We start from the raw sequence: 72,089 nt of genomic DNA, 5'->3' as shown, positions 1-72,089 counted from the left end.
TGGAAGGGACCTTGGAGGTCACTTAGTCCAACCCCCTGTTCACGCAAGAGACCTATACTAGGGATTCCAACTGCCAAACTGGCAACTTGGGTATTTTTAGTTACCCTGTATTTGGGGTATCATTAAGCAATTCAAGGTGGCTTACATAGAAGATTCCAAATATATAAATGGAAAGTCAAAATAGTAATAAGACACCATTCCTGGATTGTTGTTGAACTCCAATTCTAAGCTCCTTTCATTACACATAAGTAACATAAAGTAATAATGGTATAGGTCTAGAATAGGAGTGTCAAACTCAAGGCCCAGGGGCCGGATCTGGTCCATGGAGTACTTAGATTTGGCCTGCGGAGCTGCCCTGGAAACAGAGAAGGACTGGCCCGTGGTGCTTCTGCCAATGTCAGGTATGCCTCCTTTCAATACTCAAGAAAGAAAACCCCCAACTCCATTGTTTGTAGAGAAAGGTACTTTTACTGAGTATGAACTGAATGCAACAAAGTGAAAGCAAGCTCTGAGGCAATAGGCATGGATTACACCTAGAAGAATTAAGCATCAAGCCCTCCCACTGGTAGTCCAGTCAGTCTTGTCCAATCCACATTCCTCTTAGGTGGCACGTGGGGTGCATTAGTTTCATTTCTGATACAAGTTTCATTTCTCCTTCAGCATCCAGTCTTCCCCCACCCCCCATCACTATGACAGCCATAGCAAGCTAACCTCAATCAGGGATATATTACCCACCATAATAGAACAGCAATAAAGCAATTAACTCAGCACTAAAGCAATAAACTGGAGTGAGTGGAGGCTGACATTCGGCCCTCCTGCAGAAAGGACGTTAGTCCTAGAAAAGAAAATCACAGGAAAATGTGTTTTCCTTCAATGAGGATTGGCATGGGCGGGGTGTGTGTGTGTGTCTGGGCGAAGGGAGGAAATATGTTTGGGTTTTAGTAAGCTCACATGAAATACAGGGTAGATCCTCTACAAACGGATGGCAAAATGCATGCAGCCCTCCTGAGCTCCGTTTTCGTGGGCAGAAGGTTGCAGGATGTTGTGGCAGCTGAAAACAGATCTCGGGAGCCCATTTTCACTGGCAGAGCACTCAAGCCACCACAGCCCCCCCCGACACAAGTGACGTCAAACTGGCCATGCCCACCCTGGCCCCCCGAGGTCAAACATAATCCTGATGTGGCCCTCAATGAAATCAAGTTTGACACCTCTGGTCTAGAATTATCAAGATGTAAGGGAAACTTCCAGCTATGTAAACTCATTACATGATTTTAGATTAATATCTCTTTCTTAGGTAACCTGTTCCTTAGCATTATGGGAAAAATTGAAAGCAAGTATATTGTGCATCCTGCCTTGATCTCCTGGAAGACTGGAGGATATAAACCTAATAAATACAGAGTATTTTATTTATTTGTCTGTTTATTTATTTAGATTTGTGTGCCACCCATCTTAGCTATGCCAATTGGGCTGCTGGGAATTTTAGTTCAATAATATTTCCCCAAACCTGCTCTACAACCTTGCCTCTTTTACTGCTTGACCATCCATTCAGTAATTTCTTAGACTGGGTGTTTATACTGTATGTACACAAGTCAAAAAAATATTTTAAAGTCCAATATAAAGAATAAGTAATTTTGTTAACTAAAGACTTCAAGAATGAAAAAACGTGTATATTTGGTTTTGGGAGCAGCAAACCATGAATTTGTAGAATGATTAAACATATCTAATAATATCAAAGCACAAAATCCATCTCTTAGATCAGGGGTCTCCAACCTTGGCAACTTTAAGCCTGGTGGACTTCAACTCCCAGAATCCCCCCAGCCAGCAAAGCTGACTGGGGAATTCTGGGATTTGAAGTCCACCAGGCTTAAAGTTGCCAAGGTTGGAGACCCCTGCCTCATGGGTGTCAAACTCGCATCATTACGGTGACATCACGTGATGTATCAGGACTTTTTCCCCCTTCGCTGAACTGGGTGTGGGCGTGGCCAACACGTGACACATCTGGCCCATGAGTTTGACAGCCCTGCCTTAGATACTTGTGTGTGATATCACAGTGCATAAAGAAGCAAAGTGGTAAAGAAGCAAAGTTTGTGTTACAACAACACAGGTTGTATAGCTATAGGAAAATAAAGCTCTTGGCAATAGGAAACTAGATTTTCATAAAAGCTTCTATAATTAGAGTTATGGCAAGGAAACACGAATGAAGGCAAATATATGTGTCCCAGGATAATGTTGCAGGATCCAATTTGGGTCGTTGACCAGGAGTAGAAGTTTAATCTTTTGAGCTTTTGGATTTGTGCTAGAGCCCCCATCCTCAGAATGTGTGGAAAGGAAACAGGTTACAGCAATTGTCACAATTGGATATTTTCACTTTTGAACTCATAGATGTCTAGAGAACAGGAAGATAAACAATACTATAAGATATGGGATTTACTTTATCAATGGTTAGAAGGGAAGATACAATAAAAAAGATTTGAGAAAGGTTATTATAAGGGAAAATCTTGAATTAAATTGATTTAAGATGATGGGATGAATGATGTAATGAAATAAGATTGACATAATATAAGATTAAATAAATCTATGACATGTATATGTTGAAAATTCACAAAAGATTTGTAATCTGCCCACCAACACACTGTATTTGGATTGAAGATGTTTTTGTATTTGTTGTAAAAAATAAAAAAAATCTCCCTCCCCCCAAAAAAAAGAATTCATAGATGTCTAAGAGGGAAATATAATTTAGAAAGTGGGCTTCCTCATTCATCTCAGGTAATGTTTCCCAAACATTTTCCTTCATTACTCAGAAACACTTAAAAGAAATTCCTTTTTAACCAACATAGGTAAAACACTTTAAGTTAATTTAAATGTCCTTGTTGTGATTAGGTAATGGGTTCATGTGTCATTATCGAAACAAACAAACAAAAAATGAAGTTTTTACCTAATTTTGGGTAACATACCCAGGAAGTCTTGTAGCATATCTTGGGCACCTTCCTTTTACTTAAACTACTATTGAAAACCTTGATCACAGGGAAATATGATAAACTACAATGCCAGCAGCTGAATAGTGTGTGTAGAGTTTTCTGAAATGTTAACAGCATTATAGTTTCAATAGGATCCTTCGGAAAGTGTTCCACTCCATAATTGGTATTGAGCTCAACTCTTGAAATTGTAATCAGACTCTCCAATGATCAAGTCTTTTCTTTGGAGTATATCTTCTCACATTTATTTCTTGCTCATTCCCATCTGAATCTAAGATCTTCATTTGATCCAGGAGGAATAGACTTTTTGAAGTAACTGAACACTACAGCATAAGGAAAGCAATACAATACGTGGCCGTCAAACTTCTCTATCAGCATGATGCACAAATATAACAAGCCGATGATTTAAAAGAATGAAGGTTTACAGATTACAGATTAACAGAGTTGCAAGGAACTTTGTAGGACATCTAGTCCAACCCCTGCTCAAGCAGGAGACCCTACACCATCTCTGACAAATGGCAGTCCAATCTCTTCTTGAAAGTCTCAAGTGATGAAGCTCCCACAACTTCCAAAGGCAGCTGTTCCAGTGGTTGATTGTTCTCACTGTCAGAAAGTTCCTCCTTATTTCTAGGTTGAATCTCTCCTTGGTCAATTTCCATTATTCCTTGTCTGGCCTTCAGGTGCTTTGGAAAATAGCTTGACCCCCTCCTCTCTGTGGCAGCCCCTCAAATATCAGAACACTGCTATCATGTCTCCCCTGGTCCTTCTCTTCCCTAGACCAGCCATGCCCAGTTCCTGCAACCGTTCGTCATATGTAAATCATATGCAAATACATAGCAAATAATACATAGCAAAAAATACATAGCAAAAAAGGCTCTAAGAGTTGTAAACCTAATCTTGCGTAGCTTCTTTTCCAAAAACACTACACTACTAACCAGAGCATATAAAACATTTGCTAGACCAATTCTAGAATACAGCTCACCTGTTTGGAACCCTCACCATATCTCTGACATCAGTACAATTGAACGTGTCCAGAAATATTTTACAAGAAGAGTTCTCCATTCCTCTGTAAACAACAAAATACCTTATCCCACTAGACTTGAAATCCTGGGCTTGAAAACTTGAACTCCGCGCCTTGACAAGATCTAAGTTTAACTCATAGAATCATCTATTGTAATGTCCTTCCTGTCAAAGACTACTTCAGCTTTAATTGCAATAATACAAGAGCAACCAATTTAAACTTAATATCAACCGCTTTAATCTAGATTGCAGAAAATATGACTTCTGTAACAGAATCATCAGTGCTTGGAATACTTTACCTGACTCTGTGGTCTCTTCTCATAATCCTAAAAGCTTTAACCAAAAACTTTCTACTATTGACCTCACCCCATTCCTAAGAGGACCATAAGGGGCGTGCATAAGCGCACAAACGTGCCTACCGTTCCTGTCCTATTGTTTTCTTTTCTTCTTCATTTATATATATATATATATATGTATATATATATAAATATATATATATATATATATATATATGCTTATACCTTTATATACTATATAACCTTTCTGTATGATAGTTACATATATTGTTGTGACAAATAAATACATAAATAAAAATAAATAAAATAAAAATAAAAATAAAAATAAAATCCTCTAATCATCCTGGTTGCTCTCCTCTGCACTTTTTCTAGAGTCTCAACATCTTTTTTATAGTGTGGTGACCAAAACTGGATGCAATACTCTAGGTGTCATCTTACTAAGGCTTTATAGAGTGGTACCTCACTTGATCTTGATTGTATCCCTCTGTTAATGCAACCTAGTGTGCCATCCTTTCCTACCAAAAGTAGATTTCTGTGAAAAAGCCCATAAATATGGAGCCAGTTCTCAAGTTTGCTTGCCTGTCATTAGACAGTACTGGCTGAGTTACATCCGAAGTATGATTTCATAAAAATAATTGTCCTATGTTCCTAATAAAATAATTTTACAGAGGCCTCACAAAGAGATTTGAAAGTGACTTCCCAGCAGAGCTGCAATGGCTTCAGATATTTCAAGATGAGTCATCTGATTTGATCTGAGACAGGAAATAGTGTTTGCAGACCTTATAACAAGAGCGTGACTAATGCTACTTATTTCTCATGTCTTGTCCAGAACATAAGACATTGAGATGCCTTCAACAAACCCCACAAGAAGTTTTGTAAGCCTTCATTTTCAGACATGATACAGAAGTAAAAGGCAACGTATTCTTCCTTCATTTCTATCTGTGGATGCTTAGATGGCCTTTATTTTCTCCTATAAATTTTAATCAGTTGAAAGAAGAAAGACTGGAGCAAAAATGAACAGACTTTGGGTGGCAAGGGATACGTTTAACATTTTAAGTAAAGCAGGAAATATGAATAATGCAATTGAATCTGCGACTAGCAATATAGTCAACCACGGGATACATCCTGTGGATGTAATTTTAAAATTGATGTCCGTATGTTTCACTCCTCACCCATTTTTATTTAATTTCACTTCTCAGTCTGCTTTCATATATTTAGCCAATAAGATGTTTTTAATCACATTAAATTGGTCTTGCAAGATCTCACAAAGTTTGTTGAACTTACCTGTATTTACTCTATTATCCATAAATTTATTTATTTATTTATTTACCTTATTTTTCAGACTATAAGACACTCTGAAATATAAGATTCACCTAGCTTTTGGGGAGAGAGAAAAAAATCTGCCTCTGCCTCCCAGCAATTTGCCTCCTTGCAGCAAACTGCAAACAGCCTGGTCAGCTTCAGCACAGCCTGATTTAGCACGAGCAGCTGATTGGTGGTTGGATCTGCCTCCTGGAATACCTCCTATAAACTGTTCCAGGCTGCAAGGATTGCCCCCACCCATCTGCGCCATGGCTGCCCATTGCTGCTGCATATTCCTGCTGCCTGGAAGGGACCAAAAATGGGACACACAGAGGCCGAAAATGGGGTGCGCGGAGGTGGTGATAGGTGGCAGCGATGATAGGCTGTGATAACGCTGATGGGCGGCGGTGATCCTCACACCCAGGAACAGCTGATTGGAAGTATTCCAAGAGGCAGTTCCAACTGCCAATCAGATGCTCATGCTAAATCAGGCTGTGCTGAAACTAACCAGGCTGTTTGCTGTTTGCTGCATGGAGGCAAATTGCTGGGAGGCAGAGGCCGAAGGATGGAGGCCAGCGGATAGGCGGGGCTTTGGCAACATTTGCTGTATAATACACATAGACATTTCCACCCACTTTTTTTTGGGGGGGGGGAGTGCATCTTATACTCCAAAAAATACCGTAATTTCTATGCCATCCATCCCCCTTACAAGATGTCTCATGTATCTTTGGTTTCAAATATTGCTTTTGGTCTGTTTAAAATGTAATTTGATTCATTTTTGGTATGTTTCATGGTAGGTTTGAGTTAACTTCAAGGTTATTTATGAATTTCCATGCTCAGTATGGCATATTTTCTGTCTTCGTTGATCATTGTTTTAATGGTTTGTTTGTTTTTTTAAATCTATGTTTATAAATATTAATGGGAAAGCAACAAGAGATCCAGTCTAGTGCAATAATTAAGATGTTGGGCTAGGCCTGAGGAGAACCAGGATCAAATATATCTTCCCTAGGTAACTCTGAACCGATCACTGTCTCTGAGTACTCCATTGTTGTTGTTGTTGTAAGGAAAGGCATCCTCTATGGTGCCTAGAGTTCCTGACTTAATGGCTAGATATAAACTGAATAAATATATAACTTTTCATGATAATCATTGTTTCTCTTCATCGATTTGTGCTGTTTCTCCCACTTCAATTCCTTTTTTGAAAGATTTCATTTACAACTGCACATACTTTTTTCCTGGTACTTGTGAAACAACTTTTCTATTAGTGACACTCTACTGCTTTCGGATTGATTCCATCTTAGCACTTCTAAGATCTGAAGTACATCTCACGATATATTTCAATGTCCTGTTTTCGCTTTCAACCTTACATTTCAGTTTTAGCTTTATTCATTTGGTTTGGGGTTTAATTGATTTCTTCATTAAATGGAAAAGAGGGCACCAATTTTAACTGATTTTGGTGATGTACCTAAATGCCAACAATTGGGAAGCCTGGTGGTGACAGGTTTGGTGGTGAACCATAGCAGTGGGAACTATGCTAATATCCACTGGAACTACATGTTCTAGAACAGGGGTGTCAAACCCAATTTCATTGAGGACCCACATCAGGGTTGTGTTTGACCTCAAGGAGCCGGTGGGGGGAGCATGGCTGGCAATAGCATGGCCATGGTAGATGTGGCCATGGTGGGGGCACTTCTGGTGTCCAAGTGCTAAAGCAGGACTTCCCTCAGACCCTCCCTCACTCTCGTTATAATCTTCCTTCCTTCCTTCCTTCCTTCCTTCCTTCCTTCCTTCCTTCCTTCCTTCCTTCCTTCATCTTCTTTTTTCCTTCCCTCTTCATTCTCCTTTCTTCTTCCTTCCCCTCTTTCCTTCTTTTTGCTTCCTTGCTCTCTTCCCATCTTCCCTTCTTTTTTCTTTGTCTTTTCTCTTTCCCTTTCTCCTTTCCTGTCCGTTCTTGCATACTCAAATGCAAAAGGGGAAACACTTCTCCTTTTATTTTGTTTTTAGTTTGTTTGCTAGCCCACTGCCAGCAAATCTGGAGCCAGCGGGGGAAGGGGGAGAAATGCATGCCCCCACACACAGCATTTTTTGCTGCATTTCCCCCCCCCCCCAGCTCCATTTTCACTGGCAGAGTGCTGCAGTTTATGCTGTTTATGGATTACATGCCATCATTCCATTGTCAACTCTTAGCGACATATAAATTTTCTCCGTGATGATTTGTTCCTATCTTGGTCCTGCATCCATCACATCTGAATCCATCCACTTTGCTATGGATCCTCCTTTTTTTTCTCTTTCCTTCTGCCTTCCCTAACATTAGAATTTTTTTCAGAGAGCTGGCTCTATGCTCAAAGTAAGATAATTTGAATCTGGCCATTTGTTCCTCAAGCAAAAACTCCTGGTTGATTTGTTTGATGATCCATCCGTGTGTTTTTTTTGACTCTTCACAGTATTTTCTAGAGTCTGTCTCAGGGAATAGCATGATTTGCACAATTCTGACTTCTGTAGGTCTGTACACTTCATGCCATTTAAAATAAGAACAGTTGCTATGATTAAAGCACTGAAAAGGCCCAGTACTCTTCAACATCTTCATCAATGACTTGGACAAGGGGATAGATGGGGAACTTATCAAATTTGCAGATGACACCAAGCTGGCAGGAATAGCCAACACTCCAGAACATAGGCTCAAGATACAGAAGGATCTTGACAGACTTGAACATTGGGCACTATCTAACAAAATGAAATTCAATAGTGAAAAAAGTAAGGTTCTACATTTAGGCAAAAAAAAAAATGCACAGGTACCGTATATGTGGTACCTTGCTCAATAATAGTAACTGTGAGAGGGATCTTGAAGTCCTAGTGGACAACCATTTAGATATGAGCCAGCAGTGTGCAGCAGCTGGCAAAAAAGCCAACACAGTTCTGGGCTGCATAAACAGAGGGATAGAATCAAGATCACGTGAAGTGTTAATACCACTTTATAATGTCTTGGTAAGGCCACACTTGGAATACTGCATTCAGTTTTGGTCGCCACAATGTAATAAAGATATTGAGACTCTAGAAAGAGTGCAGAGAAGAGCAACAAAGATGATTAGGGGACTGAAGAACGGTTGCAGGAACTCGATATGTCTAGTTTAATGAAAAGAAGAACTAGGGGAGACATGATAGCAGTGTTCCAATATCTCAGGGGCTGCCACAAAGAAGAGGGAGTCAAGCTATTGTCCAAAGCACCTGAAGTTAGGACAAGAAGCAATAAGTGGAAACTAATCAAGGAGAGAAGCAACTTAGAACTAAGGAGAAATTTCCTGACAGTTAGAACAATCAATAAGTGGAACAACTTGCCTGCAGAAGTTGTGAATGTTCCAACAGTGGAAATTTTTAAGAAAATGTTGGATAACCATTTGTCTGAAATGGTGTAGGGTTTCCTGCCTGGGCAGGGGGTTGGACTAGAAGACCTCCAAGGTCCCTTCCAACTCTGTTATTATGTTATGAAAATAACATTTCTAATTTTTAAAAAAGGGAATAAAGTCTGATTATGAGAGATACATGCATGTTAGAATTCCTCCAGCTTTGTGTCCAATAGATCAGCAAATTAGGAAGAAATATGGATGGATTCACACATATGCTTCTTTACCACTTGATGGTTGAGTATCTGATGGGACCTTGGATGGATGAATGAATCAAAGGCCCAAGAAACGTGGGCACAATGCCATTATACATTCATCTGTGAACAATAAAGCTGTGCACACTATGATTCAGAATCAGGGGGAAAAGATGTTTTGGAACATGCAAAGAAGTGCATTTAGAATCTGTCTGGAATTTCTTAAGGCAGCTGTGCTTATTCCCAACTTGTGAGGCACCAGCTATATTATCCTGGGAAAAGATATTGATCAAATAGCTCATGCTCCTTGGAACTAAACTGACCTTCCCTAGGGAATCTTATCATTCAAATAACAGGCTTGATTCTTTCTTTTCATTGATGGTACAGGCTCAATACTTTGGCAGCCCTGCAAAAACAGAAAGCACTCAGCTCCCCTGTCTGTGGCTTTTCTCCTTCTCTGCCTGCAACTATAAGGATGGATAAATTTCACCCAACTCTTGTCTGCAGAGATGCCAACTTCAATTAACCCTTTGTGAATTTTGTTTTGCTTGATTTCTATAAGTTAAAAGCAAAAGTGGCAAGAAATTACAGCTTCCAAGGTGTTTTTGCCAGGGCTGTACCTGTTTGACTGGGATTTGTGTGTGTTTAGCAAGAGATTGGTAGTCTGGGTTACTGATAGAGTCACAGTATTGGCAATGATTCCAAAAAATATATCTGCCAAGGTGACCACCGGCTGCAATCCCCTGCCCCCCCAAAATAAAAATTGATTGATTGATTCATTCATTGATTCATTCATTTTTTATAGCCACGCAACTCAGCCAAGTGACTCAGGGCACCTTACAATTCTAAAATTATAAAACAATTTAAAAAAATATTTAAACAATTAAAACCTGCACAAAATAAATAAACACAAACAGCAGCCATGATGATTAATCAATTAGCAATAGCACATAGACTTATATACCGCTTCACAGTGCTTTACAGCCCTCTCTAAGCGGTTTACAGAGTCAGCATAATTGCCCCCAACAATCTGGGTCCTCATTTTACCAATGACCTCGGAAGGATGAAAGGCTGAGTAAACCTGGAGCCTGGTGAAATAATAATAAAGTCAAGTAACGGGGCCCTAACACATTCTGAGCCCCAGGTCTGGGTACGTAGCTAAGTTTTTAAAGTTTTGTGAAAAGCTAACAGGATGGGAGCCATTCTACTCACCGAAGAAAGAATATTCATAAGGCAGGGGCTACAGCAAAGAAACTCCATCTTCTAGCTCCTGCCAGTCGACAGATGGTGGTACAGCACTATAAAAAATAATTTCAGTTGTGGCATCATGGCTACCATCTTGACTTTTTGGACACCACTCTGTGAACAGCTTTGTTTAAGGATTCTTTGCTTGGTTGGCATCCCAAATAGCTCCGTTGTTGATTTTTTCCCTTTGTGCATGCTGTTGGTGCATTCCCTAACTTCTGTATCCCCATAGTATCGCCTGTTGTGACCTCTGTAAACCATGCTAATCGTTAATCATCCCTGTTCTATTGTTCTGTTTAAAGTGGGCGGGGGAAAAACATTTTGTGTCAATTAGAATATTTAAACATGACATGCTTTTTGAATCTCAAATGCCCAGCATCTCCCTGCTGAGATAAGAGAATGAGTGCTGACAGTTAGCACGTGTAAGTCTGGGAGAGGGCCCAATATAATTAGCCCTCTATCACTGACACAAGAATACTGTCTGTATCTGCGTGCCAACACTTTGTGCCCAGCTCCTCCTGGGAACTGCCACAAATTATGACTTATTGCAGGAGAGAATATCAGCCAACTGAAATAGCTTATTCACATATGCAGGAAAAGTAACAGGATTTAGCTTGGGCTAGAACAATAGAATTCATGCTCCAATTTATCGTTCCTAAATTATATTTGCATTCAGTGGAACAGAAGTCACTGGAGTGTCATTTCCCTTTTAAACTATGTGAGATGAGGAGTAAAGCACTTTACCTAGTACAGGTTTCCTGGGTGACCGGGGGTTGGACTAGATGACCTCCCAAATCCCTTCCACCTCTGTTACTGTTATATGGATTATAGGAATTCTTTTCAGGGGTGTGGAAAGGTAGCCTGATATTTAGTTAGGTCAACAGTCAACCCCAGTGCTTTCTTTTTCTGGATTTATTTTAGTTTGGCCCAAAGACCAATACTTGACTTATTTGAGATCATGCAGACGGGCTTTTGCTAATAAAATAGGGGTACCCCCCAATCCTCCAGAACAGACAGATTTAAGAGGAATGTGTGGTGCAGAGAGAATCTTATGCTTTATGATGTTGGTTCTGAAAAATGAGGTGGGGGGAACCATCATTAGGTATAATCCCAAAAGTGCTTTTTCAAGAGGCAACTGGGCTTTCTTGTTTTGTTTTTGTTTTGTTTTTTGAAGAAGTTTTGCTTCTCCTCCAAGGAGCTTCTTCAGCTCTGACAGGATAGTGGGAAATGGAAATATTGATATTCCTTGCAGACAGCTGGTCATTTGCATCCTTTTAGAAGGTCGTTGAAGCACTTGGAGGTTTATCTGTGTCCTCAGGGTCACCTGAGTAGTGCTCCTGGTTCTTGCAGTCTACGATTTTTCCCCCCTCTGGAAATCCATTCTTATTCCCACACCATTCAAAGGGTGTCCATCTCGAATTGTATGGCTAAAGGTCTGTAGGGATTCTCAGTCATCCAGGTCATGGTTGTCTCAAAGGTGCTTTTTCAGAAGGCAACTGGACCTCCGTCAGCTCTGACAGGATAGCTTCTTGGATGAGAAGTGAAACATCTTCAAAAGTAAAGAAAAAAACAAGAAAGTCCAGTTGCCTCCTTTGGGACAACCATGTTGTGGATGACTGAGAATCTCTACAGACCATTAGGGATACTCTCTTGTCATTCTGATCTGATGACTTTGACTTGCCCATTCAAATACAGTATGAATGAAGGCCTTTGCATGGATACAGATGTGAGTAGCTAAATAATCGAGAAGGAAGCATTGGACATATCCATCTTTGGCATGAAAAAACTCTCCGATTCTTGTATCAGGTAGTTAAATATTCCCAGACAGGTGCTGTTAAAGGATTAGTACCAACCTGGACATGGTGGCTCAGTGGCTAAGACTCTGAGCTTGTCGATTGAAAGGTCGGCAGTTAAGCGGTTCGAATCCCTAGTGCCGTGTAATGGGGTGAGCTCCTGTTACTTGTCCCAGCTTCTGCCAACCTAGCAGTTTGAAAGCACGTAAAAAATGCAAGTAGAAAAATAGGGAGTACCTTTGGTGGGAAGGTAAAAGCATTCCGTGCATCTTTGGTGTTTAGTCATGCCAGCCACATGACCACAGAGACGTCTTCAGACAGCACTGACTCTTCAGCTTTGAAACGGAGATGAGCACCGTCCCCTAGAGTCAGGAATGACTAGCACATATGTGCGAGGGGAACCTTTATCTTTACTTTTACCAACCTGAAACAACTACATTTTTTTAAGTATGCTAACTTTCTGTGTTTCCATGACACTGTAAGAGTATCAACCATCACTATGAAATTTTCTTTTGTTCAAGTATATATAAACTGCCAAGTTAATTTAACCTTAGCCTATCTGTACATCCCAGATTGGAGAATGAAAATCAATATTGCAAGAAAAAGCCACTGCTTTTCAGCCAATAGCTTCTTACCTAAGTAGCGTTTCTTGATGTTGAAGATCTAACTGGGCCAATATTAGCACAATTTTCTTATGAAAGGAAGTATATATATTTTTGCTGAAATATACATAGCAAATGTCTAGCAGGTCTTATATTCCTCTCTAACAAGCTGCATAAGCTGCTTTATAAGAGGATGAACATTATATAAACTCCTCTTCTACCATCCAGCCTCTTTCTGCATCTTTTCATTGGTTCAGAATCTTCACATTATTCTGAGCAAAGTCCTTGTCCTTACACAAAAGCTTTTTAATCCCTCTGTTTAAAAGGACACAAATATTCTGTACAGACACACAGTAGAGATTTAAACTCAAGGCTGAATCTCATCACTTGAAGCCTCTTTTCTTCCCATTTAGAAAGGTGTCTATTCTCTTCAACGATTGGTGCTAGAAAATTTAATGGCATTGGAGCATTACTGAGCTCTTTACAGTGGTTTAGGTGCTAGGAAAAAAAAATTGACCTGTGTCTGAGAGAAGAAATGGGATACAGGTATTTTTCTCCTAGTGGAGGGTTTTTCCCACATTCTAGGGATGAAGAAAAAAGTTGGAAAGTATTCTTCGAAGAGTCTTTGGCCAGGTGTCAAAATTTGTTGCCTTCACTCAAGGCTACTTCTATGGTGAACAAGAAACATGGAAATGTGTTCTTTCCCTCTTCTACAGATTGCCCATCTCCTCCTCCAATGGGTGGGCTGCTGGGGGTTTGCAGGGGTTCGGGAGAACTTCTAGCTAAGATTCTGTGCCGTACGGAGAGCCCCCAAATCCCACTCCTGCCTGGCCCTGCCTTGTCCTGCCCATCCCGCCTTGCCCCTCCAAGGAGACCCCACGTGGCCCATTTTATTTTTATTTATTTATTTTTGTCACAACAGTGTATATATAAGCATAAACATGAAAATAACTATATAATATATAAGCATATATATGAGCATAAATATGTAATAACTATATTAATTGGATTTAATGAAAGAAAACAATAGGACAGGAATGGTAGGCTCTTATGCACACCCCTTACAGACCTCTTAGGAATGGGGTGAGGTCAATAGTAGACAGTTTTTGGTTGAAGCTTTGGGGATTTTGAGAAGAGACCACAGAGTCAGGTAGTGTGTTCCAAGTATTAACAACTCTGTTACTGAAGTCATATTTCCTGCAATCAAGATTGAAGCGGTTAACATTGAGTTTAAATCTATTGTTTGCTCTTGTATTGTTATGATTGAAGCTGAAGTAGTCTTCAACATTGCAATAGATGATTCTATGAGTTAAACACAGGTCCTGTCGAAGGCGGTGGAGTTCTAAGTTTTCTAAATCCAAGATTTCAAGTCTGGTGGCATAAGGTATTTTGTTGTATTCAGAGGAGTGGTAAGTGCAGGGTGTGGGGAGGCTCATGGAGGGTAAAAAATGGGCCTACTAGAAGTTTGGGAAGGTCAGAAATGGGCCTGTTTCTTGCCTCCAGAGGGCCTCCGGAGCTTGGGGAGGCCATTTTTGCCCTCCCAGAGGCTCGAGGAAAGCCTCCGGAGCCCGGGGAAGGCAAAAAGCACCCCCCCTCCACTGTGGTGCAGGAGGCCGGCTAGCCCATGCCCACCATGGACATGCTCACCCAGCAACCGGGCAGACAACCCCTTGCTAAAATTTTTGAAGCCCACCCCTGTCTCCACCTCCCTAATCTAAATGTGGTTCCTACCTGATGCAGAAATGGATAGGTAACAAAGAAGAGAAAAAGTCCCATCCCTGCACCTTGCTTCTCCAAAAATAGGTATGGAGAGGGAGCTTCTTCCCCTTCTGTCCTCCACCCTGTTTTCCGACCCCAAGGATGGGTCTCTGACTATATGGTTATCCTCTCTTACCTCTATGTTTACTGGAGAATAGAGTTGCCATCTTTCATGAGAACAAAAGAGAGGTAAATGCAGGAGTCAACTTGGTGGGTGAGTGTAGAGGTTACCAATAAAAATATGAATCTCATGGAACATTTTCTGTGAACTTGGTGTACCTACTGCAGTCCAAAAGATAATTATGAGTGAGGTTCTGTCTGATGTCAGACCCCAACTGCCAAGAAAGACACGTCCCATGTTCCTGAGAACAGCCTGCTCTCTGTCTCCCACCATATCTCTCCATGCCCATCACCGCCTTAATACTTTAGCCTGTCCTTCTGCCACCAAAGGCAGCACCTTTCAATTCCCAAAGCCAGGGGAATAATTCTCAATTTCAACCATGGGAAGCTAGAAGTTCCAGATTATCTGGGACTATTTCAGTTGCTATTCTGAAATTCTAATTGTTATTCTGAAATTATTCTGGAAGCTGTTTCTGCTGTGGTCTGTGCACTCTGGCATATTCTCCCACCAGAGGTGACATCTACCCTAGACTCCTGGCCTTCTGGAAGAATCTAAAAACATGGGTTGCCTGCATGGTGACAGTGGCCTGCTATATTGGATTATGGGGTAGAGAAGATTCTCACCCCATAATGAGGCCACTCATTATCTTGGTTTTTAGCTTTTCTGTTCATTTTTTTTCTAATTTTTAATTGATTTCCCCCCACTTTTTAACCTTTTATTGTATTGTAAGCCACCCAGAGTTGCTGTGTCAGTAAGATGGGTGGCATAGAAATTTAATAAATTAATTAAATAAATATTGATTTGTTTGGAAGATATCATTGTTCAGTCGCTATATAACCATTGTACAAACAAAAGACAATCCTGAATTTAAGATTAACATTTACTCAAGTAAGGTCTTACAGAGAAAACTCCTATAATTTCTTTATTATCATTTCAGAAATCCTGATTTAAAGTTAAAGGGAGTAAAGGTGAAAGAACAGCTAGTTTTTCTTTCAAATAAATACTAGGCCCATAAGTAGGAGTTTGGTGTGCTTTGACAATAGATTTCATAACATGCAGGCGACCGTGCTCTTTACTAGGGCTATGAATTGAGATAATTTATTTCAACATCGATTCACATCCTCACCAGTATCTTCAATAAGCAGGTCGCTTAACTTTGCTCTTCGAAGTAAAAGAGCTGCACTGTTTTGTGAGACAGTGGAAGGAAAGGCTTTGTTCAAGTCTGCCAGAGAATGAATGCATTTGAAGATCTGTTCAGCCCTAGTAAATGCAGTATTTGCTCCTACAGCTTCAATTCTCAAAAGCACTGGGCATTGACAGAGAGGAAAATGGTTCACAGTCAGCTTTTGTTACTTTGCAAATAGAAGGTTACCTTTGAGCTCAGCTTCACTTCTAGTGAACACATCCATGCAGGTGCCTTGACAACATTAGAGAAGTGCCTGCAATTGCCTACTTCTAGGATATGTTTTCAATTATCCCATTTTGTCAACAGCTCCAGGATTTCCAGGTAATTCCCTCATCTAAATCTTGATCAGGTTTGGCTGTAGTTGGTGTTTGAGATCAGCCAAGTTTGCTCAGCTAGATGCATCCAACTTGATGCTGCTGCAGATCTTGAGGCTTTGCTTCAAACAGAACTATTAAAATAAAATTAGAGGATAGTTTATTAATGGATTGGTTTTATAATCATATCAAAGGAAATAATATACAGGATCGGTTCAATATGATGGGTTCTTAGCAGTGCTGGGATTCAGCCGGTTTGCACCACTTCAGCTGAACCAGTTGTTAAATTTCTGGCTGGCCCCTCCCCACCCCACCCGTTCCAGAAGTCCCCACATGCCCATTTTTGCTCCCAGGTAAGTGCAGGGATGTCTACTAGGCAGTGGTGGGATTCAAATAATTTAACAACCGGTTCTCTGCCCTGATGAATTCTTCCAACTACCAGTTCATCAAAGTGCTCAGAAAGTTAACAACCGGTTCTCCCGAAGTGGTGCGAACTGGCTGAATCCCACCACTGCTACTAGGCCCAAAATGGGGTGGGGTTGTGTGTGTGTGGCTCCTCTCCCTGTGGCCCATTTTTGCTCCCAGGGAGGCCTACTAGGCTCAAAAATGGGGTGCGAGGGTGTGCGGTGAGCCCCCCAGGGGCCCATTTTTGCTCCCAGGGAGTTCGAGAGGCCAAGTGCTGCCTGTCACATCCCCTGGCTAAGCCCACCATGGCCACGCCCACACAGCTGGTCATTAGGGCAAAGAACTGGTTGTTAAATTATTCGAATCCCACCACTGGCTCTTGGTTCAACTGTCTTACTGTAAAATTAGCAGCTCGTCATGTGTACATTAAAGCCCAGGAGGAAATAGGACCATCTGTGCTTCAGATCTCAGTGCTCTTTTAAGTAGGGATGCTAAATTTCCAAATCTAAAAAAAAACCTACAGTTGACAGTCGAACAAAAGATGAGCTGTATCTTTGATAACTGGGATATGGCATATACACATCCTCTTGTGATATGACAGGTGATGGAAGTGCTCATATTTGGCCACAGAATCCAACTACTGAAATCTTGCTCTAGAAAAGGCCCTTCTTAGGAATTGCATCAAATCAATGGCAGGTGTTTTTCAAATTGGAAAATAGTTTTGTTCTGAACCAGCCAATTTATTTTCTTTTTATTTTCTTTTTTGCCAATAACTGCATGTCAGTTTGGACACTAATATCTAGGATTCTCTGTTTAAAAATGTCTCCTGCCTGGGTGGCAGATGAGACTAAATGCTGGGCAGTAAATTAATGCTGAGAAATAACTTGGGTAAGTCGGCTTACCAGGAGTTGGGTTGAACCATACTTATCTGTTCCACCAAACATATTTTGGGTAGCCTATCAGGATGCATTGAATGGATCTTCTGCCCAAGAAGAAAAAAACCCTTCTTTATTTATTAATTAGCTATTGCTAACCCAGGCCCAAGTAGGTAGTAGGAAATTTAGTCAGTGTAAAAACAAACAAACTTTATTCAAACAGCTGAGAATTACTTCATTCTCAGCGTAGTTCAACTAAATTAAAGCAAATTCCTCCCAACACAAATTCCTCAGTACTATTACCAACCTTGGTCCAATTAGGGAAACTGCCAAAGGCCTTTCTTGGCAAAAGTTCAGAAGACACGAATACAAACTAAATGCAAGAAGATGAAGCTATTAACGTTGTTTTCCAGCAAAGCCCAAACACTGTTGCTGGTCTTTTAAGACTTAAGGGAGGGGCCAATCATCTCTTGGCCCTACTCCTGAGTCGTCCTCTTTGCTTGAGCTGCTCTTGCCTTCTGGCAGCTCTTCTCGTGCGTGCATTAGGAACAGGCTCCTCCTGTTCTTCTGCCTCACTACTGTCAGTCTTTGGAGGCTCTGGAGTCCACACCTCACTCCCTGATGGCCCTGGTCCTATCTCAGCCTCCAACACAGAGCCCTCATCTGGGCCTTCCCCACCTCCAGGACTGGCCCATGTTCTTCCTTAGCATCATCGCTGTTTGACTCTGTTGCCAGCTCCATAGGCTGCTGACAGACCACAACAGCTATGTATGGAATAGAAATCTGTTTTTGCTCTGAAGATAGGGGCTGGTGTGACTTATCAGGTCCCAGTAGGCTTTTTAAAAAAAAAAAAGTCTGAATTTGTTCAAATGAGGTAGCTTTCATAAGGCCTCACAATTCTACACCATAAATCAGCATTGGGATTATTTTTGCTCCAAATACTATCAATTGTAGTGGTCAAAGTAAGTAAAATAAATCCATGGGTACTTCAGTTTAATTTATTTTAATGGGTATACTTTAGGCATGACTAAACATGTGTATATTCCAATCCAGTGGTGTGCAAGAATGGCTACCTTATGATCTGTGAACTTCAACTCCCAGAATTCTAATCCACCCCTATTCTAATCCTTCAACAAAATAGGAAGTTCTGAGCCAAGCCAGATATTCAATCCAGAAAGCACACGGCCATTAATTATTTGATTTTTACTTGGATACCTAAAGTTTAGAAAGTAAGCACCAGATCTATCACCATCATTAATGTTCTTTTTTTCCAGAGAAAGATAAATCCTTCAGTAGCTCTGTTGAAATTGTTAGATGGGATCAAATGGATATTGACTCATGGAAAGCCTGTGGATGGTTGTCCTGAACAGTGTTAAGTATATTATAGTATATTATAGAGTCAGGAAGCTAACCTTTGCTAGAATAATAGGGCTGTTATCTTATCAATCCACCATATTTTCGGACTTGTTCTTTTCCACTTTCTTTCAAATTTTCTGAGTATGTTATTGTTGTTTAATTAAGATAAGATGGTAAGGTAAGGTAAGGTAAGGTAAGGTAAGGTAAAGTAAGGTAAGGTAAGGAAAGGAAAGGAAAGGAAAGGAAAGGAAAGGTACAGTAAGGTATGGTAAGGTAAGGTACAGTAAAATAAGGTAAGGTAAGGTAAAATAAGGTAAGGTAAGGTACGGTACGGTAAGATAAGGTAAGGTATGGTAAGGGTTAGGGTTAGGGTTAGGGTTAGGGTTAGGGTTAGGGTTAGGGTTAGGGTTAGGGTTAGGGTTAGGGTTAGGGTTAGGGTTACGGTTACGGTTACGGTTACGGTTACAGTTACGGTTAGGGTTAAGGTAAGGTACAATATGATATGATATGATAGGATAGGATAGGATAGGATAGGATAGGATAGGATAGGATAGGATAAAAGATAACTTTCATTGTTACTTTTTTCCATACATGCACACACATATACATATATTATACATATACATACACACACACACATGTATATTAATTAATCTCAGTCCATTTTGAATTCATAGCAGAAAAAAGTGTTGAGAGTTAACAAAGTTGATATTATATGGTACAGAGCTATTATAGAATCTAGTTGTTCTGCTTTGGATACCGCAAAGCCTCCTTCCAGAAGGTAAGAAAGAAAACTGGTGATGGAAAGGATATGTAGCGTCCATGACAAAACTCCAGATCCTGGTCAAACAGTGCTTCTTTGCCAGTGATAGCTAACCTTTTCTGGACCAAGTGCCCAAAGTGTGTGCATGTGCGTGCGAATGCACATGTGCGTGCCCGAACTCCAAAATGCAATGTGCTCATAGACCCTGCACATGCGCCCTGCCCCTGCATGTGGCCTGCACATTCACATCTTGTTTCTCCACTATCCAATTTTCACATCCATATGACATTATTACAAACACTTTTTTTGTTTGAACATCCTGGTTGTTTGTACCCAAAGAGACATGTCAGCCCTTAAATATCTTGCTTAAGTGCTTTATAGCAGTTAATCTGGAGCCATTTCTTCATTATTATTAATTATTGTTAATCCAAGCTAGTATTCACTCCATTTCATTTCATTTCATTTCATTTATTTGATTTTTATACCGCCCTTCTCCCGAAGGACTCAGGGCGGTGTACAGGCAAATAAAAACAAACAAGACACTATATATAAAATGTAAAATTAAAAAACTTATTATAATTTGCCTAAAAATTTAAAAATATATAAAAACTAAAACCCCGTTTAAAATTAATAATAACTATAAAATCCATAAAAATTAACCCAGCCCCGCGCGAATAAAAAGATGTGTCTTCAGTTCGCGGCGAAAGGTCCGAAGGTCAGGTATTTGGCGTAAACCCGGGGGAAGTTCGTTCCAGAGTGTGGGAGCCCCCACAGAGAAGGACCTTCCCCTGGGGGCCGCCAGCCGACATTGCTTGGCGGACGGCACCCTGAGAAGTCCCTCTCTGTGAGAGCGTACGGGTCGGTGGGAGGCATATGGTAACAGTAGGCGGTCCCGTAAGTACCCAGGCCCTAAGCCATCATGGATCTGTTGCAGCAAAATATTCAAATTCATTCCCATGAGGATCCATAGTGGAATTCCTTTTAATTCCTATTAATAGCTGTCACTGGGAACTCAATGGTTCCACTAGTGGGAGAAGAATGAACACAGGGAGGGAAAAATAAGAGGGAAAATATGAATACTGAAAGCCTCCATCTTTTCTCTTCTAAAGTTTTCCCATCTTCCAAACACAATATTTCAACCGTTGAAAATTAACTTTCTCCAATTTGATTCAGATCATTCAGATCACCTGTTTCTCAGTGGATCAATAATCTAAAACATATAACATCCTAGTTAATCTTGAAAGGGGAAAAAAAATCAATATTTCTTTTTTGTACCTCTCAGTACATTATTTAGTGGAGGGGATATTTCCGCTGCTTTGGACCAATCTAATAGAGCATCTCCCACACTCTAGTTCCACAGCTTAATCCCTAGATCACATTGTATCTCCACTCTTAATCATATTAAGCTTTAAATAAAATGTTATTGACTTTGTTGAGATTTACTTCCAAATAAATGTGCTTAGGATCAGAGAGTTCAGATGGATGACAGACATAAACTAAAAATAATATTTTTTTCCAGAGGTGGATTTATTTATTTATTTTTGCTTCCTGTATTGTTCTCATATTCTCTCAGTTATCATTACTTGGAGACTGAATTCTTCAGTTCAATTCAGTTTTTAATGGACATTTTTATCCACCTTTAAGTCAGAGATGATGTAATTATAGAGGGCATAAGATCTCAGAAAATTATAGTTCAATCATGGATACTGCAAAGTTGATATAAACTGTTGCCCAAATAACCAGCTACAGAGTGAAAGCTATTTTAGAGAGCATTCAGACCAGAAATGGAGTATTTGCGAATGGAATGAAAAGCTAAAAAAAAAAAAAATGTAATAAGCCAGCCAGAAAACATTATACTTGTACAGAATATATTTGCATGATATTATGGAAAGAGTTACATCAACTAATAAAATAATAATTAAAAAAACACTTACATGTGCAACAAAACCCTCTCCAAATGATTGAATACGAAATATAATTGGCCTTGTTAGATTTTTTTTTTAAATTAAACAATAATTTGCAAATTGCTTATCCTTACTTGAACATATGTGGACATTTAATTTCATGGAATTTACTCAGCAGGATTAAAAATATATTTTGGTTGAAAGTCTACTCAAATAGTAGACTTTTAAAATAAAGTAGTAAGACAATTAAAACATTCCTGTCGGGCCATGTGACAAAATATTTGTTCTAAATTATGTAAATTTTGGAATGGTTGGTAAGAGGCTGATATTAAGCGGAGAATTAAAATAGTAATTTTTTGGACTACACATGACCAGTTTGTCATAGTCAGGGGTGGGCTGCTGGGGGTTCGCAGGGGTTCGAATGAACCTCTAGTTAAGATTCTGTGCAATTTGGAGAACCCCCAAATCCCACTTCTGGCTGGCCCACCCCACCTCACCCTGCCCCTCCCAGGGGTCCCCACATGGCCTGTTTCGGATGCAGGTAAGTGCAGGGCTTGCACAGAGGCTCAGGGTGGGCGAAAAATGGGCCTACCGGAAATTTGGGAAGGCTGGAAATGGGCCCATTTCTGGCTTCTGGAGGGCCTCTGGAGCCTGGGGAAGCCATGTTCACCTTCCTGGAGGCTCAAGGAAAGCCTCCAGAGCCCCGGGAGGGCAAAAATGGGACACACCCACCATGGCCACACTCTCCCAGCAACTATGCAGAGAACCCCTTGCTAAATTTTTTGAAGCCCTCCCCTGGTCATAGTGCAATGAAAGTTATTGTCCATTTCTCAAAGTCAGGAACTCACAATGTCTTCTACCTGTTTCCAGCCAACCAGAAAGGTATCTTTTGTCTGTCATTTCCTGCTTGCAAAATTCATCATTGGCTTGTCTCTCTGGGGATTCTCTTCTCAACAAAAGTAATATTTCGCTCTTCCTTTAGAAAACAGGGAGAGTTAAGGATGATTAACTTCTGAGTGGGAAAGATCATGAACAAACACAACCAAAGCTGTCTTGGCATTATATCCGAGCTGTGGTGGTGCAGTGGTTAGAATGCAGTATTGCAGGCTATGTCTGCTGGGAGCCTGAAGTTCAGCAGTTTGATTCTCACCAACTCAAGGTTGACTCAGCCTTCCCTCCTTTCGAGGTAGGTAAAATGAGGACCCAGATTGTTGGGGGCAATATGTTAAGTCTGCAAACAGCTTAGAGCTGTAAAGCACTATGGAGCGGTATAGTATAGTAGTGGCCAAAATTGTGGAAACCCTTTTGGAAAAGGGTATTTTTGAGGTTTGATGGCTAATAACACCTCCCCTTTTTAAAAAAAAAATCATAATCATATTCCACTGCTGGAGTAGCCTGGGAATAGCCTAGACTTTAACCCAACTGAAAATCTATGGAGCCGACTAAAGAAACTTAATAGTCAGAAGTGACCCAGCAATAAAACCCAGTTAATAGAAGCAATCATTCAACCTTGGTTCCACATTATAACAGCTGCAAGAACTAAAAGACTTGGTTCACTTCATGGGAAGACGTTGTAAGGCTGTAATTCATGTTAAAGGTTACCCAACTAAGTATTAACTGACATGGTGATAATTTTTGTATATCTCATTTTTTTCCTGCGTGTTTCACTTTTCTTCTTTATACTGTAACTGCTTTTCTAATAGCAAATCTTCATTAAAGCTATTCCATTATATTCTTGATTCAATTATCTTTCCATTGATATATAAATATATGGTACTAGTCCAAAATAGAGAGGTGTTATTAGCTAGTTTTAGAAAATACACTTTTCCCAAAAGGTTTCCACAATTTTGGCCACTACTGTACGTCTAAGTGCTATTGCTATCGCTATCCCAATTTGAGAGCAAACTAAAAGAGAATCAGATAATGTGTTTCTTCTAAGATCCTTTGAAGCTGCGAGATGAATACTCTCTCAACAGTTTTCTCTTAAAAGGAAAGGTTGGACATAGGTTGAAAGTTGTCCAATTCCACTGGAACCTTTGATGGCTTCCAGTGGAGGGGATGGGCCACTTTTCCTTTGGGGTTGGCAGGATCACCTACTCTCTGAAGGAAATATTTACTCTCTCACTGACCCATATGTCTCTTTCTGGAGGCTTTGGCCAACCAGCATTGATACCTCTATGAGAACAAAGCTGATGTGATTTGTGAAGTCTGGAAAATTGCAAGAGATAATTTAAAAAACAAAACAAAACCAGAATACAGTACAGTATTTTTTTTAAAATTTGGCTCAGTGACCAGTGTAAAAGGAATGTTCCATTTTCATATAACATCACAACTCTGTGGACTATCGTCATGCCAAGTCATGCTGCCTGAAAACATTGCTACCATGAAAATGATTCCTGTGAGAGAAGCCAACAGTGACTTGACCTTTCAACTTTTTAAAGTTTATGATTTGTAAATGAGATATTCTTATCAATAATATGTAGATAATGTGTAGAGCATCAGAAAACTGTCTGAGTGAATAGTGTTAGAATTATGAATATATTCTACTTTAAGATTTGAAGATCTCAGTGGGTCAAATTTTATATATCACCCATATTAAGGTATCAGTACCCTTGGTCCTTATGTTGAGTTGGCCCAGTCCTTGGGTATGTCTAGTTTAATGAAAAGAAAGACTAGGGTGACATGATAGCAGTGTTCCAATATCTCAGGGGCTGCCACAAAGAAGAGGGAGTGAAGCTATTCTCCAAAGCACCTGAGGGCCGGACAAGAAGCAATGGGTGGAAACTAATCAAGGAGAGAAGCAACTTAGAACTAAGGAGAAATTTCCTGACAGAATAATTGATCAGCGGAACAGTTTGCCTCCCGAAGTTGTGGGCGCTCCAACACTGGAGATTTTTAAGAAGAGACTGGACAACCATTTGTTTGAAATGGTATAGGGTTTCCTGTGATCAGAGGGTTGGACTAGGGGACCTCCAAGGTCCCTTCCAACTCTTTATTCTGTTATATGACTAGCAACATTTTGAAGAGATTACTCATGAGTTAAAATACAGATACTTTACGGATATAAGATACAGATACAAAGTTTTATCCATCAGGATTCAGCAACTTGAAAAGAAAAGAAAATAACTGCCCACATATGGAAGAACTAATGCACAGATAAGTACATTGAGCTACAATAATAAGACACAAACAGGGATATAACAGATGCACACATATTCACTGAAGTCACAATTATAACCCATAAGAAAATTATTGGGTGGGTGGGTGTTTAAGAAATCCTCCTGATTTTTTTCAAATGCTCACAGTGAGCTAAGCTCACTGCAAATTTATTTGATAAGAATCCATCTATCATGAAATACAATCCATGTTTCTATCCAGAGCTAAAATTTGTGATGCTGACAAAGATTTTAAAAAAGAATCCCAATAACAGAAAAAAAACATGAATATTTTGAAACAATTTGATCCATTACATGAAGTAGTTTAAAGCATCCACTCTCACAAATAATTCCATTTTTAGATATTTCATAGTTGTCCTAAGCACATTTTCAAGATAATAAACACGTTTCACTTTTATTGTTGCTCACTATGCTAAATGTTAGGAAGAAATACCATAATACAAAATATAGTTTAAAACCTGCACAGCTAAAGGACTGACTGTTCTCATATGAAACTGTCCACATACTAAGATTAACTTTCTTATATGCTCTAACAATAAAGATTAGGAAGGAGACCATGATTTCTTTCTGCTGGCACCTCCTGGCTGCATTTTCTCTAGGGATGTTTGCCTACTTGTTCTTATACTTACATCATATCATCATATCATGAAGATTGTGAACCACATTTCTGTTAGAGTTTTCAGCAATCCAACCAGCACATGAATATATAATTCAGCAGGATTCATGTATAAAAGAAACTTCTTTATATACAGTAATATAAAGCATGATGCATGTATACAATACCCATGCAGCAGAAGCCAGAACCAGAACTCAGAATCCAGAAGTACAGAATCAATATAATCACAGAAGCAATAACGCAAGGACAAGTTAACTCTTTTATACATAACAGTCAAGCTAAGCCATGCCCAAGCTCCAAACTGTCTGAGTCACCAAACAGTCCCCATTGGCTGACCTGTTGCCATGTCTATTCCAATTCATGAACTCTTATACGCTGAGAATTTCTTTTTGATATAATTTTTTTTATGTGCTATGAAGTCAGTGTTGGCTCTCAGTGACCACATAGCAGGGGTGAAATGCTCCCAGTTCGGACCGGATTACCTGATTCAGTAGCAATGGCGGCGGGTGGTTCGGAGAACCGGTAGCAAAAATCTCTCTGTCCTTATACCTAGTTTATTTCAGAGCTATTGGCAGTGGAGGCCTCTGGCATCAATCTTTGGATTGCCCTGTAAACATCCAAGGAAACGAATGCATTACATAATGGAAATAGCATCGAACTTCCTTTAAGCATTCTCTTTCTCATAAAATCATCTGTCAAAATTGGACCTGGCAGATGAATAAAAAGAGATAGTTTGTTTCATCTTGCTATTCACTGGTGCTTCCTGATACAATTGCTCTTCGTTCTTTGAGAAAATAAAACGATTTATTGCAGGGTTTTTTTAAATGGCTATTAATGGTCTTTCCCCAAATGGCTGAGGCCAGGGCAAATGAGAAATCTTGGAGAACTATTAAGTCCAAAGAGAAAAAGGTCTAAAAATATCACAGCTTGACAGAGACATTTTTATAGCTAAAAAGTGCCCTTAAGATTTGAACATAAACTCAGCATGCAGTAAAGCAGAGTGTGCATTCCTGAATAGGCTGCCCATACATTGACAGGGGAAAAAAAAAGGACTGTGGAACTATATTACATAGCCTAATGCTGAGAGCTGCACTTTCTGATTAAGGAAACTAAATGACAAATGTCTGCAAGACCTCTAAGAAGGCTAAGAAACTGTGGGAAGTTTCATTAAAAGTGTCACAAAACATTACATTGAGAAACAATCAGACGTTATGATTCAACCTCTCAAAAATAAAATGAGAGAGATTTTGGTCATAAAGAGAGCCAGGTTTTCAAATGTATATGATTTTTTTTTCTTCCTACACATATCACTAGGATTTATAATACAGAAAAGTATAAGGGATCACTCTCACATAATCCAACTGCAATTCTTTTTTCCTAAAACCCTCTAATACTACTGAGTTCATAATTTTAAATCCTGCGGACCACTAATATGATCTGCCTAATGACTGTCTGGGTGGGCGTGGCTAAGTGATCATGTGACTGGGTGGGCATGGCCAACTCCTCTCCTCCCCACCCGGGTTCCTTAGGGCCCCAACAAGAAGCAGTTGTTGGAGCTAAACAGCCATCACAAGAAAGAGTTGCCAAAACAGCTTGGTTCAAATTGGATCTGACTGAGAAGGAGGCTCAGGAGAAGCACCTCACTGAGGACTGCAAGCATAGGCTTTCCAAGTAGAGGGAATACTTGCGGGAGTGCAAGGCCAGGTACCAGTGCCTGGAGGCTCAGCGGGCTGAGATGGTCAGCTAGTTCCAGGCCATGATGCAGTCCCACTGGAACAAGGTCCTCTGGTTCTTCGCCATCAGCAGCACTTCCCTCCAGCCTTTGCCCAAAGCGAAGCCTTCGCCCCAGGAGGCCAAAGCAGACCCCAAGTCAGAATTTCTGCCCCCTTCCAACCCACAAAGAAGACCCCAAAGGGGGAGACTCTCTACAGCAACACAAATGTTCACCGCATGTATCCATCCCAGGCCTTTTGTTTGAGGATCCCTGATTTAGTGCAATATAAAAAATGCAAATAACTTTTCTGCAGACCACTAAAATTTTCTCCCAGACCACCAGTGGTCCACGGACCACCTGTTGGTGACTGCTGCTCTAATAGACCTCCCTACTTATCCCTCCCTCCCTCCCTCCCTTCCTAGGGACCAGTCTAATCTGAAGTTAGTACTAAGAAGATGTAGGCAGCAACTGCTAAAATACACAAAAGTGAAAATGTAGGAACCTCCTCAGGTAGTAGCAGTAAGGATGGAATATATAATTAGTGTCACTCAATCTCTTTCTGATTTCACAAAATATAGGCCAGATAAAAAGGTGGCAGGATATACAAACTCTTCAAGATCATTGGCAACTTCAACATCATTTCTTGGACTGATACTGAGGCATGATTTAAATTATGCAACACCACATCTCTAGTCCCGCTTCCCCATTCTTAAAAACAAAGAAGGAATAATGACTTTCAGTGGAGGACTGGAAGAGCTATTTAAAAAAACCTTTGCCTATCTCTCAGGCCTTTTGGTGTTGATTCCTATTCTAGACTGTGTAGTGACTGAAGTTCTTGTTCCATGGTTGAAGAATTGGAGCAAAAATGGATCCTCCATGATCAAATTGCACCTTGATTTTGCAGAAAGCAAGTGGAATAAACACTGTAAGGAAAAGTTCTGGAAAAAACTGTTCATTCTGGGAGTGCTACATGCTCTCCCCGTCTCAATGTTTTTGGGTAAGGGAATTGCAATAGCACTTAGACTTATATTTCACCCCATAGTGCTTTACACCCACTCTCTGGGCGGATTTATAGTTTTATTTATTTATTTATTTCGTCAAGCATGTATTTTATGACAGATACAAGTGTAAACATAATTATAAATACATGTAAAGGATATGAATAAAAGAAAACATTAGGACAGGAACGGTAGGCACGCTGGTGCGCTTATGTATGCCCCTTACAGACCTCTTAGGAGTGGGGTGAGGTCTACAGTAGACAGTCTAAGGTTAAAGTTTTGGGGGTTTGGGGAAGAAACCACAAAGTCAGGTAGTGGATTCCAGGCATTGAAACTCTGTTACTGAAGTCCTATTTTCTGCAGTCTAATTTGGAACGGTTTACCATGAATTTGTATCTGTTGTGTGCTCTTGTATTGTTTTGGTTGAAGCTGGTTGGTTGGTAGGACATTGTAGCAGATGATTTTATGTACTATGCTTAGGTCAGACCGAAGACGGTGAAGTTCTAAGTTGTCTAAGCCCAAAATTTCAAGTCTATTGGCATAAGGTATTTTGTTGTGAGCAGAGGAGTGGAGGACTCTTCTTGTGAAATATCTCTGGACTCATTCAATTGTATTAATGTCTGCTATGCAGTGTGGGTTCCACACAGATGAGCTGTATTCAAGAACTGATCTGGCAAAAGTTTTGTATGCCCTAGTTTGCAGTTCAATATTACTGGAGAAGAAGCTACGCAAGATTAGGTTAACAACTCTTAATGCTTTTTTAGCAATGCTGTTACAGTGAGTTCTGGCACTTAGATCATTTGAGATGAGTACTCCAATGTCTTTGACAGAGTGAGGATCATCTGTTAGGTCATATCCATCCAGCTTGTATATCGTGTTCTGATTATTATTTTTTTGCCAATGTGTAAGACAGAGCAGTTTTTGGTTGAGATTTGGAGTTGCCAATTGTTAGTCAAGGTCTTTTTGTAGAGTAGTCAGTATCAGCATATTGCTCCCAACAACCTGGATCCTCATTTTACCAGCCTCAGATGGACCAATTCTCAAATACAGCTCATCTGTCTGGAACCCACACTGCATATCGGACATTACAGAGGAATTATTGAGTCTGTCATTTGCACCTCTATAACTGTCTGGTTTGGTTCTGCAACTCAACAAGAAAAACACAGACTTCAGAGGATAATTAGAACTGCAGAAAAAATAATTGCTACCAACCTGCCTTCCATTGAGGACCTGTATACTGCATGAATCAAGAAGAGGGCCGTGAAAATATTTACAGACTCCTCGCATCCTGGACATAAACTGTTTCAACTCCTACCCTCAAAACGACGCTATAGAGCACTGCACACCAGAACAACTAGACACAAGAACAGTTTTTTCCCGAAGGCCATCACTCTGCTAAACAAATAATTCTATCAACACTGTCAAACTATTTACTGAATCTGCACTACTATTAATCTTCTCATAGTTCCCATCACCAATCTCTTTCCATTTATGACTATAACTTGTTGCTGGCAATCCTTATGATTTATATTGATATATTGATCATCAATTGTGTTGTAAATGTTGTAACTTGATGAACGTATCTTTTCTTTTATGTACACTGAGAGCATATGCACCAAGACAAATTCCTTGTGTGTCCAATCACATGTGGCCAATAAAAAATTCTATTTATTTTATTAATACAATTGAGCGTGTCCAGAAATATTTTACAAGAAGAGTCCTCCACTCCTCTGCTCGCAAGAAAATACCTCAAGCCACCAGACTTGAAATTCTGGGTTTAGAAGATTTAGAACTACGCTGCCTTCAGTATGACCTGAGCATAGCTCATTAAATCATCTGCTACAATGTCCTACCTGTCAATGACTACTTCAGCTTCAACCACAACAATACATGAGCACACAATAGATTCAAACTTAAAGTGAACTGCTCCAATCTCAATTGCAGAAAATATGACTTCAGTAACAGAGATGTTAATGCTTGGAATGTAATACCTGACTCTGTGGTCTCATCCCAAAATCTCCAAAACTTTAACCTAAGACTGTCTACTGTTGACCTCATCCCATTCCTAAGAGATCTGTAAAGGGCATGCATAAGAGCACCAGCTTGCCCACCGTCCCTGTCCTAATGTTCCCTTTAGTTGTATTCATTTTATGTATTCAATTCATGCTTATACTTACATATATATTATTTAATATGTATTTGACTAAATAAATAAATAAATAAATAAATAAATAAATAAATAAAATAGAGTCCTTCAGGATTGAATTCCAGGTAGTGGGCAGTTTGCCTGGAATCAACACAATACACAATCTGTCTTGCATCCCTAACTTCTTTCCCTGTTGACATCCCAGTCTTCATCCTGGGTTCCTGCTTTAACTCCTGATTTGATTCTAAGAAGCATTTCCTGCTCCTCTAGCTTGGCCAGTAAACTGAATTCCAGTTCTAACTTTTAAAGAAATCCAATGAAAAAAATCAGATTTAGTCTTATTTCTGAACCATTACAGCACAATTTTGACTCTAGTTGCAGTGGAGGCAACCAGCATGAGGACTAAGACTGGCAATTTGGCCTTGTTACTAGAGATCTAGAGACCTTTGCTCAACCTATTAGGTCCGTTCGTCTTCCTCTTAAGAAGAATTTAATAACCATTTCCCGCAAATCATACTGAACTGGCTAGGTAATACCCCTGGACCAGTGGGCGTGGCTTGGTGGGCATGGCAAGGGAAGGATACTGCAAAAACTCGATTCCCTCTCCACTCCAGGGGAAGGATACTGCAAAATCCCTATTCCCTCTCCACTCCTGGGGCCAGCCAGAGGTGGTATTTGCCAGTTCTCCAAACTACTCAAAATTTCCTTTACCGGTTCTCCAGAATCTGTCAGAACCTGCTGGATTTCACCCCTGCCTTGGACTGAAAGCACTTCTCATCTAAGCATTGAGTAGATTTGATAGTGCATCCAATATGTACGATGACTGATGAAGCCTCAATAAATTGATTTTTGTGGAGCAGCGGGAGATGAGCTTATAAGCATCTGCAAGACCATCAGATACGGTTAGTGGGTTGCCTTCAATGTATTCATGCATCAATGGTTATTTTGCCACCTTTCAACATGTTCCTCTGTGCTTAGCATGGGCAATTATGAATCACCAGGTGCTGCATTTTATTATTTTAATTATTTTAGCAATAAAATCCATCATCTCATAGCCTCTCCTTTGGTAATGCCACAGGACAGCCAATGCTGAAAACATCAGAGCCCCTGCATCATTAATTGAAGGGGGGGAAAAGGTTTTCTGCAGAAGGCAAAATTACATTGTTGTTGTTAGTTTCAAAGTCATGTCCGACCCATCGCAACCCCATGGACAAATTCCTCCAGGCCTTCCTGTCCTCTACCAGCCTCTGGAGTCCATTTAAGCTCACACCTACTGCTTCAGTGACTCCATCCAGCCACCTCATTCTCTGTCATCCCCTTCTTCTTTTGCCCTCAATCTTTCCCAGCATGAGGCTCTTCTCCAGTGGGTCCTTCCTTCTCATTAGGTGGCCAAAGTATTTGAGTTTCATCTTCAGGATCTGGCCTTCTAAAGAGCTGTCAGGGTTGATCTCCTCTAGGACTGACCGTATTGATCACCTTGCAGTCCAAGGGACTCGCAGGAGTCTTCTCCAGCACCATAGTTCAAAGGCCTCAATTCTTTGCTGCTCAGCTTTCCTTATGGTCCAACTTTCACAGCCATACATTGCATTTGGGAAAACCAGAGCCTTGACTATAAGCACTTTTGTTGGCAGGGTGTATGTCTCTGCTTTTTAGTATGCTGTCTAGATTTGCCATAGCTTTCCTTCCCCAGGAGCAAGTGTCTTTTAATTTCTTGGCTGCAGTCCTACCCTTGCTGAAATTCCTTCTTTGCAACTAAAACAGACCCAGGATCTCTGTTCTCTTTTGTATCTGCCTGTTTCCTTCATTCCCACAGGGAAGTCAAATGCCTAGAGAGCCACATGTCTGTTGGCAGATATGAACATATTTTCCTAAGATACGACACCATATGTTGAAGAATCGCACTCTCTTAAATGGTAGCATTTGAAAAAGAAAGGTAACAGCTCAGCTCTTACCGTAGCACACTGACATAAGGGTAAATCTCACTGATTTGAACAGAATCAGCTTTTTGTAGGTAAATGCATTTTACTTAGCTGATTAAAATAGGCAGAAAAAACATTTTTCATTTAGTTATGACATTATTCATGTTGTTATTACAGCCGGGTAAGGAAACTCTCTTGCATTTATTCTACTAATTCTTGTGCAGTAGGATGAAAATAATTTAAAAAGGAAAAGAGTATTTCAGAGAATTTCAATCAGTGGTTAGGTATAGAGTTCTTATGAAGTAACCAAGGGGATGTGTGTCAATGGAGTTTCTCAGTCATGCAGGTCATGACTGTCACAAAGGTGATTTTTTCAAAAGGCAACTGGACTTCCTTTGTTTGTTTGTTTTTTGTTGCTTTTGTTTTGGTGACAAGGAGATGTCTGTGACCAACTAGCTAGCATTTTATTGGGCAGTCATCATTCCAATGGCCTGTAATTTCTTGAATTCCTAATTCAAATAGCTTGCTATTGAGCAGCCAAAATCAAACCTTCTGTTTCTTTTTTTATATATATAAATGTTCCATTTCTAAACCATTTCCAGGTTTCATCTTTATCCACCTTCCCTTCAATCTTTTGTAGAAATTGACCATGTAATGCAGTGGTGGAATTCAAATTTTTTTACTACCGGTTCTGTGGGTGTGGCGTGGCTTGGTGGGTATGGCAGGGGAAGGATAATGTAAAATCTCCATTCCCTCCCCACTCCAGGGGAAGGTTACTGTAAAATCCCCATTTCCTCATGATCAGCTGTGACTCTGGACGCAGAGAATAGATGGCGGCGGGGCTAGTCAGAGGTGGTATTTACCGGTTCTCTGAACTACTCAAAATTTCCTCTACCAGTTCTCCAGAACTGGCCAGAACCTGCTGAAACCCACCTCTGATGTAATGCCTTTGCTTTTCAGCATTCTGTTTATGTTTTATTATATTATTTTGGTATTCATTTTTTGCTTCTGGTACATTCAGTAACTTCCAATTTTTAACTTGTATCAATGCTTGTCCTTGACTATTAGAGCCAGTTTGTTTGACTGAAAGTAATTGTGCCTCCATTTCTGCAGGACATGTATAATCTATTACTACCATTAAGTAGGTGTCGTGCATAGTGAATAGTCATTAGTTGTTGTTTCTTCCTCTTCCTCTTCCTCTTCTTCTTCTTCTTCTTCTTCTTCTTCTTCTTCTTCTTCTTCTTCTTCTTCTTCTTCTTCTTCTTCTTCTTCTTCTTCTTCTTCTTCTTCTTCTTCTCCTCCTCCTCCTCCTCCTCCTCCTCCTCCTCCTCCTCCTCCTCCTCAACCACCACCACCACCACCACCACCACCACATCCTCTTCTTCCCCTTCTTCTTCTCTAAACTAGTCAACAGCTGTGGAATTTCCTTTTTGAAATATTTTTTTATAATTAGAAGAAGAAATAGAAGTTAAAAAAACATTAATAACATTACATTATGAAAGACCAGTCCACACATGAAGGTCTGGTTAAACTGATTTATTGCTAAAAATCCTATATAAAAATCCTATTTGGACTTAATCCACTTGTGTCTTAATCCACTTGTGGGATTTTAGGCTGATCCTTCTTTTAATTCCACCCCTAGGTTCTGCCATTCCTTCTACATTGAAAGGGTAAAAGAAAAAGTGAGAAAATAATAAAAAAGAAAAAAGAATGGTATCTAAAGAAGGGGCTTTTGATCTTCTTTGTAGCAGTCACAAATTGCTATCTCCACCTTCCCATATTGCACAATTCAGTTCCCTTCTTGCTATAGACAAAACATTTTAATTAATAAATACCACAATCAGCAGTTCATTTTTATTCATTTTCAGCAAAGATTATAAATATAGTAGTACTTCCTTCAACTGCTGTGGAATTGTTTGAAGATGTTCCCTCCAGATATTAAGCAAATTTGATCCTGCTTTTGTTTTTCAAGCTTATCCAAGATTGCAAGTTGCTGTGATCTGCTGAAGAGTTAGAGACACAGCACTGGGGTTGTAAGTTCCCCCTTTGTTTTTCTCCCTTTCTAATCTTTTGCCTTTTTCCAAATTTGTTACCATTACTAGAGTGACGTTTGCATCAGCAAATGTCTCTTCCAGTTCCAATTTTTTGGCAAACACTGAAGTTAAGTTAAAATGTTGGCTTGCTAGAGATTCTGCAATCCAACACAAGCTTTGCTTGTCTTTCTTGGGCAGATGGCTGCAGTAATAAATAAAAACACTTAAAAGAAGGGATTTCAGATTTTTCCATGCCTGATGACTATGAACTCCTTTCTTCCTCTCATTGCTCTTCCTTTTCTTTTTCTTGGCAAGTCCTAATTTTCTTGTTTAGAAAGAGATCGCACCTTTCTTGGCATAGCTAACTCAAGAATTTTTTTATCTGTGAAATACTGAACATCAGTGCTTGGAATGGAATTTGCTTTAGAAGAAAAACAGACAGACATAAGATATTTCTCCATGCATTCTCCTGAATTCTCCTGAATACAGGCATGGCTAGTCTAGAGAGGAGGGAGTCAAGCTGTTTTCCAAAGCACCTGAAGGCCAGACAAGGAATAATGGATGGGAACTGACCAAAGAGAGATTCAACCTAAAAATGAGGAGGAACTTTCTGACAGTGAGAACAATCAACCAATGGAACAGAAGTTACCTTTGGAAGTTGTGGGAATTTCATCACTTGAGGCTTTCAAGAAAAGGTTGGACTGCCATTTGTCAGAAATGGTGTAGGGTCTCCTGCATGAGCAGGGGGTTGGACTAAATGATCTGTAAGGTCCCTTCCAATTCTGTTAATCTGTTTAAATATCAGATGGCTCGATTTCCAAGTCAAACAAATTGAGAAGAACCCTAAACCTGGGAAGACTTACAGTATATCCTCTCACTGTTTTTAAGAAGAAACTAGAGCATATCCCATTTGAACAAAGAAGGGGCCTCTGAAACATAAATCCAATTTTACCATATTGCTTCCATTATCAAGGAAGCTAATAACTCTCCACCTAGATTTCAAATTCATCTAGATTCATCTTATTTTGCCATTGCCATCTAATCAATGTGATTTCAGTTCTCTGAATGTAGCTACGTTTTGTTTCACTGCTTGTGAAATGCATTATATACTGTCCATCCCAGATTTATAAACATTTGAGTTTTATTGTAGTTTTTAGTTGCTGTCTTACAATATTTTTTGTTTTTATTTTTTGAGCTGGTCAGATTAAAGATTATTTGCTTGCTTCCTCAATGGTACCATCCAGGGGCGGGTTCCAAATCCCATCACTACCGGTTCACTTGTGCATGTGCATGCGTGCTCAGGCACACATGGCACTTCTGCACATGCGCAGTAGCGTCCAGGCAGGTGGGAGGAGCCTCCCGCCCCCACCGCTGCCGGTTCACCCTATCCGGTGTGAACTGGTAGCAACCCACCACTGATACCATCATTAAACACTGGCTGTTCTGTCCTCTCCACCTCACCTAAGAAAACACATGTGTTGAAGAATGTCTGCCAGCAATTTATTTACTAGTTGGTCTGGTTCCCTTTGGCAGAGGAAAATTCTGGCAGCGATTCCCCAAGTGCCTGCCAAGTTCTTATCAAGAGTCAGCATGTTACAGTCCATCGCCGGAGCAACCAGGAGACTACAGAATGGTCAAGAGTTACTCACAAAAATCCAAGCCTTAAATCAGGGGTGAAATCTAAAAATTTTCCCTACCGGTTCTGTGGGCATGGCTTAATTGGTGGGCGTGGCTTGGTGGTCAGATGGCTTGGTGGGCATGGCCAATAACAATAAATAATAAAAATTATAAACAAAGTATAAAAAAACAATAAGAGGTACCAAAAACCAACTTTCACACTTTACACACACACAACACAACACAACTGACTCACACACAATGTAAAAGCAGCTGCACTTCACACTTCGCATAGCCACAAAAAGCTCAAAAACCAACTTTCACACTTTATACACACACACCTAACACACACACACACAATATGCCACATACAGCTTTCTGAGATTTTGTGTGTTTGTGTAGTTAGAGTGAAACACTACAGAAACACACCAAATCTCAGAAAGCTGCACAAATATTTATTTTATTTTATTTTATTTTATTTTATTTTATTTTATTTTATTTTATTTTATTTTATTTTATTTTATTTTATTTTATTTTATTTTATTGTGGACTTCAAATCCCAGAGTTCCTCACGCAGCAAAGCCAGCCAGTTGATCACCGAGGAAATAGATTAGCAGAATAGATTGATTCTGTCTGGGCTGAAACTGAAACTGCTTTCCGGCTGGAAAGAGAGCCATGTGTTCCTCAGTAATCAGGTAAGTGGCTTAGAATCTCTGCTTTTACTTGTAGAAAACATGTTTTCTACAAGTATGAGTACAAGTAAGGTTTTGCTGTTTTTTACTTTTAAAGGCCTGTTTCTGCTGAAGCAAAACCGGCTTTTAAAAGTTAAAAAAAAAACACCTCTGCAGATGGTGCGGCTCAGCAGAGGCAGGGGGGTCGGGGCCAGAGATTTTTGCTACCGGTCCTCTGAACCAGCAGCCATCATCGCTACCGGATCACGTGATCCCGTCCGATCCGGGAGCATTTCACCCCTGCCTTAAATCCAAAAACTGTCTGAAGCTCACACGATGCACTTCACCCTTAGTAGCTTTTGTCCATCACAAGGGCCAGTTGGCAACCCCACCCGCTTTTATCCCCTGTGGGGTGTGGCTCAGTGACTCAGCACTCTCTGGGCCTGCCACACCTCTTCCTCTGCTGTGCATACCTCTATTGCCGACGGTGCCTACGGTCTATCCAGGATTGATCCTCCTCGTCCTCTATCTGTAGAGGCTCAGACATGCCTTCTTCCTGGCCTTCCGCTGACACTTGAGGTGTTGCCAGGAAGGAGGGACCTGGAGAGGGAGGCCTTGTCAGCTCCTCTCCCTCACTCTTCAAGTCCTCCTCCTTCATGAAGACATGAAGGCTCGGGGGCCAGAGTCACAAAACTGGTGTTTGCTTTTTGTCTATTTATTCCCACCCACCTCCTCTTAAAATTTATTTATTTATTTATTTATTTAATCAAATTTTTATACCGCCCTATCTCCCAAAGGACTCAGGGCGGTTTACAGCCCGATAAAAATACAAATATAATACAAGATAAAACACTAAATTAAAAAACTTATTTAAATAGGCCAAAATTTAAAATTACAATTAAAATGGTAAAAACCCCATTAAAATTAAATTTAAAATTAAAATTCTAGCCCAGTCCTGCACAGATAAATAGATGTGTTTTAAGCTCGCGGCGGAAAGTTCGAAGGTCAGGAAGTTGACGGAGTCCTGGGGGAAGTTCATTCCAGATGAATGCAACCGTTTCATTCTGTTGTGGAACATGATAGAGAGGGATTTCATGTAATCAAGTTCCATGAAAACTAGAACCCTAATTTCCAAGGTTCCTTGTTGTTCAAGGGTTTCTAATTAGGTAAACTTAGCAAATTCATGGAAGACATGGCGATGAATGACTAGTTTTTCAGGTTGTATACTACCTTCTGAATCAAGGCTACAATGATTACTGGTTGATACGAAGCAACAGTAGAAGATGTATTCTGCTTTTCTGTCCATATTTCTAAACAAAAATGTCCCTACCAGTCCCTAGAGATGCCAGAATTTCTCCCATTTTCCCTTCATTATGCCTATACTTCTAAACTTTTGAAACATGAATTTGCTCCTATCTAACTGAAAATTCTGGACTAGTTAAGACTGTGATAGACTGTGAGTTCTTGTTTTGTTCTTATGTTTAAAAGTTTTGTACAGGTCTTGCCTGTATATATAAAAAGGTAAAGGTTCCCCTCGCACATACGTGCTAGTCGTTGCCGACTCTAGGGGGCAGTGCTCATCTCCGTTTCAAAGCTGAAGAGCCAGCGCTGTCCGAAGACGTCTCCGTGGTCATGTGGCCAGCATGATTCAACGCCAAAGGTACACGGAACGCTGTTACCTTCCCACCAAAGGTGGTCCCTATTTTTTCTACTTGCATTTTTACATGCTTTCGAAACTGCTAGGTTGGCAGAAGCTGGGACAAGTAACGGGAGCTCACCCCGTTACACGGCAGCACTAGGGATTCAGATCACTGAACTGCCGACCTTTCGATCGACAAGCTCAATGTCCTAGCCCCTGAGCCACCGTGTCCCTGAGCCTGTATATATACAGTAATATATACATATAATTCCCAGCTGCTAATTCTCCCTCTTCTGAAGAAATTTGTTGCACTGCTTACTTAACATGATGGAATCAGTGAGGTCCATTTTAGGAAACATTAAGATGGATCCATCTTGACTTGAAGTCTCTCCACATAGAATGTATAAGCACAATACTGTCTTCTATTAAAAGTCCGTAGAGATTCTCAATCATCCAGGTCATGGTTGTCCCAAAGGTGCTTTTTTCGGGAGGCAACTGGACTTTCTTGTTTTTTTTTCTTTGAAGACATTTCACTTCTCATCCAACAAGTTTCCTCAGTGCTGACAGGATAGTAGGGAATGGAAGGATTTATACTCCTTGCAGACAGCTGATCATTTGCATCCTATTTTAAGTGCTTCAATGACCCTCTAAAAGGATGCAGATGACCAGCTGTCTGCAAGGAGTATAAATCCTTCCACCTTTGGTATTGTCTTCAGTTGGTATTTCAACTCAGGGAACAGTATTTCTTTGCATCATGGGGTAAGCTAATTGTCCCTTTGAAACTTCTACATAGCTGCCTGCCTGCCTGTCTGCCTGCCTGCCTGCCTGCCTGCCTGCCTGCCTATCTATCTATCTATCTATCTATCTATCTATCTATCTATCTATCTATCTATCTATCTATCTATCTATCTATCTATTTCTATAAAATGATATATAAGTCTTTTGAGTGCTATTACTATTGCTATTTCTAACCATCTATTTTTTATCTATCTGTCTGTCTATTATCTAACTATCTAGCTAGCTAGCTAGCTATCATCTATCTAGCATCTATCTCAGTGGTGGGATTCAAGTAATTTAACAACCGGTTCTCTGCCCCAATGATTTCTTCCAACAACCAGTTTGCCAAACTACACAGAAAAATAACAATCGGTTCTCCCGAAGTGGTGCGAACTGGCTGAATCCCACCACTGATCTATCTATATATCTATGGAATTATATATGTCTTTTAAGTGCTGTGGAATACACTATTGTAATTAGATGCTAAATAGATGCTAACCATCTATATTTTATCTGTCTGTCTATCATCTATCCATCTATCTATCTATCTATCTATCTATCTATCTATCTATCTATCTATCTATCTATCTATTTCTATGAAATGATATATAAGTCTTTTGAGTGTTATTACTATTACTATTGCTATTTCTAACCATCTATTTTTTATCTGTCTATTATCTATCTATCTATCTATCTATTTATCTATCTATCTATCATCTATCTATCTATCTATCTATCTAGACCCAAGAACAGTTTTTTCCCGAAGGCCATCACTCTGCTAAACAAATAATTCCCTCAACACTGTCAGACTATTTACTGAATCTGCACTACTATTAATCGTTTCATAGTTCCCATCACCAATCTCTTTCCACTTATGACTGTATGACTATAACTTGTTGCTGGCAATCCTTATGATTTATATTGATATATTGATCATCAATTGTGTTGTAAATGTTGTACCTTGATGAACGTATCTTTTCTTTTATGTACACTGAGAGCATATGCACCAAGACAAATTCCTTGTGTGTCCAATCACACTTGGCCAATAAAATTCTATTCTATTCTATTCTATCTATCTATCTATCTATCTATCATCTATCTATATATCTATGGAATTATATATGTCTTTTAAGTGCTATGGAATACACGTTATTAGATGCTAAATAAATGCTAACCATCTATTTTTATCTGTCTGTCTATCATCTATCCATCTATCTATCTATCTATCTATCTATCTATCTATCTATCTATCTATCTATCTATTTCTATGAAATGATATATAAGTCTTTTGAGTGTTATTACTATTACTATTGCTATTTCTAACCATCTATTTTTATCTGTCTATTATCTATCTATCTATCTATCTATTTATCTATCTATCTATCATCTATCTATCTATCTATCTATCTAGTCCCAAGAACAGTTTTTTCCCGAAGGCCATCACTCTGCTAAACAAATAATTCCCTCAACACTGTCAGACTATTTACTGAATCTGCACTACTATTAATCGTTTCATAGTTCCCATCACCAATCTCTTTCCACTTATGACTGTATGACTATAACTTGTTGCTGGCAATCCTTATGATTTATATTGATATATTGATCATCAATTGTGTTGTAAATGTTGTACCTTGATGAACGTATCTTTTCTTTTATGTACACTGAGAGCATATGCACCAAGACAAATTCCTTGTGTGTCCAATCACACTTGGCCAATAAAATTCTATTCTATTCTATTCTATCTATCTATCTATCTATCTATCATCTATCTATATATCTATGGAATTATATATGTCTTTTAAGTGCTATGGAATACACGTTATTAGATGCTAAATAAATGCTAACCATCTATTTTTTATCTGTCTGTCTATCATCTATCTATCTATCTACCTATCTACCTATCTATCTATCTATCTATCTATCTATCTATCTATCTATCTATCTATCTATCTATCTATCTAATTTAGAATTTGGAGAAGTAATAAAAAAAATCAATGAAAAATTTAAAAAGTGACTGAATTCCCAGCCATGTATGAGTATTTTTTATTTTTAAAAAAATCTCTAAATAATTGGATAACACATAGGTCTTAATGTTATCTTTCTCTTCTAGCTTTGGTTACTGTTCAACAGCCTCCAGTATGCTCTCTGCTGGATCACCCAAAAATCTCTATTGGAGATGCCAGAATATCAGTTGTTGGTTTGACGCCTTCATTTTTTTTTGCAAAGGAGTTTGCAAAGGAGATGGGTAGATTTGAAAATAATAATGGCCACAATGACAGTGTAATGTTTTTTTTTGGCTTGCAAACTTACCGCTTTCTTGTGAACTATAATGGCTTTTTCTTCATTTTATTTCTCTCCTGCAACTTTCACAATAATGCAGTTGTAACATTTTTTTCCTCCTCCAGTCCTCTTCTATCCCTCTCCCACTGTTTCAGCTTTTGCCACAGAAAAGGAAATATATATCTGTTCCAAGAAATCAAGATGTGTGTTCCTGGGCATGAGTATATTTGCACATATGCATATAACAGATGGTTTCTCTTGCTGTTATTTGCTTGTTTATTTTAATCATTCCATTTTTACTTGGGAAACTAAAGCTTGCAAAGGGAAAGCAATCTGCCTTGAAACAGGGACTAGCGAGATGGGGCAGAGTCACAGGGATGTCATTTTTCATTATTTAATTGGAGACAGTTACACCTGTGGGTGGGTGGGGGGAGACTTGATGTTAAAAATAATGATTGCACAACAAAAAAGATACGACAATCTGCATTAAGGCTCAATTAGTCAGGTTTTCCTTGACACAGTTAGAAAAGAAAACAAAAGATGGAAGCAGACATAAATGTTCTCATTTTATTTAGCAGCCTCTGTTATAAAGATGCTGCTTTTCTTCTCCAAAGTTGTTATGTAGCCATAGAAATGACTGTAATGAGGCCTCACAAGGATCACTTGCTTTGTTAAGTCCTACTATCGCATTTCAATTGGCACTGGATATCTTCATGAGTTCTTTCCCTACTATCTCCTCTTCCAGTTGAGACCTAGTAATTACAGAATTATATAGCAGGACGAGGAGGAGGAGGAAGAGGAGGGGGGGCAAGGCATTTATTTCACACATTATTGTTATTTTTACTTGCCTGTCAATTGCAAAGAAAATTGCAACTTATAAGTACACCCATTCCTTGGCAATCTTTAATCTCTGCCCAAACAAAATTGGGCAAGATAGAGGAGAGTTACAAAGGTTTCAGAGCAATAAACTAGCAAGGTCATTTAGAACTGCAGCCCTAAACAATGGAACTTTAAAGTTGTCTTCTGCCACAAGTACCAACCCCTGCAAAAATAAATACAAATTAAAAGACTAGAAATGTCTTGATGAAACATCTTGGCCAGAAGAAAATATTTGAATTCATTGGTTATGATATGGATTGTTGTCCCAACTCATCAAAACAAATATTTACACAAGTTAAGATTTGGAAAGCACGATTCTGATAACATCTTTGTACAGTTCCCACCCTGGTCCTATTTAAAGGAGCAATTAAAAACTGGCTGCATCCCCAGGTCTTGACTGAGAATGGCTGACGAACCCTATATGTGATGTTTTGGTCTTTGAAATGCTTGGTTATCTTTTCTGAACTTTCTCTTTTTGATGATGACATTCTTTGTTTTTATTATTATATTTACTGTTGCATTCTATAAACTATCTGGAGTAATAACAGATTAGGACAGACAATTAATCCCACAAACAAACAAACAAACAAACAAACAAACCTATATACACACATACATGCAGACATACAAAGCTGTGGTTAATACAAAAATGGAGCTATACATCAGCCCTTATGTATTCCATTCAGTTCATGGACTTTATAAACAAGATTTTTAAAAAATAAAAATAGATAGATGATAGATACAGTAGGTAGATGATAGATAGATGATAGATAGATAGATAGATAGATAGATAGATAGATAGATAGATAGATAGATAGATAGGTGATAGGTGATAGATAGATAGATGATAGAAAGATACAGTAGGTAGATGATAGATAGATAGATAGATAGATAGATAGATAGATAGATAGATAGATAGATAGATAGATAGATAGATAGATAGATAGAGATAGATTGATTGATCAGGGTCGTCAAACTCACGATGATACATTGTCATCACGTGACATATTACAACTTTTTCCCCCTTCTCTAAACCAGGGATGAGTATGGCCAGAACGTGACACATCTGGCCCACAGGCTGTGAGTTTGACACCCCTGAGATAGATGATAGATCAAACTTCTTAACCACCCATCTCCCTCATAGAGATGGAAAGAAGGACATAGAATAAGGACTTACTCAAATAAATTCAAAATAAAAGGAAGAGAAAAGAATAGTGTCCCAGCTGCTTAGCACAGATGACAAAACTCTTATAGGCTTAGAGCTTATCCATCCCCAGAAGAGGCAGGAAACGGTTTCTGGATGACAGAAATAGGCAATGTCAACTTCTATCAATCCTTCACTTTCAAAGTGACTTCAAGGTGTCCACTTATGAAATTGAAAAATGCTGGAGGAAGGGAGACAGGGAGAAAGGGAGGGAGGGAAGGAGGGAGGAAAGAAGGAAGGAAGGAAAAAGGGAAAGAAAGGAAGGAAGGAAGGAAGGAAGGAAGGAAAGAAAGAAAGAAAGAGAAAGAAAGAAAGAAAGAAAGAAAGAAAGAAAGAAAGAAAGAAAGAAAGAAAGAAAGAAAGACCGTGCACACATTGCATTTTGTGGATTTGGGTCGCATTCATACCCGCACATGCAAACTTTGGACATTCGGTCTGGAAAAGGTTAGCCATCACTGCCCTACACCATTTCTGACAAATGACAGTCCAATCTCTTCTTGAAAGCCTCCAGTGATGAAGTTCCCACAACTTCTGAAGGCAAGCTGTTTCTTTGGTTGATTGGTCTCACTGTCAGAAAATTTCTCCTTATTTCCAGGTTAAATCTCTCCTTGTTCAGTTTCCATCCATTATTCCTTGCCTGGCCTTCAGGTGCCTTGGAAAATAGCTTGACCTCCTCCTCTCTGTGGCAGCCCCTCAAATATTGGAACACTGCTATCATGTCTGCCCTGGTCCTTCTCTTCGCTAGACTAGCCAGGCCCAGTTCCTGCAACCGTTCATCGTATGTTATAGTCTCCAGTCCCCTAATCATCCTGGTTGCTCTTCTTTGCACTTTTTCTAGAGTCTCAACATCTTTTTTATAGTGTTGTGACCAAAACTGGATGCAGTATTCTAGGTGTGGTCATTTCTGGTTCCAGTCAGAGTCCCTATTCCCAATTTCCCACAATATTCTTTCATACCTCCAGCACTCCTCCCCTCCCAAATGCCTCCTCCCGTCTGGTTATGGCAATTGCTAGTAAGCTTCAAAAAAAAAAGCGAAGATAGGCGGCTGACAGTATTTCTGATAAAATATCATGTTAGAATGCTGTCTCGGTGACATAAATGTTTGTGCAGAAATGATTAACCTTTTGTGGTATGTAGATATCTAGACATTAGCTGTATCTTGATCTAATGATGAAGGCTAATTATTTCAGATAGGATTGAAGGGTAATTTTGAAGCTTATTTTTTTTTATCGCAATTCTATAATGATTGAGAGGAAAAGACTGTTGAAAATTAAGAATCTTATCTGTTGTAAAGAATTTCTAGTTTTTTCCCATGGGCGGCAATTTAGCTATACCAACAAATGTTTTAACAACAGTGCCTCTGCAATTGTATAATGATTGTATAACATGAGGCTGCAAGAGAGCTCCAAATGAGGCATAGATGTAACTAGCAGGGATCTGAAACCTACTTCTGGTGTGATGTAAGGCATTGTGCTAATGCTGAAAAAGAAAAAGGAATAGGAATATCTGTAAACACAAACAATCAAAAGATAGGGAACCCATTACAGCTTAGCAAATAACTATTATGCAATCATTCCAGAACAAAGAGATTCAAAGACTCTGGAGAAGTTCCACTTTAGTGAACTCATTAATAATGGAGGCTCAGTTCTCAAGATTTCCTCTTTCTCCTCCTCCTCCTCCTCCTTTGATACTAGCTTTGTAGTCAAGTAGCATATTTTCTGAACTCCTGATCATGACCCTTATATCTAGGATTTCCAATGATACTTTGAAACTTTACATTATAAAAATTGGAAATAAAAATAAGGACCTGGAAAGAGCATGTCTGATAATATTGATCTCTTTCTCTCTAAACAAATTCAACTCCCTTAACAGCTTATGTTACTGTATCACTGGCTGAAAAACAAGATATTGCTTAAGCTTAGGAAATACCATTTTATGGAAAGAAACAAAGTTAATTCCAAATTGTACTAATTCCTTGCTCTAGGAGCAAGTATCAAAGAGCTGTTCAGTACCTTTGAGGATTAACTCATGATTTCAGAATACATTCTGAATCATCTTTATTTTTTCTTTATCTACTGTTCACTCCCAAGATAATCCATTTGTAATTATTAAATTTGTCTTACTGTCAATCTTATTTTTTTTTTACAAAGGATAGAAAATATTTGGCCTTTTTTGTTTTGCTTTTCTACTAGCTTTTTCATGGACCTTTTTTCAATTTATGTTGGTGGAAAGGTTTCCTCAATGCAATTAGGGAACATATATTGCTTCTTTATTTATTTTGAATGATGAGGCTGAGTTCATGCAGTCGTTTTTAAAAAATTAAAAACCTCAAATTACAGATCAAAACCATCTTAAATAGAATAGAATAGAATAGAATAGAATAGAATAGAATAGAATAGAATAGAATAACAGAGTTGGGCGGGACCCTGGAGGTCCTCTAGTCCAACCCCCTGCTTAGACAGGAATCCCTACACCACTTCAGGCAAATGGTTATCCAACATCTTCTTAAAAACTTCCAGTGTTGGAGCATTCACAACTTCTGGAGGCAAGTTGTTCCACTGATAAATTGTTCTAACTGCCAGGAAATTTCTCCCTAGTTCTAGATTGCTTCTCTCCTTGATAAGTTTCCACCCATTGCTTCTTGTCCTGTCCATACCCAGTTACTGAAACCATTCTTCATTACTCTAGGTTTTAGCCTACAGTCCCCTAATCATCTTTGTTGCTCTTCTCTGTACCCTATCTAGAGTCTCCACATTTTTTTTACATTGTGGCAACCAAAACTGAATGCAGTATTCCAAGGTTAAAGGATATAAATAAAAGAAAACATTAGGACAGGGATGGTAGGCACGCTGGTGCGTTATGCATGCCCTTTAAAGACCTCTTAGGAATGGGGTGAAGTCTACAGTAGGCAGTCTAAGGATAAAGTTTTGGAGATTTGGGCAGGGGTGAAATGTAAAATTGGTTAATACCAGTTCTGTGGGCATGGCTTGGTGGGGGGGTAATGTGACTGGGTAAAAAAAAACTTTTTTTTTACTTTAAAAGCATTTTTTCTACAATCCCTTCAACTGGGGAGCCTTTTAAAAGCATTTTTTAAAACCTCTTCGGTTTAGGTTGTAGAAAATATGTTTTTAAAGTGTTCTGGCGATCAGGCAACTCACCTGAAAAGCTTTTAAAAGCCTCTGATGATCAGGCAACTCAGCTGGGATTGCCAGAAGAGCCTTTTAAAAGCAATTTTTAAAAAACCTCTTCAGCCGAAGAGCTTGTAGAAAAAATGCTTTTAAAGGATTCTGGTGATCAGGCAACTCAGCTGGGATCATCAGAACCCTTTAAAATCTTTTCTACAACCTCTTCGGCTGAAGAGGTTGTAGAAAAAATGCTTTTAAAAGGTTCAGACAATCCCAGCTGAGCCGCACGATCATCAGAGGCTTTTTTTTTACTTTTAAAAGCATTTTTTCAGCTGAAGAAAAAGTAAAAAAAAAAAACCTCTGATGAGTGTGCGGCTCAGTTGGGCATGTGGTGGTGGGTGCCAGGGATTTTTGCTACCGGTTCTCTGAACCACCTGCCGCCATCACTACTGGATCGGGTGATCTGGTCCAAACTGGGAAAATTTCATCCCTGGATTTTGGGAAGAAACCACAGAGTTGGGTAGTGCATTCCAGGCATTGCCAACTTTGTTACTGAAGTCATATTTTCTGCAGTCTAGTTTGCATCGTTTTACCATGAGTTTGTATCTATTGTGTGCTGTTGTATTGTTTTGATTGAAGTTGAAGCATTCATTGGCTGGTAGGACGTTGTAGCAGATGATTTTATGTACTATGCTTAAGTCAGACTGAATATGGCGAAGTTCTAAATTGTCTAAGTTGTCTAAGTCCAAAATATAAAGGAAATAGAGTCAGTTTTAGATCTCTTAGTGTTTTTCAGCACAATCAATCATGGCATGGTTTTGGATTGAGTGGTGAGATTAGGTTTTGCAGGAAGAACATTGCAGTAGATCCATTATGTTAGACCATATTGTGAGGACAGTGCTTGTCATGTGTCAGGGGAATCAGGAGATTCAGGCAGTTCAAATGAGAATAGAATAGAATAGAATAGAATAGAATAGAATAGAATAGAATAGAATAGAATAGAATAGAATAGAATTTTTATTGGCCAAATGAGAATAGAATAGAATAGAATAGAATAGAATAGAATAGAATAGAATAGAATAGAATAGAATAGAATAGAATAGAATAGAATTTTTATTGGCCAAGTATGATTGGACACACAAGGAATTTGTCTTGGTGCATATGCTGTCAGTGTACATAAAAGAAAAGATACGTTCATCAAGGTACAACATTTACAACACAATTGATGGTCAATATATCAATATAAATCATAAGGATTGCCAGCAACAAGTTATACAGTCCATACAGTCATAAGTGGAAAGAGATTGGTGATGGGAACTATGAGAAGATTAATAGTAGTGCAGATTCAGTAAATAGTTTGACAGTGTTGATGGAATTATTTGTTTAGCAGAGTGATGGCCTTTGGGGAAAAAACTGTTCTTGTGTCTAGTTGTTCTGGTGTGCAGTGCTCTATAGCGTTGTTTTGAATAAATAAATAAATAAAATAAATAAATAAAGATTTATTGCAAGCTTAAGGCCTCTACAAGAATCTGGTCAACTAATGGTGAAGGGTTAGGGTTGTGGCAGAAAAGAAATCCATTCAAGGTGGGCTGCACTTAGATCTCTTGCAGATATGCTGGGACTCATGACTTATGACATGTTTGACTCCTCCTTCCCTCGGGCTCAGCCTGGTTATCTCCTACAGTGTAAAAGCATTAATATTCTGCTTCACAAGGTTCTATCTTGCCCTATGCAGTTTAGTAATTGCCTGAAATTTTTAATGTTCTTTATCCATTTGAAATGAGCTGACAACAGTCCAAAATACATGGACGAAAGAAGACCTTGGTTTACTATTCCCAGTCAATACATTAAACTGTATGGAATACAGAAAATGTTTTCACTTTTTTTATAGAGAGCTAATATTCTGGTAGTAAAATGTTTCGCTCGCTAGCTTTCTCTATTCATGCGTTGGCATAGTTAGTCAAATTTAATCCCCACCAACCCATCTTGGAAATTTTGAAACCTATCTAATGTAAGCCCAATTTATTCACACTTCCTCTCTAGTTGCTGTAGTTGCTTCTGCCAATCTTCAGAACGGGTTTCTATTTTGCAAAATTAAGACAAATAGGCCAAGCAGCTGTTTTCTTTCCACTGCTGAATAATTCATATCATCTGAGCTTTAGCTGTGCCACATTAATGGCTTCATAGCATGCATACCAAAATGGACAAGCCTATGATCTGCAGTGGCATAGCAGACCAAAGCATTTCTCTGAAGCTAAATCAACCGACCAACAATCAGGATTCTCCCAGGTATACTCTGAACGCATCAAGGTACAGAGTTTTGAAAAACCTAGTGGAAAATTAAAAACTCATGAAGGAATTTTCACAAACCACATCATTAAGCTAACAGGGCAGCACAGATGTTCCTTTCTTGTCTTCTTTTAAAGGAACTTTATCAAAAGCTGAGAAGAATGGTCTGTTTGCTGAAATGAATCATTTATCTCAAATGCTGTTAAGCATTTTCAGGTTTATTTTCCAACAGGGAATTTGCATTTTGCTGGAAAGGTGAGAACATTCCATTGCATTCTGTGTGCAAATATGGAGTTCTATAGGAAATCTTCAAGTTACCAGAGCAATTGAGGCCAAGATTGCCATTGCTAAGTGATGCAGTTGTAAAATATGACATAATATGACTTCATTGCTTAGTGATAGCAGTCCATGTTGTCCTAGCTGCTTTTGTAACATATAGGTCATTAAGCAGTGGAGATCCGAAGTATCAGATGGCATAGGCAAGGGTGGGCTGCTGGGGGTTCGCGGGGGTTCGGGAGAACCTCTAGCTAAGATTCTGTGCAGTTTGGAAAACCCCCAAATCCCACTCATGGCTGGCCCCACCCCACCCACCCCACCCCTTCCAGGAGTCCCCACGCAGCCCATTTTGGATGCAGGTAAATTCAGGGCATGCGCGGAGGCTCGGGGAGGGCAAAAAACAGGCTGACTGGAAGTTTGGTTTCCGGCCTCCAGAGGGCCTCCAGAGTCTGGGGAGGCCGTTTTCACCTGGAGACTCAAGGAAAGCCTCTGGAGCCTGGGGAGGGCAAAAATGTCACCATCATTGCCACTGTGGTACAGGAGGCTGACTAGGCCACACCCACTATGGCCACGCCCACCCAGTAACTGGGCAGAAACCCCCTTGCTAAATTTTGTTTTTTTTATAAAACAGTTTTATTTTTACATTCATATCCAACAACTCTCCAATGTACAGTCATATACAATTAGTCGGGCTTTCCCAGTCACCACCCCCTCCTTTTAACTCTCTTCCCTCTTCTACTTTCCAGATCTTCCTCCCCTTCTCTTATCTACATCCTCTCCTCCCTCCGCCCTTCACCTTTCTCCTCCCTCTTCTACCCCTCTTCCTGCCTCTTCTCCCTCTTCTCCCCCTCTTCTCCTCTTTCCTACCTCCTACTCTCTCCTCCTTTCTCCCTCCCCACCATTCTAAAATGGTAGTTTGGCAGACCCGACCCTACATTAATTATATTTATACATCTTCAATAATCCCTGTACATTAACCATCACTCCATCCTCTACCCTCATCCCCCAGTTCCCTCCCCTTACCCCCCACCCCGACTTCCCAGAACAAAATGTAGAGTATCAAAACTAACAATCATAATCCAAAATAAATCTTAAATTATAATCTCTAGTCACTCCACACATAATCACACTCTCAATTCCCCGCTCCTTCAAAATTGCTAAAATTTTTGAAGCCCACCCCTGGGCATATAGGAGGCCCTGGAGGCCCAACACAGGGAATGCATGAGTTAAGAGGACATGACACATGCAGGAGAAGAAAGGAAGGAGTGTGTGATGCATGTGAGCACAAGAAGGAGAGTGCAAGGCATGTGAGCAAAAAAAAGATGGGGGGGGAGTAATCTGAGCAACTTGCCACCTTCCCTGCCAGCTTTCCCAACAACTTTGCTCCACTTTTTTTCAAATCAGGTTTGCCTTCTCTCCCTCAGCCCACAAACAAAATATATGAAATCTGGACAAAGCGGTTTCAAGACAGATGTGGACAAATATGAAACAATTGTGTTGGTTTCTACATCTTAGCATGTCCACGAGTCTTTATCTGTATTGGTTTTCAATTTCCTTTGGTGCATGAAGGGTCTTCGCTCCGAAGTTCTGAACAGGAACAGACCGGAAGCATCTCAAGGGTGAATCCCATAAAATTCTGATCATTTATTGCTGTCAGCTTTTAAAGTTAGGAGTGACTTGGATGCAACAAATTGTGTTTTCCACTGCCTTGTCCTGGAAATAAAATTCCATCCCTTGAGTAACATAACATAACAACAGAGTTGGAAGGGAAGTAGCTCCCTCCACTTGATCTTAAAAAACAAAGATCCTTGTTCTACAAATGAAGCAGAACAGAATAAATAAAATTAGTTCAATCACTTTCCCATTGTTTCCCATTGTACTTGCTTGAGATTTTAGTGGTTTTATTAATCAATTTAACCCATTTACTGTATGTACCTCTTCCCATGTCAAAGGGTATCTTGAAATAATATACTCTAAATGTACATAAAATATCATTAAAAAATAAAACATGGCCATAGAAAATTACAGAAGCTGTCCCATTAAAAAAGTTAAAGAATATCCATAATAATAATAAAAGAGGTCTTAGTTAAATGATTTTTCAGAGAAGAGAACAATTGCTCATTTATACCTGATTTAAAAACTTTAAAGTCTGAAGAACGAAGGACCACATTCAAATATTCTTCTTCTAATTCAAAGGAAGAACTGGGAATAAACCTAAATTCTTGAGAATGTCAAAAACAGCTTCAGTGATATAGTGTAACCTTCAGCAAATTCTTTGAAAGAATACTGTATCTTACCTTTTAAAAAAGTGAAGAAATGATGCCAAATAACTCAGATAAAAGTCTTTCATTTATACTAGTTATATGCAGAAAATAGTTTATTTACGCTGCCCCAGCAACTGCCATGTTGTCCTGATTCTTGATTCATTTACCCTTGGAATTCTAGAAGTTTGACTGTCCTTGGACTGTGAGCGAACCTTGGTATGTTCGCTCAATTCTATAACTTCAATTGCCACCCTTGATTTTATCTTCAACCCAATTCTACTTATAGTCATGAAATCAGCTGGACTGGATTTTAGATTGATCAAGGATTGCCATGATTGATTCCTTCTCCAACTTTGTTTACCCAATACTTCAGCCTTTGGTAGTCTTGAACAAGATGGAGATTTTAATACTTAGTATTTCAATAGACACAGGGCCACAGGGCCTCTGGTGGCTCAACAGACTAATGCAGTCTGTTATTAACAGCAGCTGCTTGCAATTACTGCAGATTCAAGTTCCACCAGGCCCAAGGTTGACTCAGCCTTCCATCCTTTATAAGGTAGGTAAAATGAGGACCCAGATTGTTGGGGGCAATAAGTTGACTTTGTATATAATATACAAATGGATGAAGACTATTGCTTGACATAGTGTAAGCCGCTCTGAGTCTTCGGAGAAGGGCGGGATATAAATGCAAATAAAAAAAAATAGTTGAGAAGTGTTGGCACTTTTCAATAATCAAGAGGGGGAGTGGACAAAGTCCTCCCCATGGTTTACTACATGGTAATCTACAGCTTGCAATTCAAAGAACCGAACATCCTCCAGTTATTTATGGTGATTTTTTTGGTCTATAATGGAAGAAATGTTTTGCCAGGACATTTGACCTGTGTTCTTTATGGATTTGTATAGAACCCAACAAACGTTTGAAGCTGGTTTTAGCAAATTGACCCTGATTCTATAACTTGGGGGTAAAAAAATCCAGGGATCATAAAGCTATTTGGCCTTAATCACTTTCCACATGAAGTAGACAATTAAAATAGAGATGGTGAGGAGCTCAATTTTTTTCTTAAATGTTATAATTTATACATGATAATAATAACTGCTAACCCTACTGATTTACCCAAAACTATTCAAACAAATAGAACAGAACAGAACAGAACAGAACAGAAAACTGTCCTTGTGTCTAATTGTTTGCTGCAGTGCTCTGTAGCGTCGTTTTGAGGGTAGAAGTTGAAACAGTTTATGTCCAGGATGTGAGGGGTCTGTAAATACAGTATTTTCACAGCCCTCTTTTTGATTCGTGCAGTATACAGGTCCTCAATGGGAGGCAGGTTGGTAGAAATTGTTTTTTCTGCATTTCTAATGATCCTGTGAAGTCTGTGTCAGCTTTACAGCCCTCTCTAAATGGTTTATTACCTACAACAATCTGGATCCTCATTTTACCAACCTTGGAAGGATGTAAGACTGAGTCAACCTTGAGAATCGAACTCCAGGCAGTCAGAAGAATTAGTCTGCAATACTGAATTCTAACCACTGCACCACCATGGCTTTGACAACTTACAAAAGGCTAGCAAGAGTATGGCCATCAAAGTGCCAGTGGAAATGCTTCAAAAATTAGGCTTTGTGTTAGGGAAGAATGGAGCTATGGACAGACCATCCAAGGTGCCACCTGCTGCTTGGGCATAGAAGAAGCCCAAGTGGACAAATCCCATTCAGGGCATCTCACCATCTCCAAGATCCTTCAGAAGCTGAAGCCATTGGCGTTGCCATGGTTGATCCCAAGCGTTCTTCCCCATGTAGCCTCCAAACATTGAGAAATCACCTTGACAGCATCTCTTGACCATGTTGGCTTTGAGATGTATAGCCACAACATTTGGCTGATAAAGCAGTTTTTTTTAAATAATAATAATAATAATCTTGAGTGCTCAACTTTTTTTCCCTGCTAGTTTGAAGCAATTCATGGTAAATTTAAGAGCTTGGGAATAAGTTCCAACAATGCAGAGCTGTTTCAAAAGGTAAAAGTTCAAAGACATTTTCATAATGATGTAAAGGAACAGAAGCGTATGTACTATAATGTCAACTCTTTGTCAAAATGCTGATTCTTGCAAAAAAAAACCAACCCTGTTTCTAGGGAAAGTCTGTTGAAAAGAGAAAAGTAGGAAGACTTCAATAAATCAATTAGCTGAAAGTTGAAAAGGGTCTATCCCACCTTGTTCAACATGAGAATGATCTTAATCTCTTAAATATCATTAAGCAGTGAAACGAATCAAGTTTAAGAAGTAGTCAACTTAAGTCTTGGAAATAAATTAGTTTACAATGTCTTTAATCCTCTCATCAGATCTGGTTTTATTAGGAGATGGCTTCTAGGGAATCTTTCTCTGTTTGAAAGGAAAAAATCTATACTATATTAAATTTTTAAACATTTTAGGAAAAGATGTGTCTCGTTTATTTCTATATATAATGCATATAAAGTAGCATAAATCAATATTTTGATATGAAATAGCTAGCAAAGGACGGGAACTCAAGACAAAGGGAGTTTCTGAATAGTATTTATCAGGATTTAGTAATGTGCTTAAGAATGTAAACTATTTAAAAAGGTTTGTTTTATTTCCTGAAGGACAGAACAAAAACAATTTTGTGTCAAACAAGTGGCTCTTATCTCTTGATGCAAAATTGTTATTATTCTGTTTGCAGCAGTTTTTTTTAATGTTCTGTAAATAACAAAAAACACATACACTCAATTTGCTTTCATCAAGATGATCCCAAGATTTTAGAGATGATTTAGCTTAGTTGATTTGCACCTTAAAAGCAGATGTCTGGTTGGCTAATGCAAATATGTAATCTCAAGACTTAGTAGAGAGACCCTACAAAGAATTTTAGAATGGGAATTTGGGGAGTTATTGTGAGTGGCACTAAGCAGTATGAACAACCAAAGAACTGTTATTATGATCTGCAAGATGCATGCAGGATTTCTGTTCCTCCCAAACAGAAATTTTAAAACAGTGCTTTCTATAAGCTGACCTGCTTGTCAAATTTATGGAAGACCCAAGGCTAGGAAGGGTGGCTAATACCATAGAACAGGGGTGTCAAACCTTGACCGTTTTAAGACTTGTGGATTGCAAGCTGACAGCAGTCCACAAGTCTTAAAGGTGCCAAGGTTGGACATCCCTACTTTAGGGGAACAAGAGAACATGTTTGAATATTAGGCTGAAAAGACTAAAATGGAATTTAACACAGAAACATATAAAGTTCATCAGTTGGATAGGAAAAAAAAGAAAGGCACGAGAATAGATTATTGGGCCCAGATTCAGAAAAAGTCACTCAAACAAAGGATTTAGGGGAGCTACGTATCACTCTTTATCCTAGAGTAGAATCATATTCATATATTTTGTCAATATGGGAGTGTAGCCTCTTTTATTTTACTCATGGCGATTTAAGCCCATTCTTCTTCTTTTCCCCTTCTCTCTGTTCCATTCTTTTTCTCTATACTGCTTGGCCTTGAAGGTGAGAGATTGCTGATTACTGACAGAGTTTTACATCTGCCCTGAGAACCTCTAATGCCACACTTTTAATCCCTTAATCCCAAACCCTCTTTGCTGAAGAGCAGCTACTGAAGGATCAGTTTACTGAAATGCAAAGGCAGTCATGTGTAAAGGTGGAAGTAAGGAAGGCTCTGTTGACTCAATTAATTCCTGATGACTTCATGGATATCTGGCATTGTCATTTTCTGTTGTAAGAAATTAGCACCCACCCCTCTCCTAGGAAAATGAGAATATTTTAGGAAATATTAAAAGGGCAGAATATTTCCCCTAAAAGGGAGGCAGAAACTCAACCCCCAACCTTTGTAAATGGGTCATTAAGGCCTGGGCCAGTCCAGTCTACATAACAAAGATCTACCTCCTTCTGGCAGAGCCATAGTTGGAATCCCAAAGCCCTTTCATTACACCATCATCCAACAAGAGTTAACCAAGCTTGGGACTCAGGAAAGCCTACAGGGTTGTCCCTTTATGGCCCCGTGGGAGTCTGACAAACAATCAAGCTCAAATTCAAAAACTCAGGGGCGGCATAAAACAGGGGCACTCTCAGCATCTCTTCCCTTTCTTGCCCAGGACCTCAAACCACGTGGTCCTGTCCACCATTAACAACCATCTTCCCAATCAGCCACCATGTTTCCAGTGTCTTTCTCCCCACTTGGAACTGAACCCAAATGGTCATTTCTTCCATCATTGTGATTAAAGAACACTATATAAAATTTATCATGAAGCTCGCTTAAGATTGGCGTAAGTGAGCTCGGAGCATACCAGTCATTGCCTTCAATCTACTCATGCTTTTTCCTCTGCAAAATGACTTATATCAGACAAAACAGATTTGATTCTGGAGCTACACTTAAAGTGGAATGAAAGAGAATGAAAGATCAGCGGTGATCATAGAGCAGTTGCCCCTTTTTTACAAGGAATGATAAGATCCATCGACAACATGCTTAGCATCTATCAAATGGCCATTTGACTTTTGACCAGTTTTGTTTCAGTCTCTATAGTTAATGAAAGTTTTAGGATGTAAGTAGAATAACATTAAAATAAAAGCTTCAGGGGCTCATTAGGTAATGTATTAGTGTAATTGAATTAGGAATAGGTCACCCAGGTTCAGACCTCCCATTCAGTCATGATTTATCATTCTGAGCATTCTCTCTTTCTGACCTCTGATTTACTTTTCCTCCCAGCAGCAAGTTTGCTTGCTTATTTACTTACTTATTTGCAGGATTTATAGGCCACTGAACTAACTCTGAATGGAGTTCAATTCCCTCAGTGAAACTCTGAATGGAGTTCAATTCCCTCAGTGAAAGTCATGATAACAAGATATAAGGGTGGGGGGGAGAGAAACAATATTGTTATGTAGCATAACAAAATCACTGATGTAAGAGTGGGGAACAAGACACAAGTGACAAAACACAATGAACAGCTTTAGAAGCTTGAGGGAGAGAATGCAATTATTGAGATCCCAGGGCTGTTTATAGAACCAAGCCTTAAGAGTTGTAACCCAAAAGGAAAGGGGAAATGCTGTTCTATACGAAATGGCTAGTGGTAGGGAAAGCATCTTTTTGCAGCCTCTGAAATTGGCATTCCTTAAGGTAAGGTCATGTGGAAAGAGCCACTGACTGGATCTAATAAGGCGGGTAATGTTATTAGAACTGCCAGGCTAAGCCCAAGGATGACAAAGAGCCATTCAGCCAGAGTTCAATTCGTTGTTTGCTTATATACATCAGTCAGAACCAGCTCCCCCTCTATGGGCACAATTTCACACAAGTGTATACATAGAATAGAATAGAATTTTTTTTCTTGGCCAAGTGTGATTGGACACACAAGGAATTTGCCTTTGGTGCACACGGTCTCAGTGTACATAAAATAAAAGATACCTTCATCAAGGTATAACACTTACAACACTTAATGATAGTCATAGGGTACAAATAAGCAATCAGGAAACAATCAATATCAATATAAATTGTAAGGATACAAGCAACAAAGTTACAATCATTCAGTCATAAGTGCAAGGAGATGGGTGATGGGAACCATGAGAAGATTAATAGTAATGCAGATTTAGTAAATAATAGAATAGAATAGAATAGAATAGAATAGAATAGAATAGAATAGAAAACTATTCTATAGTTGGAAGGGACCTTGGAGGTCTTCTAGTCCAACCCTCTGCTTAGGCAGGAAACCCTACACCACTTCAGGCACATGGTTATCAAACATCATCTTAAAAACTTCCAGTATTGGAGCATTCACAACTTCTGGAGGCAAGTTGTTCCACTTATTAATTGTTCTAACTGTCAGGAAATTTCTTCTTAGTTCTAGGTTGCTTCTCTCCTTGATTAGTTTCCACCCATTGCTTCTTGTCCTGCCCTCAGATGCTTTGGAGAATAGCTGGACTACCTCTTCTTTGTGGCAGGCCCTGAGATATTGGAACACTACTATCATGTCACCCCGAGTCTTTTTTTTCTCATCAAACTGGACATATCCTGCAACCATTCTTCATATGTTTTAGCCTCCAGTCCTCTAATCATCTTTGTTGCTCTTCTCTGCACTCTTTCTAGAGTCTCAACATCTTTTTTTTACATCTTTTTTACATTACAAACAAAATTATTTCTTTAAAACTTCTGGAAAGTTCAGCTAGTGCAAAATTTGGCCTGTGGCTGCATGAGTAATGCAAATTAGACCTCTACGCTGTGAACTACATTGGTTGCTGGTCAGCTTCAACTTGCTGATAATGATCTACAAAGCATGGGACAAAGTTATTAAGGGACTGCCTCTCCCCAGTTACAATGACCTGTCTTACCACATCTGGGATATGCTCTGGCCCCATTAGCCATTAGCCCCATTAGCCAGGAATATCTGGAAGGGCCCCAGAAGGGAGATTTTTTTTTTGTTACCATGGGACCCACCCTGTAAAGCATCATTCTCCCAGAGATAAAATTGGCCCCTATCCTGCTTTCCCCTATCCTGCTTCCCCATTGAAAATCTTTGTAACGTGATTATGCCAAGAGGCATGGGGACTTAAGAATGTGACAGAGCCAGTACAGTGGCTGTACAGAGTGTTATTAATAGATGTGATTATCTTGCTTGTGAATTTTATGAAGCTTTATGAAGTTTTCAATAATTTTGTTTTTATTGTTTTAAACCAGGGGTGTCAAACCGGCAGCCATGGGCAGGACGCACAGGCCACGCCCACCCCAGCTCCGCAAAGGGGAAAAATGTTGTGAAACGTCACGTGATGGCAACATGATCCCATGAGTTCGACACCCATGTTTAAACCATTGCATGATTTGGTTGTTTTATATGGTTTAACTCTTTGTTTATTTATTTATTTATTATTTAAACTTATATACCGCCCTATCTCCCAAAGGACTCAGGGCGGTTTACAGGCATATAAAAAACATCAATATACAAATTAAAATAATCATTAAAAGACTTATTCTAATGCCAATAATTAATAATACCAATTATTAAAAATAGAAATATAAATATTAAAATCAATTTAAAACCCCTCTAAATTTAAAAATCTAAGCCAGTCCTGCACAGATGAATAAATGTGTCTTGAATAATTCTGAAACATCAAAAACATTCCAGAAGGCAAACAGTTACTACAATATTACTAAAATAATGCCATTATGAGCCACGGTGGCACAGCGGTTAGAATGCAGTACTGCAAGCTATTTCTGCTAGCTGCCTGTGATTTGGCAGTTCAAATCTCACCAGGCTCAAGGTTAACTCACCTTTCCATCCTTCTGAGGTAAGTAAAATGAGGACCCAAATTGTTGGGGGCAATATGCTGACTCTGTAAATCGCTTAGAGAGCGCTGTAAAGCACTGTAAAGCGGTATGTAAGTCTAAGTGCTATTGCTATTGTTATTATTGTGGCTTTGATATCAAGAGCAATGCTCTCTACATGGGGCTCCCCTTGAAGAGCACCCGGAGACTTCAGCTGATCCAGAACGCGGCTGCGCGGGTTATTGAGGGAGCGGTTCAGAGCTCCCACGTAACACCTATCCTGCACAGACTGCACTGGCTACCTGTTGTTTTCCGGGTGCGCTTCAAGGTATTGGTTACCACCTTTAAAGCGCTCCATGGCTTAGGACCGGGCTACTTACGGGACCGCCTATTGCCGGCCTCTATCTCCCAGCGTCCGGTGCGTTCCCACAGAGAGGGACTCCTCAGGATGCCGTCAGCCAAACAATGTTGACTGGCGGCCCCCAGGGGGAGGGCCTTCTCTGTGGGGGCTCCTACCCTGTGGAACGAGCTTCCCCTTGGGCTTCGACAACTACCTGACCTTAGGACCTTTCACCGCGAACTTAAAACCTATTTATTTCATATGGCTGGACTGGCCTGATTCTTAAATTTTTAAATTTTAATTGTGGGTTTTAAATTGTGGTAATTTGTATGGGGTGTAGTGTTATTTTAAATTTCGGGCTTATTTGAATCAGTTTTTTAAGGGTTGTTTTAATTATGGTGTATATTTCTGTTCTGTATTTTACTTGCCTGTTCACCGCCCTGAGTCCTTCGGGAGAAGGGCGGTATACAAATTAAAATATTATTATTATTATTATTATTATTATTAAGATGAGTAGAGCCGGGTTTAACTTTTAATTTCTTTTGTTACATGTTGCTGCTTTATGGGGTTTCCCCGTGTCCAGCTGCTACTTCTTCAACCTTCTTTCTAAATCGGTACTCCCTCAAAATCTGTAAAGCAATAAAGAAATACATCAATATTAAAACAATCAACAAAACTGAGGGCAAACAGAAGCAATTTAAGACTGAAAGAACACAAAATAACCAGTAAATATTTCTACATACAATGCCAAAACTGAAATTCAAGGGGGAAATGATTTCTTTTTTATTTTTTGTACTTGTTAAAATATTATCCCACCTAAAAAAAGTTTAAAAAGAAAAGAAATCTATGTGCTTTTATGGACTTTGATGGACAGAAATTCAAAGAGTGCAGATTCCTCACCACTGCAGTTCACCAGAAAGGGGGAAAAAAATCCACACAGCTATTCATTATCTTTCCATCATGAAGCTATTAAAAGCACCTCACTTGGATTTTCTTTACAGAGTCTTCACAATTCCCCCAACAAGAGCAGAAAGTAGTTTACAACCTTTGTAAATAGACCCTTAGAATTGACCCTTAGAATTTGCAAACATAGCTTGCAAATGCTACTTGATCTAGATCAGTGTCCAATGTTGGCAACTTTATAGATTTTTTCGGCTTGCTGGCTGGGGAATTCTGGGAGTTGAAGTCCATAAGTCTTAAAGTTGCCAATGTTGGACACCCTGATCTAGATGTTTCTTAAGGACAAGGGAGAGTTTGAGCCAGGAACGGTAGAGTTCAGATTCCGATTACCTGAAAACATACCTAGCTTTAGTATTTTTCCTCAGTACAATCCATAACTTTCTTCTTTGTGACACTGTAATTAGCTGTGGTTGAATGGATGGCACTGCAATGACTGAATTATGACTTCAAGTGAGAACAAGCCTCAGGGTAGGTGAGCTTAAAAGAAACAAAGGTACTGTTTTCATTCACATATCCCTCATGATAAGAAGAAGAAGAAATAGACAGGGAAGAGGGTGGGAAGTCAGATAAAATTCATACTGAAGAGAAGTTTCTTTGTGGACAACTGTTTTTATTCATGGTTACTGAAAAGGCCTCTAAAATGTCTACTGTAAATTACAAATATTAGCTTTGTCCAGTATGCCATTCTTCAGATATCTTGGATCACAACTATTCTGAAAGTTGCAAACCATCACAGCTGGAGGACCCCAGAAGATGTTTAAAAAGATGTTGGATAACCATTTGTCTGAAGTGGTGTAGGGTTTCCTGCCTGGGCAGGGGATTGGACTAGAAGACCTCCAAGATCCCTTCCAACTCTGTTATTCTATTCTATTCTATGTTCCAGAAGATAGACTCAAGTTACAGAAAGATCTTGACAGACTTGAACATTGGGCGCTATCTAACAAAATGAAATTCAACAGTGAAAAAGTAAGGTTCTACATTTAGGCCAAAAAAAACCAAAATGCAGTGGTACCGTATATGTGGTACCTTGCTCAATAGTAGTACCTGTGAGAGGGATCTTGGAGTCCTAGTGGATAACCATTTAAATATGAGCCAGCAGTGTGCAGCAGCTGCTAAAAAAGCCAACACAGTTCTGGGCTGCATAAACAGAGGGATAGAATCAAGATCACGTGAAGTGTTAGTACCACTTTATAATGCCTGGGTAAGGCCACACTTGGAATATTGCATCCAGTTTTGGTCGCCACGATGTAAAAAAGATGTTGAGACTCTAGAAAGAGTGCAGAGAAGAGCAACAAAGATGATTAGGGGACTGGAGGCTAAAACATATGAAGAACGGTTGCAGGAACTGGGTATGTCTAGTTTAATAAAAAGAAGGACTAGGGGAGACATGATAGCTGTGTTCCAATATCTCAGGGGTTGCCACAAAGAAGAGGGAGTCAGGCTGTTCTCCAAAGCACCTGAGGGTAGAACAAGAAGCAATGGGTGGAAATTGATCAAAGAAAGAAGCAACTTAGAACTAAGGAGAATTTTCCTGACAGTTAGAACAATTAATAAGTGGAACAACTTGCCTGCAGAAGTTATGAATGCTCCAACACTGGAAATTTTTAAGAAAATGTTGGATAACCATCTGACTGAGATGGTGTAGGGTTTCCTGCCTGGGCAGGGGGTTGGACTAGAAGGCCTCCAAGGTCCCTTCCAACTCTGTTGTTATGTTATGTTTTGCTATGTTATGCTATGTTATGCTATGCTATGCTATGCTATGCTATGCTATGCTATGCTATGCTATGCTATGCTATGCTATGCTATGCTATGCTATTCAGACTAAAGAAAGCTGGACAAAAGATAAACAGATACAATACCCACTCAGATATTCACACAAGAATATCTAGGCTTAAAGGAAACATAGACCAGGAAATTCTGAGTTATTTTCCAAAATAATAAAATATCCATCTCCCTACATATTATAGTCCCAAATTAGAGTAGAGCATGAGATGGATACAGCACAGTAAATAGAGTCAGGTTTGTGGAGCAGTTAAAGCACTAGGTTAGAAACCATGGAGACCATGGATGCTTGTCCTACTTTAAGGACAAAGCCAGCTGGGTGTCCGTGGACCAGGCATTCTCTCTCAGCCTTTGCAGAAGGTAAAGAGAAACCACTTCTGAAAATCTTGCTAATAAAACTGCAGGGATCAATCCAGCAGTTTCCAGGGAGGGTGAGAATTACATATAATCTTGTTTTAATACTTGGAACTGTCCAAATTTGAACATTTTTAAAAATAGCAATAGCACTTAGACTTATATACAGCTTCACAGTGCTTTACAGCCTTCTCTAAGTGGTTTACAGAGTCAGCCTATTGCCCCCAACAATCTGGGTCCTCATTCTACCCACCTCGGAATGATGGAAGGCCGAATCAGCCTTGAGCCTGGTGAGATTCGAATTGCCAAATTGCAGGCAGCCGGCAGGCAGCAGAAGTAGCCTGCAGTACTGAATTCTAACCACTGTGCCACCACGGCTCATATCTGAAGAATGGCATACTGGAGAAAATACAACATAAATGTTAATTGAAAAAGGATCTTAGATGCCATTGAGTTGAGCTTGATTCCTGATAATTTATATCAATAAGTAGTGGCCACCTAGGCCCGATTCTAGTAATAACTTATTGTTTTTCTAAAGACATTCCTGTTATTTTTTTGATCATGCCCATCAGTTTTTCTCCCTTTTTCTACATTCTTTTTCTTTCCCAGCATAATTATTTTTTTTCTCAACTCATTATCTGCTTATGTCTAAAGAGCATGACTTTCTGCTTTTGCCATTGATTACCACAAAATATCAGTTCTTATTGAGACCAGAAGGAATTGTTTTTTTCTCACTGTCTATTGTACTCTTATTAATCATTTCTGGATCTGTGCAATCTAGGAAAGGCTATGGCCTAGTACAGGTGTATCCAACCTTGGTCACTTTAAGATTTGTGGACTTCAAATCCCAGAGTTCCTCAGACAGCAAAGCTTTAAGCAAATCTGGCTGAGGAACTCTGGGTGTTGAAGTCCGCAAGTCTTAAAGTGACCAAGGTTGGAGACCCCTGTACTAGTAGTAGAGCACATTCTTTATATGCTGATGATCCCATTTTATAATCTCCTGGGATAGTAAAAAAATAACTCCCTGCCGGAAAACTTACTTATCCAGTGCCATTAGGCAAAATTTAGATGAGCAATAGTAATAAGTCAGTCAAAGGTTGTTTCCAGAATGCCTGAGATGGGGCTCATTTCATTAGCTAAGGGATTCTAGGAAAAGAAGCAAAATAATCACTACAGAAGATGGACATACATGGCAAACACCACTGTTTAAAAAAAAAAAGTACCTGGAAGTAGATCATAAAAAACTTACTTAGGACTGAAGTAAGGCATGGAAAGGAGGCTAGAAGAGAAATGGCTGATTAATTAAAGATGATACATATAGACTTTGGTTACCTCAGAGAATGATATAATCACCCATACATTTCTCAAAAACTCTATCCTCCTTTGAGAACACTTATCTTCCATCAACTGAATACACAGTGGGAAGGAAAATGACAAAGGATTTCTCGGTCTGGCTCTGGTGACGAGTCCAAAATTCAGCAACATGAAGATGTGGCTGTTCAGATTAGGAGTCGTTGGCATGGTTTTATATGTATATTCAAGCTCAGAGGGGAGGGAGAGAGGAAGAGGGAGAAATATCCTTGTAAGAGTAGTGAAATACATTTGCATAATTGGCATTAATCTATACAAGGACTTTTGGCAAGGGTGGTAGAAAACAAAACTGGGTTTCAAGATTCTGGAAAAGTAATCTTTAGCAGTAATTAGTCCAGCTTGAATAAGAAGGGCAACATTAGCATAAGCTGCAGATAGCTCCTATATTAAGCCTATCATAAAGTTCCAAATTTTTAAATGAATTCTTCCATTAAAACAGTCAGGACATTCATTCGGTTTGCGTAGGGAAGGCAAATCCATTCCCCCCCCACCCTTTTTCCATATTTTCAATAAACCCTCTCGGCTGCAGTTCATGTAAGAGAAACTCATCTCAAGACAGATGAGCAGTGATGAATTGCAATGTTTTGTAACATTTGTTTTTCTCCCCAAAAGGCATTGATGAGTATTTTAACATTCTGATATTCGTTTTGAAGAGAAATAAAGGGCATAAAAGGAATATTTCAGAGTCATCATACCCACATAATAAGGGTACCAAAGATGCTTTTTCAAAAAAGCAACAACTGGACTTTGTTTTTTTTTCCTTGAAGATGTTTCACCTCTCATCCAAGAACCTTCTTCAGTTCTGACTGAATGATGGAGGATGGAAGGATTTATATTCCTTGCACTCATTGGATAATTAGCACTCTTTCTGAGAGTCGTTGAGGTCACTTGGAGGTTTATCTGTGCCTTCAAATGGGTGTGGAACTTCTTGGAACTGCTGAAAAGACTGTGTTGTAAACAGGAGGTAGGTGCAGTGGTGAAATCATTTTTTTTTACTATTGGTTTTGTGGGTGTGGCTTGGTGGGCATGGTGTGGTTTTGTGGGTGTGGCTTGGTGGGCGTGGCAGGGGAAGGATACGGCAAAATCTCCATTCCGACCCCACTCTGGGGCCAGCCAGAGGTGGCATTTGCAGATTCTCCGAACTACTCAAAATTTCCGCTATCTATTCTCCAGAACCTGTCAGAACCTGCTAGATTTCACCCACTGGGTAGGTGGTATTCCACAACGTAGTTTACAACACAGTCCTTTCAGCAGTTTTGAAGCTTGCAGTTTCAACTGTTTTCACCATTGGGACAAACATGATCTTGATGACTGAGAAACTCCATAGACAAGGACACACAATTCAGGGCCAAATGTGCGAACTATGATAATGTGATCTAGGATTGGATCATTTTCAGTACTGAGAAATGAAATACAATGTTGTATGTAAGTATGATAAAATACATCCAAATTATATGCTGTTATAAGCAATGCTAATCATTGCAGTCCACGCTTTGGAGACTGTCAGGGGAAGCATAATGAAGGGGAAATGAGTAGACAAATGATGAAGATGCTACAAAATTATAAAATTTCGCGACATCATAAAGCAATGTTCTCAAGTGCATAAGCCATCAAGTCTGTCTGTGTGCATATATGTGCTTTATTATTTGTTTATAATTGTTTTATATACTATTCAGTCCTGGGATTCTATATGTTTGGGGAAGAGACTAGACACTACACACATACACATATCCATTTGTTTTAAAAGCTTTGCTTTGGAAGTTTGGCCTTAAAAGCCATATACATGATCTACATATAGGTGTTGTGGTCCGTCAGCAGCCTACGGTGCTGGTGGCAGAATCGGACAGTGATGAGGCGGAGGTGAGGCCAGGGCCATTGAGAAATGGGGTGTGGACTCCAGAGCCTCCAGGGCCTGAGAGTAGTGAGAGTGAGGTGCAGACTCCAGAGCCTCCAGAGGCCGAGAGTAGCAAGGAGGAGGAGGAACTGGGAGAGCCTGTCCCTAATGCCGGAATGAGAAGAGCTGCCAAGAGGCAGGAGCAGCTCAAGCAGAGAGGTCACCTCATGGGTAGGGCCAAGAGATAATTGGCCCTCCCATAAGGTTTAAAAGGAGACCGGCATCGGTGTCTCAGTTTGCCAGAAAACAACGTTGGAGCTCCGCTCGTCCCATTCTCTGCTCGGGATGTTTCTCTGAGAAGACCTTGGCAGCTCTCCATTCTCTGCTCAAGACACTTATCTGCAAAGGACTTTGGCAATTATCTAAATTGGACCAGTTTGGAAATAATGACAGACTGTTTTGTGTGAGAAGCCTTTGCTTACTTTGGAGTTTCGCGACGCTGGAATGGGTCAATTCCCAGCTGCTTGAATAAAGTTTATTTTCATTAAGGACTGCGTTTGTTGCTACCTGCTCGAGTCTGGGTCACAACAATAGTCCTTGACTTACAAGCATTCATTTAGTGAGTGTTTGAAGTTACAACAATATTGAAAAATGTGATTTTCACATTTCACACTTAATGAATTTCTCACCATTACAGCACCCCTACGGTCATATGATCCAAATTCAGATTCTTGGCAACCGACTCATATTTATGACAGTTGCAGTGTTCCAGGGTCAGGTGATCCCCTTTGCAACCTTCTCACAAGCAAAGTCAATGAGGAAGCCATATTTACTTAACAACCATGTTACTGACTTAACATCTGCAGTGATTCACTTAACAACTGTGGCAAGAAAGGTTGAAAAATGGGCCAAAACTCACTTAATAACTGTCTTGCACAGCAACAGAAATTTTGGCATAAATTGTGGTCATAAATTGAAGATTACCTGTACTTTGGATGGACATGACTGTGTTCATTTGTCTGTCTTGATTTTTGACTTTCCTTATAGGGCAGTTGTCAACTCGCAAAGCATCCCTGTCCTGCTCTTGAGTTGCCATAGGCAAGGGGGATGGGAAACCAACAAAGCAGCATGGCAACCAAAGACAGGAGCACATTCCAGACATATCTCTCTCAAGGCTGTCACCCGGGGTTACCCACAGCGGCCGGAGAGGAGTGATCTCTACAACCTGCGAAATTGCTCCATTGACGAATGTGATTGATGACACACCCTGGGGAGAGGAGGGGGAACCAGAGTCATGATTGGGGCATAAATTACGTGGGGTCAGAGTTGGCTTCACTTGGGAATGTGCCGACATGAAGCTCCTAATAAATAACTGGATTTCTTTTGAAGCTTGCTCTGAGGCTCAATGATTTAATTAGGGCATCCCTCGGAACCCTGACAGCAGTATGATGACCCTGTTAAAGGTCAATTTAGATGTATGGACTTGTTTGGGATTTTTTTCCCCTTAACTTACCTTAATGCCTCTTTGCTATGTCATGTAGTTTTTCTTCTGTTCAATGTTACCTCTTTCTTTTTTTTGCCACTGTAGAGAAATAAGATCTTTCATTCTTTATGATTTGACTGACATTTTGTCCCTTCTGGACTATTCTGGTTTAGATTCAGGGATCTATGAAAGTTTTATTTGCTTTCACCTAAAGGTTACAAACCACAGCTCTAACCATGAACGTTCATACATTCTTGTGGGAAAGGCTGATCCTGGTTTGTCTGGTGGCCACTTTTGACATATCAGCACTTCCAGCCTCCTTCCTGTCTTTAATTGTCAGTTAGGCTTGAGCATTTAGCTCTGCCTATAAAGCGGATACTTTATTTCAGACTTCTTTTCATTCTCTATTAGTTCTTTATATAACTTTCACTGTTAGAATATTCCTGGTTTTCTGTGCTTTCTGGTTCTATAATATGTTAGCAGTCACCTAGGTTACCTACTTAGGTAGAAAGTGAAATCTTCCATTGTGTTTTTTTGGGTCAATAAGTTCTCTTCTCCAGAAAAAGAAATCACTTTTCTTCAAGGTTAATCATATCCATTATTATGCCACATCATTGTGATATGTAAGAGAGGAACAGGGTAGCTGTATCTCAGATATGCCTCTATCTACTGTATATTTGTTTAATGGACATGCACATGTGGAAAGATTCACTTTGGACATATTATGCAAGCAACCTTTTAAAAAGTCTTTTAGAATAACAGAGTTGGAAGCAGTGGTGAAATCTGAACCAGTTTACTACCGGTTCGCTGACTGCGCATGTGCGCTGCAGTGCGCACCAAAAGTAGAACAGCGCAGGGTGTGTGTGTGATCAGCTGTGGTGCACGATCTTTTTTTTTTTACTTTTAAAAGCATTTTTTTAACCTATTTGGCTGAATAGGTTGTAAAAAAATGCTTTTAAAAGTAAAAAAAAAGGCTCTGACCATTACGCGGCTCAGCTGTGATCGTCAGAGAAGATTTAGTTGGACTTTTTAAAAGAAGAACTTGTCAATGCCTTCATAAATGTGATAAAATATTGAACACAAAACTATCCAGCCAGGTTTTCTGATAACATCTGTCTCATAAAATTTAATCAGGCAAAGACTTGGTTAACATTCTGGTGGGAAATTTCCAGCAAACTCCAGGGCTGAAGGCTAGACTAGACGCCATCTCTTATATCCTGAAACAAGGCCATAGAAAACCAATTCTGTATTGTTATGATATAGTAGAAGACACAAGGGTTTCAGAGGAGTCTTCAATTAAGAGAAGTACTTCTTTACACAACAGATAGCTAACTATGGCACGCGCTGCTATCGGAAGTTGGGTTAGTTCATAATTCAGATGGTTTTAAAAGATAAATTAATTTAGGATTAGACTATAGGGGACTGGAGGCTAAAACATATAGAGAACGGTTGCTAATTCTAAACTAAACTATGTCTAGTTTAATGAAAAGAAGGACTAGGGGTGACATGATAGCAGTGTTCCAATATCTCAGGGGCTGCCACAAAGAAGAGGGAGTCAAGCTATTCTCCAAAGCACCTGAGGGCAGGACAAGAAGCAATGGGTGGAAACTAATCAAGCAGAGAAGCAACTTAGAACTAAGGAGAAATTTCCTGACAGTTAGAACAATTAATAAGTAGAACAACTTGCCTCCAGAAGTTGTGAATGCTCCAACGCTGGAAGTTTTTAAGAAGAGATTGGATATCCATTTGTCTGAAATGATGTAGGGTTTCCTGCCTAAGCAGGGGGTTGGACTAGAAGACCTCCAAGGTCCCTTCCAACTTTGTTATTCTATTCTATTCTATTCTATTCTATTCTATTCTATTCTATTCTATTCTATTCTATTCTATTCTATTCGATGATGATATGTTAACTCCATGAAATTAAGAAACAATATTATTTATCTGTCTGTTGATGTTTATGAACTTGTGAAACATACCTGATTTTAACTGTAGGATATAACGTGCATGATTGAGGAACTTTTGGTTATATCTAAGAGCCTTAGTGGTGCAGTGGTTAGAATGCAGTATTGCCAGGAGTTTGATCCTGACTGCTCAAGGTTGACTCAACCTTCCATCTTTCCAATATCAATAAAATGAGGACCCATATTGTTGGGGGCAATATTCTGACACTGCAAACCACTGAGAGAGTGCTATAATGCAGTATGGAGTGGTATATGGCCTGCATCTCCAATGATCCATCTGTTAAACTACTGAAGTTCGCAGATGACACAACAGTGATTGTTTCATTCAAGACAATGACGAATCCGCATATAGACAAGAGGTCGAACGACTAGCCTTGTGGTGCGACCAAAACAATCTGGAACTGAACACACTCAAAACCGTAGAAATGGTGGTAGACTTTAGGAGAAACCCTTCCATACTTCCATCTCTCACAATACTAGATAACACAGTATCAACAGCAGAGACCTTCAAATTTCTAGGTTCTATCATATCGCAAGATCTAAAATGGACAGCTAACATCAAAAATATCATCAAAAAAGGACAACAAAGAATGTTCTTTTTGCGCCAACTCAGAAAGCTCAAACTGCCCAAGGAGCTGCTGATCCAGTTCTACAGAGGAATTATTAAGTCTGTTATTTGCATCTCTATAACTGTCTGGTTTGGTTCTGCAACCCAACAAGAAAGTCGCAGACTTCAGAGGATAATTAGAACGGCAGAAAAAATAATTGCTACCAACCTGCCTTCCATTGAGGACCTGTATACTGCACGAATCAAGAAGAGGGCCGTGAAAATATTTACAGATCCCTCACATCCTGGACATAAACTGTTTCAACTCCTACCCTCAAAACGATGCTATAGAGCACTGCACACCCGAACAACTAGACACAAGAACAGTTTTTTCCCGAAGGCCATCACACTGCTAAACAATTAATTCCCACAACACTGTCAAACTATTTACTAAATCTGCACTACTATTAATCTTCTCATTGTTCCCAGCACCAATCTCTTTCCACTTATGATTGTGACTGTAATCCTTGTTGCTGGTAATCCTTATGATTTATATTGATATTGATTGTTCCTGATTGCTTATTTGTACCCTATGATTATCATTAAGTGTATCATTAAGTGTTAAATTTGTACCCTATGACCATCATTTGTGTTGTAAATGTTGTACCTTGATAAAGGTATCTTTTCTTTTATGTACACTGACAGCATATGCACCAAGACAAATTCCTTGTGTGTCCAATCACACTTGGCCAATAAAAATTCTATTCTATTCTATTCTATTCTATTCTATTCTATTCTATTCTATTCTATTCTATTCTATTCTATATAAGTCTAAATGCTATTGTTATTGCTATATCTAGCAGCCTATTCCTATATAATTAACTCTGCTCTTCTATTTTTCTCCAACTGCCTCATCTATGGACTAAAAGCTATTGAATATTTGTAAACTAAGGGTGCTTCTAAATAATGTTCTAAGGTGACCCAAGAGCCATAACTGATCATTATAATCATTTATAATATAAAGATTTATAACTGAACAATGTGTATATTATATGCAATCATTTTATAAGAAGCTATCTATGTGTCATTTGAGAATATTGTATGAAAAAAACATTATTTTTCTTTCATATAAAATACACATTATAAATGCAGCACAAAGGAACTACCATGGGAAAGATCTAACAAAATAAAGCCACTTAGAAGCAAGTCCCATGAAATTCAGAGAGGCTTAATCACAAATAAGCAGCATAACGCTGCATCTGAACATGATTTTAGAATGTACCCATAGTTCTGATATTACCAGGTTTGTCCTGCTTTTGTGCTTTGTGGACAAACGTAAATCAGTCCTTCAGGATTCCAATGCATCATTTTCAAATCCATTATTTAACATTGCCTTGTTTGCAAACTACTTGTTGAAGTAACATAATTGAACGCCTCTTATCCTCTCTCTTCTCAAAGCATAAGATAGCAGATTTGCAACTAGGACATTGTACCGGAATAATCTTCACCTGGATCTTCTGCATTCATTTGTCATTTGAGGGACAACTCTTGAAATGTATTGAATGAAAGCTTTCAGTAGAGAACTAAGAGCAAGAAAGATTGAAGAGACAGTAGAAAAAAAAAAGAATAAGAGAAACAGGAAGAGAAATGGTTCCATCCACTTTTATATCTGATTCTACACATTGATCAGTGTGCCATTAATATGTATAGTTTTTGTCATTAAAAAGGTTCCTATTGTATATTTTACACTGAGAGCTTCTGCATTGGAGACAAATTCTTTGTGTGTCTAATCACACTTGACCAAATAAAGAATTCTATTCTATTCTATTCTATTCTATTCTATTCTATTCTATTCTATTCTATTCTATTCTATTCTATTCTATTCTATTCCATTCCATTCCATTCCATTCTTTGGATAGCAGCATTAACCTTTTGGGATGTTGGATTACTATGTATCATTCTTGATAATCTGGATTTCATTTTGCGTTGACAGACTCCAAGACCCAAGAAAAATACTTTGTGATTCTTCTAAGCAGATTTCTTTATTGCTCCATCCTTATCTATAGACAGAATTTTTCTCAAACTAAAGCAGACTACTTGCTCTATAAGAGAGGGTGCATCTTCACTTTCTTTTCTCACACAAACTATCTAAACTGATTTCAGTCTTGCTTCACTGGAACACACATCTCCTTCCTGGGAATCTGCACAACATTCCATGACAGAAAGAAGGCCCCCAAACAAATTAGACCTGGTTTACCACCAGGAGTGGGCTTCAAAAAATTTAGCAAAGGGTTCTCTGCCCGGTTGCTGGGTGGGCGTGACCATGGTGGGTATGGTCTAATCCAGCGGTCACCAACTGGTGGTCCGTGGACTACTGGTGGTCTGCGAGAAAATTTTGGTGGTCCACAAAGAAATTATTTGCATTTTTAATATTGCACTAAATCAGGGGTCCTCAAACTACATCCCCTGGGATGGATATGTGCAATGAATGTTTGTGTTGCTGTAGAGAGTCTCCCCCTTTGGGGTCTTTTTGTGTGGGTTGGAGGGAGGGAAGAAATTCCGACTCGGGGTCTGCTTTGGCCTCCTGGTGTGGGGCTTTGGGCAAAGGCTGGAGGGAAGAGCCGCTGGTGGCAAAGAGCCAGAGGGCCTCATTCCAGTGGGACTGCATCATGGCCTGGAACTGGCTGACCATCTCAGCCTGCTGAGCCTCCAGGCGCTGGTACCTGGCCTTGCACTCCTGCAGGTCTTTGCACTGCTTGGAAAGACTATGCTCCTAGTCCTCAATGAGGTTCTTCCGCTGAGCCTCCTTCTTGGTCAGATCCAATTTGAACTGAGCTGTATTGCCAACTCTTTCTCATGGTGGCTCCTTAGCTCCATTAACTGCTTCCTGTTGGGGCCCTAAGGAGCCCAGGTGGGGAGGTGAGGAGTGGCTGGGAGGGGAGGGGTGAGTAGAGGTTGGTGAGATGCCCCTCAATGTGAATGACATCGAGTTGACCACACCCACCCAGTCCCATGACCACCTAGCCACGCCCACCCAGCTGGTCATTAGGCAGATATATTAATGGT

This window comes from Ahaetulla prasina, chromosome 3 (assembly GCF_028640845.1).
Source record: "Ahaetulla prasina isolate Xishuangbanna chromosome 3, ASM2864084v1, whole genome shotgun sequence".
Lineage (NCBI taxonomy): Eukaryota > Metazoa > Chordata > Lepidosauria > Squamata > Colubridae > Ahaetulla > Ahaetulla prasina.
Note: the sequence above shows the minus strand (reverse complement) of the source record.